At 40.8% G+C, this 72,089-nt stretch overlaps 1 protein-coding gene across 2 annotated transcripts; it reads left to right on the forward strand.

The window, feature by feature from the left end:
* Positions 1-27,298: 27,298 nt before the first annotated feature.
* Positions 27,299-37,140, forward strand: pcdh18a (protocadherin 18a). 2 transcript variants are annotated; one of them, XM_084715847.1, is made up of 4 exons: positions 27,299-30,270; positions 31,136-31,224; positions 31,869-32,041; positions 35,473-37,140. In XM_084715847.1, exons 1-4 carry the CDS (start codon positions 27,781-27,783, stop codon positions 36,315-36,317), a joined length of 3,597 nt encoding a protein of 1,198 aa, XP_084571973.1. In that variant the 5' UTR covers positions 27,299-27,780; the 3' UTR covers positions 36,318-37,140. The 2 variants fall into 2 exon arrangements, with proteins under 2 accessions (XP_084571973.1, XP_084571974.1); XM_084715848.1 differs by having other exon boundaries at positions 27,300-30,270; positions 31,169-31,224.
* Positions 37,141-72,089: the final 34,949 nt, after the last annotated feature.

Raw genomic sequence — 72,089 nt, forward strand, 5'->3', positions numbered from 1 at the left:
TGCCAATTCTATTGGCTACTGTTTCCTTAATTATACCCTTTGTGGTCTGCATGCTTGCTTGACCACCAAGTAAAGTAAAAAGCATAAACTGTGAACAATCATGTCTAATATAATGAGCAAATTGGGTTGATACTATAGCTTTATACAATACAGATTACATTAAAAGAGCAATATTGGGACCACTAGAGAGAAACAAATACAATGATAAAGTCTGAGTGAAAAATGCCTGAAGATTTGTGGTAGCACAACTAGAATTAAAAGAACAGTTTGGCATTTTGGGCATGTTGCACTCTTTCCTGCTTGGAGTGATGATTAGGTTGATACAGTCCACTGTAGGCAGTTTATGTTTTTTTTGTTTCTTTGTACAAAAAAATCCACAATAACAGCATAGTTCTGTTGCGATCCAAGCGATCTGAGAATAAACTAGCCCTGTCATTTTTCAGGCTTTAGAAAATCTCACCAGTGACAGAAGACTTGGCTTGGTTAAATAGTTGATAGCTGAGTTTCATTCCCAGGTCGTCAAATATCAACACTTTAGGTTTAGTGGCTCTCAATCTTATTTGAGGGCCTGGGAATGAGACTAACTCAACTAACGTCCTCCAAAATCGCTTACCGCATACTTGGAGCTAGAGTAAGACATGATTAGCTTAGCTTAGGACTCCCTAAAAACACAGCCTACACTCCGTGACCACCTCAGCCTGTACTGAGTATATGTATACAATATGAGATCAGTTTATGTCATGAATGTCAAGTATGAAGGCATACAGAATATAATTCATGTTTTCCTAGAATCTGTATTTTTGGTCTCACACCGATTTGCATGGTCATTGAGTCTGCTTTATGAGCCTGTTTGGGCATCTATTGATGGAAGGCACTAACTTAGAATTGATATCAAATACAGACCCCCCCCTCTGAGTAGATATCTCTTGTTGGACACTAAATGTCGATATATATTTCAGAATCATTTATTTGTATATATTTCCAGTATAGCATTTTGATGGTCAGTTGGAGAACAACTGTCAGAGAAGTTTAGCTGCCAGCAGTGCAAGTAATAAACACTTAACTGTATGTACATACGTTGATGATCACTAAAAAAAATTAAGTTGCAGTTAGGCATGAGGTCTTTTATATGTTTAATCAAGGGGTTAAGATTAGGTTAATAAACAACTTTTTAGGTTGCTCTTTGGCTAACCTATCCAAAAAGTGGCAAGATGACCCAATGCCAGCCAACAGGCATACAACAAAGTGTGACGCAAGATATACAGCACCACTCCTGGGTAAAAGGCCAAGTTTTTAAGAAGTCCCAGTTTAGTTTAGTAGCATAGAGACTGGAAGCAGGACACGACAGCTAGCCGAGCTCTCTCCAAAGTCAGAAAATGCACCTACCAGCTTTCTAACTGACATGTTTGCTAAGCTATAATAAGCACGTGTCTTCCTATAAAGAACCCACATTTGTCACTTTAACATTTCTATTTGTGTACAGATTAAACAAATGAGAAAACGAGTTGAGTTTGGACAGAGCCAGGCTATCTGATTCACCCTGCCTCCAGTCTCTGTGCTAGATTAAGCTAAGCTAAACAAATTTCAGCTAAGCTAACCACCTCTTGGATACAGATACATACTTAGCAGACAGACATGAGACTGGTACTGATCTTCTCAAGTCTCAATCAGAAAATGAAGAGGTGTATTTTCAAATCTAACTATTCCTTTAAAGGGACATTTCACCCCCAAATCAAAAGTACATATTTTTCCCCTGGTCTGTAGAGCTACCTATCCATCTAGATAGTAAACAATGTCTCTTTCCAAAAATCATTACCTGGTTACTCGAAATAATCCACAGATCTTGCTGTAAACATTTACATGCGGGAACTATTTTCAAAAATATGCACTTTTAATTTTGGGGTGAACTGTTCCTTTAAGGCAAAAGGCAAACCAATTTTAAAACATTTAGTTTTGCTAATTTTAGCACAAACAAACTATTCAGACATCATATATATTTTTATCTGTTATAAAATATTTGTACTGAGACAAACTGGATTTGTTGCAGTTTTGTAGCCTGTAAGTGATGCTCTTGTTGATATATTGATGCAATACATTACATTGCATTACAGTCACTTCCCTACAATTCATCTGCATTACCATAAAGTATAACAAAGCCCCAGAGCGTCCTGAGCAGTCAGCCTTTTAATCACATATTGTGCTACATACTGTATCTCTGATAGTGTGCAGATGGTTATGTTGATATACTGATGATGGTACAGCCCCCATGATGTACAGCTCTTAATCTATTTTAGGACTGCACCTCAAAGGCTGCATTACAGACCTTGATAATGGGGGGGGGGAGTAAAAAAATGATAATGTTTACAATATAAGCAATATATGATCACTGTGTGGTTTGTGAGTTTACATCCATGCAACCTGAATGACATTTCACACAGTTCGCAAAAAAAAAGCAGCAAATGCCAACTTGCAGCCAACTTGGATTACCAAATATTTGTGTTGCTTTTGTTCAGTGCCCGTTGCTTTAAATGTAAGGCTTATATGCATCAGCTTTTTATGGTCGTTCTGATTCTATCCACAATAATTCACAATAGGAGTATTTTGGCCAACAAAGTGTGTATGTACGTAGTTTCTGTCAAACTGTAGACCACATTTTTGGAGAAATTTTACTCTTCACACCATTTAATTGGGGATATCTTGTATAATTGGGGACACAATTGGTGTACCTCATTTGATTCCAGTGCAGTTATATTGAGTTCTATGTAAAATGGCTTCTGTCCTAATTGGGGTTAGGTTAAGGTGTGTGTGTGTGTGTGTGTGTGTGTGTGTGTGTGTGTGTGTGTGTGTGTGTGTGTGTGTGTGTGTCTGCTGCAAGATTTCAGAGAAAAAACTACATGGGAAGTTGTAGGCAATCAACTTTACCCCTTACATTTAAAAAGATCAAAAAAAGTCCTGACCTAATTTTGACTCTTTTACCCCTAATAAGCTTCTTTACCCTCCACAGGATCAAACGTATCCAGACACATCCTGTCTCTGCTCTGTATATATTTTTTTTATTATGCCAAATCAAGCAGAGAATAAGTCCTGGTGAAAAGAAAATATCTTTAATAGTTTGTCGTTTGTAGTTTATAAAAAAATAACAATTGGAAGAGGTCTCTGCACTCGGCGACACAGCAGAAGGCTTCCTCGCACCCTGACTGTGTACACAACAGACACACACGCCAATATGCTCATATACAAATACCTAATACCCAAACAAACAACGCAGACACACACGCAGACACAGACAATAAACCGACCAACTGTCCTGCTGTCTATTTAGCTAGGTTGGGTTTTGTCCACTGTAAAAGAGGCAATGGCTCAGGCCAGTCTGCAGGACAAAAGGCAACAGAAGTCTGGGAGGTGGGCAGTCGGAGAGTTGTGTTCTGCTAATAATGGGGAGGAGGGTGCTGGCATTCACCCTCGTGGACCAGGGCCACGGAAACAGATGTGAAGGAGGGAGCGGGTTGGGTTGGGAGGTGGTGGTGTGTGGGGGCAGAGAGCTGGGACTGAGAGTGATTTGGTGGCAGTGAAAAGCCCAGAAGATAAGAATTAGAAGGCAATAGGACAGAAAATAGATGATAGTCAAGCAGAGATATGGAAAGGTAATGCGGGGCAGAGGAGGGGAAATGATAGTCACAGCTGCTGAGCAGACAAAAAGGAGAGAAAGTAGGGAGAGCTCCTGTAAGTTTGCACAAAAAAAAAAGAGGCGAAAATCAGCTCATATATTAGCGATGTAGGAAAATAATGGGGGGGCTTAAAAACCGAGAGGAAACTGGGGTGAGTGAAAAGGAGGAAGCAAAGAGGAGCAGAGCCTGTGAACGTGAAAGGGCTCTTTGTTTCCCATGGTGCTCTGTTATGACGCCAAAGTCTAAACCATTCATTCTAGATGGCAACGGTGGCTTGCCACTAAACACACACGTGCACACACACACACACGCACACACACGTAACATTGATGACAGAGCGCAATCACACCTCTCTCCCATTCTCCCTGCTCTCATCTCTCAGCTCATCTTGTACCACTTTCAAACACTCCCACAGCTACTGCCAATTCAGACACACGCACACACACACACACACACACACACACACACACACACATAATCAGCAGATAGCTCTCTTGGTGTGGTGAATATGCCTCCTCGTAGCCTTATCTATCTTATGCAACGCTGTGTAATAGTGTGACCATTATAGAGCAACCGTGGTGACGGCTGCACTGGGTTAGTGGGAGCAAAACTGGCAGCAATCCCTAATGTCTCCATCGCTTTGGCTTGGCCTATTTTCTCTCCTTTGTACTCCTTCGCTGTCTCACAGTCCTTTAGCCGCTTGCTGTCATTAAAGACAGAGGCACTTACATGTATACGTGCCATTACCGAAGTCAGAAGCACTTATCGTGGAAAGGAGTTTTAGTTCTTTGCTCTCATTTAAATAAGAGGCACTTTATAAGCAGCGCTTTTGTAGACAGTTGCTTATCGGCACTTATCTGCATAGGATTAGAGTCACGGAAGTTGTTGGATCAGAACTGCGTGAATGTTTCTGTCATTAAGAGTACAAAGTCAGCGAGGGTGTAAAATGTTTTTTTAACCAACTTAAAGAGATAGTTCAGAAGGGTACCGGCGCAGAAACTAAGCTGTGGACAGGGTCAGCAAAAAATATATTTTATTTAATTAAAGCTCCACCTAAAAATATACCTAGGCCTACTAGCTTTCTTGGAGAGACTTAGATGTCAATATCGATACCACTCTCATGTCTGTATGCTAAATATGAAGCTACAGCCAACCGTCAGTTTGCTCAGATTTGCAAAAGACTGTAAACAGGCAAACATCTAGCCTGGCACTGTCCAAAGATAATAAAATCAGCCTTATAGCACCTTTAAAGTTCAACTTTTTATCCCTGCTAAACAATGCACAATATGGAAATTCTGCCGCTAAGTCTATCTCACATTAAAACAATCACCGTTAAACAACCACCACTGCAGATGGTAATACTGAAGTTTTATTCATGTTACATTTCATCACATTTACTGACTTCCTTTTCACTCTCTGGCTTATCCAGTGTATCCCATATTTTCCTGGATGTTATTACAGGCACAGTTGGCAATTCTCCGGGTATTTTTAGTGGTCTTGTTTATGTGTGTAGGCATCAGTATCAAATTGAGTCTGTTTCAAATTCAGTTTAAAACTCTTTGTTGTATGTTGATCTACCTCTTATAGCAGGTACTTCTCTGTGAGTGCAGGAATGTGCTGCCACTGGGAGAAACCCACTTCCACAACACAACAAACGCTCTAGTCTACATCACATGTTAGGATTCAGATAAACTACAAAGGCACTTTCCCAAAAGGGGTACTAGTGGCTTTTTGCAATGGATTAGTCATCATTGATATATATATATAAAAAAATCAAAACCAAATCTAATTGTGGCTTTGGATACGTGTTACATTCCTATTGAGTACACATCTCAACAAAATATATAACATATAGTATGTCTAGTGGTTTTAGATGCAGAAATGTTACAAATCATAGCTTTAAGTATATGATATATTTAAGTCACACAATAATAGAAACAAAACTAACAGATCAAAGCAGCAGTTGAGAAGCAGCTCCTGTGTCGAGCGAAGTAAAATTATTAATTTCGCTTATGGAGTTTGGTTGATTGGAGAGAGCAATGTTTGGCTCATATAATCTCAGTTTGCCATCAGAAAAGGCTGTCTGATGGCAAAGTAAAGCGGTGAAAATAGACTAAATATGTTATACACTTAAACTGATTTTGTTTTGTTTTTTCAACTGGACCTTTTTAAAGTGTCTTTCTTTCGCTGGTGACCCTGTCCACTTAGCTTCTGGGCTGGCACTCCTCTTTGCTTCAGACTGGGGGCGTTTTGGCCACCATCTACTGTAACTGATACACTGACTATCAAGCACCTTATACAACCCCACTTCAAACCATCTTTGCTCTTACTTTAAGCACACACACACACACAGACAGAAATACACATTCACATGAAAACTTCAGAAGCAATAAGAGAATAGTTCATAACACTTCCTGACCTGCTACCTCACTGCGTGCTCCCTGCTTTGGCTGTCAGATGTGGTTAATGAGAATCTCTCTTCTCCCATAGACTGGTGTTCCTATGGAGAACAGCCTGCTGGGATACACACACTCGTACGTGTACGCACACACACACGCTTGCATAGGACCCCGAGAGCCTTGTCATCACACTGAGAGGGACCTGCTGGCCTATTGTAGATCCCCGTGGCACCGGGATCACCTTTTATCCCCCGCAAACACACAGCACACTGCGGGTAACTCAAAGCCACAAACAGACACGCAGGCACTCCTCACACAGTCCTAAGCCTTTGTAAGCACTCATTTTTTGCTTATTTCTCACATGCGCTTTTCTCTTCAGTTCTCATTTTAATCACAGTTCTGTCCCCCCGTAACACCACCACCACCCTCCTATTCTCCATCTACCCCCTGTCTCTTTCATTTTCTCTCTCTCTCTCTTAATCCCCTCCAACATCCATCTTGCTAATGCCCCCATCATCCAAACACCAGCACCCCTCCTCTTTCTGTCACCGACCCCCCTCCCTCCGGAGACGACTTCTCCACGGCTTCTGCTCTCCCATTCAGCCCGGCTTGTCCCCATGTATTCATAGAGATCTCTGATGGAGTGGGGAGCCTTTGTCAGTGGGTCAGCCTCCAATAACCCCCCTCTGACCCAGCAGTCTACTCACACACACACATTCGCACACACTGGGTCCTTCTCACTTGCCATATGGCATGGGCAATGAAGGGCCAACAAAAGAGAGCTAAAGAGGTGTCAGAGAGGTTTGTATGTGTGTGTGCGCTGCATCAAAAGAAGGCTACGCAGCCAGCCATGGGGCAAGGTCCAATAGATGAAATTGATTTCTGTTTTTTTGGATGCGGCGAGGAGAGGGAGGGGACTTTCCACCTTTTCTTCTGCCGTCAAACTCATTGGCTCAATGAAGAGTAATGAGAGGAGGCCCTGATTGGAGCACAATGGGGGCACACTTGATGGAGTGTTGAGCAATGCAGATCTATCTTCATCGCCTGAGCGGGTTTGTTGTTATGACAACAACGTCATCGTCACTGTGTCATCATTGTGTCATCATCATCATTACAGTCTTCGGCATCAGAGTGTCGTCATCATCGGCATCTTCTTCTTCGGTCCTCATTGTTGCAGTTTGGTGTGAGAGTGGCACCTGTCTTTAAATGGCAGCTGCCATCAAGGGTTTTTGCAGTTTATTACAACTTAAGTCTTTTTTGTAGTTTTAGCCAACAGTTCTCCTGGTAATGCTGACACGGCACTAAAGCTATTGTGATGTGGGAATATGGAGATACTGCTAAAACGAAGTCTGATGGGGCAAGAAACACACCACCAAGTTAGTGCCCATTAGTTGTGCTCTCACTTTCAGTTTTATTTTGGTGGTTTCAGTTATCTGGAAAATTTCCTTGTTTTCTCTCTTTTCTGATCTTCTGATCTGTGTGTTTTTTTGCCCCAGGTGATTTAGACAATGTTGCTGAGTTCCCAGAAGTAACATATTTATTTGATAGAAGGAGTTTGGGATCTCATTTTATCACTCCATAAGTCAGAAAATACTGCCATAAAAAATCCATTTTTGACATGTTTTTTTCAGAATAAAATGTTATATAAATCAGGCTATGAATGACATATGAACAAACTCCTCAGTAAAGACCTTCAGAATTTAGATCAGAATAAAACTGCAACACTTGATGCATGTAAGTGCTACTGAAGTGGAGATTTCAGACAGCCTTTGTAAAATTCCATACATTTTGCAAGACACCACAGGTGAATAGGGCAAAAACTGAACTGATAGCCATCACCATGCAACTTCCCCAGTTCATTACTTACATTAAGATTCATTAAGATAATTGTCAAATAATATGCAGCTGAGGCATTAACTACAGGCACAAATGGACAACATCTAATAAAATAAACATCTAAATGTGTGTTTTCTGTCCACTAGTCTGAAAGAAGACATGTTATGGAAGCAAAATCTTGTCCTTGCCTTAAGCCAGTTGTTCCCAGAGCGGTTGCAGCAGCACCCTGAGGTGACTTTAGGACTGGGCAGGGGGACTGCAGGATTAATATCAATTAATTTATTGGATATTTTCTTCTAGTGTTTTATCACATTATAAACAAGGCACCATTTAAATTAAAGGTGCAATAAGCAATTCTTTAGAAAGATGGTTGACTGTTGAGTCTCATACCTGAGTCACCAAAGTAGTCGGTATTTGACAACTTTGGAATGAGACTGAAAAATCTGAATCTCCAGAGTTACTTACAGCACCGTTAACTACGTTTTCAAATTATGTTTTCAGATAGATCAACGGAAGAATAAACATTTAAATGAATATGTTCAAAACTTCCAAGGGTGTTCCACTGACTCAAAATGAACAGTTTGGGTAAAAGGATCAACATCGATGCAGCAGATATCTCCTTTTTTTATCCCATGCTATTTGTCAACACATTGTAAGAATGAAAAAGTTTAGTTTAATATTCAAATTCATTTAAAAGAGAAAAGTAAATTATCCCAACAAAAGATTTTATGTTACCAAAATTTTGTTTTGTTTTTTTTTTATCATTTGAGTTTGATTCAAAAAGCCTTGAAATATTCCCTCAAGTTTTTCTTTTAAAGTGCAGTGATGTCAAAGATTTGGGTGGTTATGCTCATAATGGCAAATATGTCTTCTAATAACTCCAAACCCCCCAGATTTTTTTTTCATTTTCAGTCTTGTAGTCTTCATCCTCAACACATGCTGACTCAAGTGACATCACTTGAGGTGATTTATCAGTTTTCACACGGTTGCCTCTGGAGACCCAAAAGGATTTTTTTCATATATGCAGCAGTACACCCCAAGACCAGTGCACAGACTTTTCTGTGTAAAATGAATATGCACTGACGCTGCAGCTACGTCTGGTGATGACAGCTCACAGTTGCTGGTTGTCATAGTAATGCAACATACTTTCCGGCGCCCAACTTTTCCAGATGCACAGCAGCCAGAAAAGACAACTGTTAGAGCAGTGGTGAAAAGATTTGTCACCATAAGCAGAGCTCAGACAAATGCTGGTACATTTCAGCCTTCAACAGTATGAGACAACCAAGAAAAGGCAAATTAAACTGTGGGGTGAAAATTACTTGGCTTTCAGCTTCTCATTCTCATCGTTAGGGGAATTTGAATGACTCATTTGCAGGAAAAACAGCCAAATAAGTTCTAGAAAAACAACAGCCAAAATAATTGTTTTTTATCCCAGTAGAGCTAAAATGTGAGCTAAGTCTACTTTTGAGCAGAACAATAGAAATGCTTTTAACCAACTAGAATACTTGAGTTTTATTCAAGTCGAGTATTTATCTGCAATTCTGTATAGCAACACAGCCTAAAACTGCCACACAGAGGGGTACCATGAAAAAGAATCACTACAAAAGCTGCTGTGGTTTAAAAAAAAACTTTGGGAACCTCTGCTTTAAGTCTCTGGAGAAAAAGAGTCAGTGTTTGTGTTTTGTTGCTCAGATAAGCCAAGTAGAAAACCTGCCTGCACCCCACCTACAGGAAAGGAAAGTGTATATGTGTGTGTGTGTCCTCACATATCTGTGTGTCCACAGCGGGGTGAGCCTCATGCCCTATTTCAGTCAGGCCTGATATGATCAGACGTCAGATCGCGAGCTCCTCGTCTCTCTCTGGCCCTTGGCGTTTCTGCTCCGAGGTGAGAAAAGGTCTAAACGCTGACATAGTGCAACATCGCCTTTGATACCCCGGCACCACAAAGATACAGATCCACTGGAAACAGGCCTCAACAAATCCAGCAGCTGAATTCAGACGCTGGTTGATATTATACTGACAGAGACTGTGCACGGCTGCTGCACAGAGGGGGGGAGGTCAAGTGGACTTTGGCAGCCCCTGTCTGTGGAAACACTCTGAAAGGTACATAAACACATAGAAAGGATGCTTTTGTGGCATTATTTTGAAGAAACTGAGAGGACATGCAAGCTGTTTCACAAGGTCAACAACATTAGCTTTTCGAAAGTGGTGAAAAATATCATTTTTTTATCACAATATGTTTTACCGGTTGATAAATAATGAAGTACTTGGAAATATTAAAGCACTAAAGACACTTTATCACCTCTGCTGTCTTTCTCATCTTATGATTCTAGACATTTAAATCCTATTACTGCATACATTTAGTGGATCAGTGCAAATCTCACTCTCACTGTTTTTTCCCTTCAACGGGGGTTTGAATAAACTGAGCCTTTCAACAGTTAATGCCTATGGTCTCACCCTCAGCAGTTGGGTGAAGGTGAGTGATTGAGTTGAGATGACTAAAACTAGAAACATTATGGTCTAAAAATACTCTGTTACACGTGAAAGTCCTGAATTCAAAGTGTTGCGTGAAGAAGTACTGCATGATTTTGATCTCTAAAATAAATTATATTACTGTGCTGTGATGGCGTTAATATGGACATTTCTTGATTATTGATTTTTTTTTAAAAAAATCTGCATTTCATGGGTTGAAAAAAAAACAAAAAACAAAACAAAGGCAAAGGCTAATACTGGCAAAGAGTCAACCTTTTGGGACTGCTCTACATCATGAAATTTACTTTTAAAAAATCATCAGAATTGGGCAGTGTTGGGTTATTTTTCAATTCTTGTGTTTTCGATGGCTATAGAAGCTCCACCAGACTACAACAGCAGGGCTATGTACTGGCACTACCCTGCAGACAGACACACACATTGGAAAAAGCAGCCTCTCTGAGCTGCTATAGTTACCTCAGCTAGCTACAACACAGGTACAACACAGAAACCTTTTCAAAAAGGGCCACAAGTGGGCTTCTAGTGACTGCCCAGGCTCCGGTGGACTACAGTGTGTTTCCGGTGTTTCTCAGTGGATACAGAGTCTGACAGCAGCTGCCCATGTTTAGCTCCGACTGCTAGATCTTACTACTGCAACGATTTTCAGTTTGTCTCTCTCAGAGCCAGTCCTGACCTCCATGGGGCCCTAAGCACAATTCTGCTAAGGGGCCCTCCTCACTGAATACAATCCTCCTCCTCCTCCTCTAAAAGAGTTTGCTCAATCTGTCGGTCCAAGAATAAGGAGATCTATACAGAACAGAACGAGGTACAAAAAACAATATTTATTGAATAGAATATTTTGTGTAGAATCAAAAGATAAGTGGATATTGACATTAACATAAGCAAGACATTTTAGAATTTATAAAATGTAGAACATACTAAAGCATAACGCTGAGCTTTGGCTCTGCTGCTGGTAATTTGTCAGTTAACTGGATTTAAATTCAATATTTAATTGATCTTCAGTCAGTCCAGATTTACATCATGTACTTTATTTATTTTGTACTTTACTTAAGTTCAGTGTCCCAGAGGGAAAAAAAGACTGTTTTCTGACTTTTTGACTGACTTTGACTTGTAGTGAAGTATTTTACAGTGTGATATTAGTACTTTTGCATTAGTAAATGATCTGAATATCTTTTACACTCCTGGCTACCTCAGAGGAGTAACATCATCCCCATATGCACGTGTGCAGTTCACACATACATGAAAGCATGTTCAAATGTGACGCGGTTATCTTTTCTGAGCTACATAACATAGAGTATATAAAGTAAAAGTATTCAGTATGCAGACTGACTCCTTTCACAGTGTTATTAGACAATATTATATTAATCTGTTTTTAACACAGTGATAAATGTGGAGCCAATTTACAATGCTTTGTAAAGGCTAAGTATTATAATACTGAATCATATCATGTGAGCATGTGAAACTGCTTTTATTTTTCACAAAGTTCTGGACCCAGGCAACAAGTAAAGTCCAAGTATGTCAAAATTATACTTAAGGTATCAGTAGGATTTGTCCAAGCTGTTCATAAATGCACCATAAAGATAGTTTAGTCTCATTCCAGGAACATCAAATACCAGTGTTTTGGATTGGTGGAGCATTTTGAGCACAGCAAAATAATGAGAAAATAAGGAAACACAGGCAGAGGGCAGGATCTCTGCAGACACCACCACATACTTCAATTGGGCATAGAAGAGATTTTGTTTAGATGAGTCAAAACATTGTTTTTTTTAGGAAAATGTCGCATATTATGTCTTAAGTACAGTACTTAAGTAAATGTACTGAATAACTTTCCATCACTGACAGACTCACATACACAAGCCATGAACACAAACAGACTTGTTGGCATACAAGGACTGTTACAAATCCAGATAAAAGAATGGACGAACTGGGCTGAAACTGAATTGATATATGGCCTATATATAATGTGTTTTCATGGCAGCTCATTTGATTAGCTGGTGGTGACGCACGCGCAGGATTTGAAATGGTGTAGGGATGGAAATGTGAGGAAATGTTAGCTTTTTCCATCACCAATGACACCAGTGGCGGGAGGGGGGGATAAGAAGAAAGGAATCGTATTATTCAAGAGGAATGGCAAACTTCAGATCAGCTCCATCCCCTTCGATACCACTGCAGGGATTTCTCTCCCCGTCCTTAAATTTTCCCACGCGTTATACTGTTCAAAACATCTTATGTGAATTTTGAACATTCTGTGATTAATAAGCAGTTTAACTCCCACATACTTAATTTCAAAGCACTCAGGTGAAAACAACAGGGGCAGAAATGATAAATTAGACTTCTTATGATAAACAGAACATTTGTTTTGGTGGAAAAAAAAAACACTTTGTGACCACATATTCACTCATTCTCCTGCTGTGTCTCCTTACTCATTCCCTTTTCGCCATCTCTCTTAATTTAAACAATCATCTCCCTCAGAGAAATCCATTTTCGTTTTCACATATGTGCATCATCTATCAGAAACTGTGGATAATTGTTAACACTTCATATTGAAATAGTGCAGCTGACTATTTAGCATTCTGCCAGGGCGACTTGCACACGCACGTACAGTGTAAAGATAAAGACTGCACACATATATGTGTACACGCACATGAGCGCACACAAACCCACAAATCACAGGTCTCATTTAGTTCCCTTTCTGTGTTTTAATTAGAGCCGAGGCAGGCTAATCACCTCCTTAGTAGACAGCATCGCTAATGAGACAGAGAGGGAGGAGCTGAGAGGGAGGGAGGAGAGAGATACACATAATTGAGAGGAGCAAAAGAGAAGGATGGCGGAGGAGAAAGTGGCAGAGAGTAAAGAAATAAGACATGAGAGGTTGTTAGGAGTAAGTAGATTAGATAGAAGGAAGCGGGGGAAGGGAGGGAGGGATGGATGCATGATACAAAGTGGAAAGAGGAATCAAAAATAAAGAGGGAGATGGAGGGAGAGGTGGGTGGATGAAATAAATAGGGACCATGAAGAAACTGAAGCTTGAGTTGACAACAAACGGATCGACTCAAAGAGAGAGACGGGTCTGTGGAGACACAGAGACGACGGAGAGGGAGATGGACTTAGAGGAAAGCAAGCACAAAAAAATAAAACAAGAAAAGCAAAGGAAACTTAGAGAGAGTAGCGGGATGGTAAGAGAGAAGCCTGAGAGAAATAATGAGAGTCCCTTACCTCCCACAAAGCCAGCCATGTCTAGGCCCTAACTCCCCCCCCTTCCTCCCTCCCTCCCTGCTGCTTCCCTCTCCCTCCCTCCTTCTCTTTGTGGCTGCTCCCTTCATGCTGTCACCCTGTGAGTATCTGAATAGCCTTTTATTATTCAACAGTCTGGGCAGGTCGTGGGGTCATCGCACGGCCCACCACCCTGCCACCAGCAAACATCCAAAACATACACGCATGCACTCTCAAACGTGACCCCGTGCGCATTCTCGTGCATGCACAAAAGGAAAAGGGGCTATTTGTTGGTTGCAAACACACACAAAAAACTCCAAAACGGCTGCACTCAAAGCTACACTAACTTCACGGCAAGTTGACAACGTGTGACAGTCCCTGATGCATTCATTATAACACTTGTCCACCCCTTGTTAGCCTGCTACATCTATCTGGCCAATGCATCTGCAGCAGTGGGAGCTAGTATCCCGGCATTTTCCGAGTGTATGCTCATGTGGCTGCGCATGTGTGAAGGTATATGTCTGTTTGTGTGTGACAGGAGGAAAACAGAGATAACAGTAGCCCGGTGGTATCAGCTCCATCTTATCTCCTACACAGCCAGAAGCAGGTATACAAGCTAATTGGAAAGTGCCAGACACACAGTAGACTGGTGAAACACGCGCTCACCTTTCCAGCGAGCGAGGCAGACGAGAGAATTGGCAGCTCGAGAGAGAGTAAGAGAAACAGGGAGGAAGAAACAATTGATGGGAGAGACCAAAATGATACGGCGAAAATGAGACAAAAGGAAGAGAAAGAAGTGGAGGGAGGAGTGACAGAACAAGAGGTAGAGATAGAGATGGAGATAAGAGACGGAGGGGGGGAATTGTAGGGACGACAGCAGAGCTCATAGATACAATATCAACAAGACAAACGGTAACTAAGGCACAGTTCACTTCAGAAATACCACAGGTATTGTGCCTATTCTGTCTGCAGCTGTATTGTCAGCACTGAGCACAGGGAAAATAAGGAAACAAATAGCTTCTCCTGCATTGCTCTACAGTATGTGGCTCTTTCCACTCCACTTGGTAATGAGTCACTCTGTCAAGTCCTGTCTCAAATGTCAGGCCAAACGTATTTACAATGCGACATCTCGGCCTGTATACTTTCCCTGTGATGTGTTTGCAATAGACGTCACAGTCTGTCCAAAATAAGCACATATCACACAGGCCAACCCCCACATCAGAGACATTCATATCAGGGTGTCAAGGTATCAAAGTCAGATATTATCATTACGCAACACAGGGTTGCACAGCGAGACTCAGAGTAGAGCTTCAGAGTACAATAGGATAAAATATAAATTTAAAAAAGAACACAGTTACATACATTCAAGTTGAGGAGTTTTTGAATTTGTATGAGGTTGAATGTAAACAGCAGCAACAACAAGATGGTGATGATAATATGATCAATATACTCACATAAAACATTCGACATCTGGGAAACACGGCCCATCAACTGTGACTGTTTTTGCACAAAGCATCATCCATGTAAACACAGAGTCCTCCTCCACTCCAGTATTAATGTGGTATTATATTATAATAATTGTTATGAAAGGAATTCCAACCTGGCATGTCTTTGTGTTGGGTTAAAAGTCTAATGGGTAAGATCTGCTGGGATCTAATGGCAGAATATGGCAGAAATGGAATGGAAACTTCGTCATCACATCATCTTCACTTTGTTGTTTTTCAAAGTCTGATTGAACAACCCACTGTCAAAGAGCCCAATGAGATACTAGGCATTGATCTTATGGCTCCCCTACCAAGAAGTCCAGAAAGAAAGGAATATCCTCTAGTAGTGGTGGATTACTTCACCCATCGGGTTGAGTTTCCCCCCCTGTGAACTGCTACAGCCCAAACAGCAGCTCAATTCCTGAGAAAGGAGATCTTTGCGAGATGGGGTATACCTGATTGCATCTTCAAGGAGCACAGTTTGCGTCTGCTATATTCCTTGAACTCTGTGACCAATGGACTGTGACTCCCAAACTCACCAGTGCATCTCACCCACAGACAAACACGACTGAGAGAGTGAATCATGCTTTAAAATAAATGATAGGCTCTTATGTGGATGGCAGTCATTGTAAATGGGTTCAGTACTTTCCAGAGTTCAGATTTGACATAAACTCTCCCACTGAATAAACTACAGGAGTAGCACCTGCACAACTGCAAACTAGCAGGAAGTTCAACAGCCCAAAGGACAAAGTTCTGATTGGGAAGATTTACCCCCCTGATGCACCTGCTTATGATGTTGTCTGTCACCAGCTGAGAAAAATATAAGAAAATCAATATGAAGGCCACTGAGGAATTACAACAAAAACACCACAGTGCTGGCTTCAAATCCAAACAAATGTGTGGTGAAATTTTCCTTAGTCACATGCTGGATGTCATCTCTAAGCTGGCAAAGGTGGGAATGGTTATTCTGTGCATTTTTCACCTGTTTTTTTGTAACAAGCTCACAATCTGAAAACCACAACTTCACAAATATTTCTTATTTTGAAAATTAATCCAACATTTTCTGTCAATTTTGTAATTTCTTCTACAGGCTGTCATTGCATGTGGTGTTTCGTACACCTTTGCCCTCCAAACAAGATACAGCACAGATGTTGTTTGCCATATTCCAAAAGGGAAATATGTTTTGCATTTTTGTATGTTATGAGCATAGCATTACTATCAGCAATAATTAAACCTAAAGGCTGAGCACCCACTCGATAATACTAATCCCTGACCAATCCCAGGTGATTTTTTTCATTGTTTAACTGCTCGTCAGTTCTCCTGAAATCATGCCAATCAATATCAAGCATGTTGGGTATTTGTGACATTTTAGGCGACAGTGCTGCTGCCATGGCACCAACACAGTTTAAAGGGAAATTCAGGCATATTTCAACCTGGTGTTGTGTTTGGATTATGTTTACACTCGCCACCTCTGCTGTGGAGATCAGGAAAACAAGAATTCATATGTAGCAAACTATGGCTGCATGACCCTCCTACTGGAATTTTTGTATATCTATTATGGGAAGATGATGTATGTCTTTATAAAATAGTGGCCTCTTGTTGTTTGCCTTGACAGACAAAACTAAAGTAACCACTGTAACGTCAGATCGAGTGGGTCAAGAAGAACATATACCCAGTTGCTAGGGTGACACATTTTGCAGTTCCTGACAGAAAATGGGCTTTTACTGCATTGTAATCGTTTTTTGGGATAATCCAGCATTGCATTTAGTTTTCAGTTTCCTGTAAGACACAATGTAACTGCAGTAAATATCAATCAACCTCACACATGTAAATAAACCAGCTGTGTGGCAAATTATTTGAGCCAACCCCCGAATGTCAGTCATGTCCGTGCCACACATTATTCCACTGAAGTATATATTTTTTTTGCAGAGCTGTTTCTCTGTCTTTCAATCATATGAGTCATTCTGGTGCATCTCCTCAGAATAAATCATCAGACCCTGAGCCGGCACAAGGCTAGAAACAGGTGAGAAGTTGTGATAATGGTTATTGATTAGCGCACTAGCACACTGTGTCCTGTCTTGTTGTTATTACAGATGAAAGCCACCGTCTCTCCAAGGCTGCTCACTGAAGAGGAATGTGTGGGAGAGAGATGTTAAATATGAGGTAGCTATTGCTATATATAAAAGTAATCACGCGTGAACAAAAAGCTAGTGTTGATGATGATGTGGTACATGTGGGGATTAATTTGACTAATGATGATGGATGTTTGTTTAGTTGGTGTTTTAAAAAGGAGAAAATGTAGAGGGCACGATGATCAACAAAATGCGCTCGTATCTATTTCGATTTCTCGGGATTCATACTGTAAGTGTGATTGAGTGTGACCTCACTTTATCTCACCATGTGTTTGTTTTGTTCATGCACTTCTGGAGCTCTCTCTCCTCCTCTCCTGTCTTTGATTGGGCCCCTGGGAGCGAGGGTTTGCACTCCAGCAACATGTTTTCTCTTTTTTTTCCCCTTGTATCGGAGTTTGTCGAAACTAAAAACCATGAGAGAGCCTCCTCGCTGTTTGCTGTTTATTTGGCTCAGGAAAAGGCTCTGATGTGAATTAATTGCTTGTTAGCTGAGAGGAGCCAATAATAGCAGCCTAGGAGTGATGCAGACTTGACAAGACTTGTGTGATGATTAGCGACGGTGATGAACGTTTCATTTATGACCATTCATGCGCCGCGGGGATTTTTTTTTTTAGGCAGAATACAAATGAATTTTAATGAGTGAAATTGCATTTTTTTGTGATCATTTTTTCAGCTAGTGAACAAATTAATGCTTACTTTGCAGTTCGATGAGTTTAATACTGCACCCCTAATCATTTTGCATATAAAATTACACATTTTTTGACATTTATTTGATTGTCCTAGCTTCATAAAACCATTATGATATCAAACATATTGAAACTAATTGCTGTCCAGGTTATTAAGCATGCATGATCTAGCAGTTAGGTTGGTAAATGACATGTTTTTAAGTCTTCCATATCTCTGTAAGTGATTGACAGTAATCAGACAGTAATGTTATGCACGCACTGATATGAATAAACTCGTGTGAGGCGATAAAACCAAATTAAACTGAGTAGTATTCACTTTAATTGTCAAGAGAATGAGGAGTTAAATTGCCTAAAATTGGATACACTTCAGGAAATGTCACTTCTCCATCCATCTTCCCTTCTATCCATCCATCATTCCTCAGTCAACTTTGCCACATTTTGTCCATTTTCCTTTCCTCGTCAGTCTTTCCATTCATCCATTGCGAGCGTTCCTCCCCTCCCTTCCTCTCTCCCTCTGCAACTCGCCGCCTGCTGAGCTGATTGAACATTTGCTGTTCGCTGTTTGGATTCTGTCCCAAATCCCCTGCATAAACTTGAAACACCATGTTAAGCATTCCTCAATAGAGTCCAACAGCTTGTGAAATATGTGGCCAATTTGTTCATGTTTGTAACAACGGTGCATCCCGGCAAAGAAATGATTGTCTAAATCCACTTTATCTCCCTACTTTGTGTAACCTTTCCCAGTGTCTTCTCTTTTTTTGCTTTCCCCAAACCAAATCAAAAGGAGCTCAGGTGCAGCTTGGCTGGAGTATTACTAATGGATACTCCAAACGCTGGGCACACACACACACACACACACACACACACACACACACACATCTGGGGATCACGAGCCGCACCTTGGCACACAAACACACATTCAAGAATCCCAGCACTGTCAAGGTTGTCACAAATCAATCCCAAGTTGTGTTTTCATTAAACAAAGGTGAGGATCGGAATGTGCGAATGAGAGTGGAAAGAGGTTTTAATCATGAACATCTGAGGGGCCAGAGGCTACACTGGAGAAGTCACCATGTCTTTTTTCTTCCTCCTACGCCTCTCTCTCCCACACATCCCTTCATTTCTCTCTTGATGCTTTCAATTCCGTCTTTGTTTCCCCCACGTCTAATTCCACGCTCTCTTCTAACCCCCCCATACCTTTTAACTCCACCCTCCTTTGGAGCAGCCACTTCTCTCAACTTCTTGACCCCCTTCCCTCCCTCCTCCCTTCCCCTTCTTCTCTGCGTCTTCCTGCCTTCTATCCAGGCTTTTATCGAGCCCCAGCATATTTCAACTTCTGCCTCCACCTTTCCACGCTCCCGTTGCCTCATCATCCCTCTTTCCCTCGCTCCTTCAACCCCTTTCCACTCCTCTTTATCATGGCCCCCCATCCATCCCTCCATTCCACAGCTGCCAGCCCTCAGAACCTCAGGAATCGTAAATCTGGTGCAACCCCGGGAAGTGGGTCACCAGGGGACACTTAAACATGTAACACTCTAGTGAGGGCCTAACCCCTACCAGAAAATCGCCTCATGAGTGCAGGCGGACATGAACACACACATACTTGAGCACTCACACACACACACTCACACAGACAGGTTTTATGGATGTCTGGGCTTTAAACAGAGCAGCCTAAGTATAGGTCTGTGTTATTAAAGCTCATGTTCTTACCTCTAATCAATCCAAGTTGTTAGGATTTCTGTGAGGAGAAACAACGGGGGCTTTGTGTCACACAGAACAGGCTTTTTTTCTCTGGGCCTGGTTTCCTCCTATATGAACCCACACCCATCAGAGGCTGGTGTGTGCCAGCAAGTCTTCAGAGCAAGTTATGTGGTGTTTATAAGTATGTGTGCGCCAGGGGTGTCTGGTTCGAGTTAGACTGTGTCCTCTGCGGCCGATGTTATATTTGTTCTACTTCTCTAACACACTGCCACTTACAAGCTATTATTTTCTAATTCAAACATGATGGGAAAACCCACAAAATCTCTTTGATTTGCAGCATGCACATGCACGACCTCGACCTCATTACAAGCATTTAATCAAAACCGCACCACTGAGAAAAAGCAAAACTTTGTTCGTGCATCAATCAAAAGTGATTTTCTTGCTGTCTCAAGTAGCGCTAATGCAAATGTCCTGATACTGTTCACACATGTTCAGTGACATGTTCAAAAAGCAGCTGTCACAGCATTTTCAAAACGGATATCCAGGCGATGACGGTCGCTTTCGTGTGAAAAAAAGCTTGGCCTGTCCTCATTACCAGCCTGACACCCATGTTCTGTCAAAGGAATTGCACCAAATGGGACCAATTCAGGTTGGGATGCGGCATGTCTCTGAGAGAGTTCCTTTTCTAAAACACTAATCTCTGGACCACAAATTAGCTGTCAGTCATCAGCTGTAGACAGACGTCGTACCGGGGAAAAGGCAGTCCCCAACAAATCAACAACATGTCAATCAAACACACAAACACGTGCAAACAGCCATTGACACAAGGGGGTACACACACTCTGGCAGATGTGTGCATGAACACACACAAACACACAGGGTCTGGTGGATGTGTCTTTCATGTGGTAGCATTTCCTCCTTAAGACTAATAGGCCCCAACTCTGTTTTCTCCATTAATTCAAGGTGACTCCTGTGAAGCATTAGAGAGCGGATACAGAGCTGAGGGCTCTCAAGTGCCCTCCTAATTAATATACATATGCAATTTATATTGCCTCACTGAATTGAGATATAATTTCACACAAGCTGTCTTATCTCCAAAAAGAAACCATTTTAAGAGTCAAGGAAATGTTTCTAAGCATCCGAGTCTGCAGATATTAGTGAGTGTCTTGATAGGTTGTGAAGTTAAATGGCATTTAGTCAACACAAAATGAAAAGTACATTTTTCACTTCATTCAAGAAAATCTAAACTGCCACAGGAGTCACGGGATGACAAAGGATACATGACATGCAGAGATCTTGTCAGAACTACTCAGAATGTCAGGAATTTATCACTTAAGAATACATACATATGTATGTGTGTGTGTGTGTGTGTGTGTGTGTGTGTGTGTGTGTGTGTGTGTGTGTGTGTGTGTATAAGTCAGAATTGAGTCACAAATTTAAAGACTTGAGACTTGATTGACTAACACTGATTCAAGACTTGACTTTGACTTGGTATTCATGACTTATGACTTGACTCAGACTTGAGACAGATGGCATGAGAGGACTTGATATGTTTTACCAAACATTTTTCTTGGCCAAAGCATAAGGCAGCTATCACGGAGGGAGCTAACATTAATCCAAATATAATTCAGTTTGGATTCCAGGATTATGTTGATGACAGTGGTAAGAGGAGAACAGTGGAAAGCATCTTGGACAGGTGTGTTAATAGGCCAAGGAGAAATTGTGTGATTCTCCTGTAGGAGAGCCATGGCAGGAGGGTTAAACATTGTGATATCATTTTTTTGCTTCATACTCCCAGTTTCACTTTGGAGCTATATTATGATTTCAGAGCCCCACTCTCTATTATTCTTCATTTTGGAGGCTTATTATTTAATGCAGTAAAATGTCGAATATCAGTACAATTCATAAGGTGTCATTAGGCTGCAACAGTTGTAGTACACGTTGAAAACAACACTTAACGTTTTATAACGACTGTCTTTGAACTGATTAAAATTTGGAAATGACTTGACTTGAATCTCAACAAAGTAAATTTAGACTTGTTTGTTACTTGCACATTGATGACTAACTCCCACCTCTGGTGTTTATCCTGTTATTTCATATCAATGTGGCAGCTGTGAAAAAGGTCTATTAAAGGACTTTGTTGAGAGTTAGATGATAAGGTTGATACCAAGTCTTTACAAAAAATATTAAACTTCAGCCAGTAGCCTGTTAGCATAGCTTAGCATTCATACTGAAGAAAGAGGAAAACAGCTATCCTGGCTCTGTCCAAAGGTAACAATGTTATATGTCATTTGTTTGATCAGTCCAAAAGATGAAGTGTTTATACTAAGCCAAGCTAACCATCTCATGTGTGTAGCTTCATGTTAATGGACAGATTTGAGAGTGATATAGATCTTCGCATCTAACTCTCAGAAAGAAAGCAAGCAAACATATTTCCTGGAATGATTCCTTTAAAAGAGCCTTCCAATCTATTGCAGCTTGAACTGTCTCAGAATTCTTATGCACAATAAAAACACTGTAGTAACCAAGTTAATATGAGAGATCTGAGATACTGACATAAGCTTGATAGGGCTACAAACCAAGGTGGCCAGATAATCAAACAAACCCCCCTACTGTACTTGCCATAGTTGTGGCAACACACAAATTTCCTGTGCAATTTCAGTATCAAAATGTTTGTTTCTTCACCCGTCTGTTTTTGTTCTGGTGATTACAGCATGATTCTTCTTCACAGCAATTACTCTGCTGACTGTCAGGCTCACCACAAATATAAGACTTAAATTGCAATAAACTGGCATTAGCTGTTTATTTATTACTGAAAGAATATCAGTAAAAGTAATTGCAAGGGGCCAAGGTTGCCTATTAAATGTGTGGCCGAGCCTTACTTACATAGAGACAGAGAGGTGTTCAGTCCTGAGTGCTGTGGCGCTGATTGCTTGTGAAGCCTTTGTGTTTCTCTGTGCCATGTCTTGGTGGGGCAAAGCACCTCGCTGTCACTGCCATTCAGTCAGACAGAGTGTGTGTTTGTGTGCATGCATGCACGTGTGTGTACACATAAAGACAGCTAGGTATGAATCAGAGTGAGAAAATGAGGCCAAGGAAAGAATGACGACATGATTAGACACCCAAACTGCTCCTTGATGTCAGGCAAACAAATGCAAGAGTCACCATCCCCAAAAACGACAATAGAACAGGATAACATAGAATAGCATAGAGTGGAACAGAATAGGAGTTTTTCTCGTTTGATTTTACAACACAGAAAATGGCCAATGGGGAAATTTAACTGCCCAAACCCAAAGCGAAGCACTGGCAGTTCACAAACTCTTGAACCACGGACTTCAGGAGTAGAATGGATAGAATAGTAAATGCATTCGTCAACCATACAGTATAACCATGCAAGAGTTAAAATGACACTTTGTACTGGTCTTGCAGAGGAAAAGGGTATGAATATTTTATACACCTCTCCTACCACATAAGTCAGTGAAAAAAAAAAACGTAATAACAGTGTGTTCTTTTCATTGGATGCTGGCTGAGAGACTGGCAGAACAGTGTAGTAATGCGCCCATTTTAAAAGGTGACCAGACACATTCTTTCTTTGCCCCATAGTTCTGCCTGGGCTATAAATTTGTCGCCCAACTGTTGACATCGCTTGCAATATGCTGCGCTCAGACTGTGATCACCACATGCACTGTGAGCAAGAACAAGGCGGTGCACTCTTTCTTGTCTGCCCGCACAGATACACACACACACACACAATGGTGACCAACGAGTCATAAAGTAATAAAGCTCTATGGAGCCCTAATGAAAGCAAAGAGGGGGGAGAGGGAAGAGGAGATTCGCATGAATAACAATCATTGCTGTGATGGGGGGTGGTATCAACTTCTCCCTCCAGCAGCAGTGAAAGCAAACTCCACTGGCCTCCCTGTGCTGCGGCTCCTCCTCCTCCCCTCTGGAATGGAATCCACCAAATCGCTGCTAATTGAATAAGTGACAATGAACGGACAGACGAGGCGACAGATGCTCGCGTGCCTTTACAACCAAACCACCAGCATCAGCGCACACACATTCCTCTTGACTCCAATCTGAACTGGGGTCCAGAGGCGCATTTCTATGGCCTCCACCTGCTGCGCCTATTGACTTCGGGGGGTGGAGAAGGAGAATATTGCAAAGATTGCCATGAATGTTCATGACAGACGTTTAATCCACACTATCACTTTACGGCTACAAGGCCCTGACACACAGAGGTAATAATGAAGAGAGCTGATACCCAAGCGCTTGAGCTGTTTGTTTATTTGTGCTGATCACATGCGTTTGCGGAGATCTGGGCTTCAGAGCCACCTATGGATCAATAAAATCATCTTTGGGGAGCTGGAAGCAGGAGAAGTTAAACAAAAACATACTAATTCCCAGAGACATGGCATCTCTGCACCTGCTGAATATTTTGAGCTCAATTATTGGTGTTCTTAAGCTCTAAAAAGGCCATGTTTGTTCGGCTTCTCTGGTTATGTAGCGTGCCTAAATGTATTAAGCCTCCATCTGCTTTTTACTTAGATTATACCCCCTCTATACATTAATTGTTTCATTCTGTGCAGTGTTTAAGACCCCAGTGCGCTCCCACCCCCTCCGACTCTGCCTCTTTCTTTTGCTCCCTTCTTCCATAAACTCCGGAGCTGACTTTGTTCTCCAAATGTGATTAGCTTCTCTGGGACGCAGGGAGTAATTGCATTACTGCATTGTGAACATTTGGAGCTATGGAAATGATGGGTGCCCGTATCAAACCTGTTTAAATACCAAGATGTGCAAAAGAGGAGTGAATGCAAACATTTTGCAGACATGGCTCAGGCGATGAATAGACACTGGGAGCGGGAATAAAGGTTTTCCGCCAATTTAAAGGCTTCAGAGCTCCTGGTTGATGTCCATGCACGTTTGGAATATTTAATAAGATATTGTTTTCAGAAGCCGTGCAGATGCTGTGTGTTAAAAGATCAGCCCACACTGAATAAACTGGTTGAAACGGATAACATCATCAAGTCCTGACATGGTGTTTCTATATTAAGGGAGAGCCGGGATGAAAGTATAACTTTTTTGTATTTCCCTCTTGGCACAGAGTTGCTTTTATTTAATGTAACCACATTTCATCATGAACAACCTACTCATGTCATCTACCAGAACCAACAGTTTATTTTAACTTTGCCAAAATGAGTCAGACAATATTAGAATAAAAATTGACATTGTGCATTATTACTTGTGCTCCTCTCTGTCATGACAAAAGTAATTTTGGATAAATCAGTAACAAAATTCTGCATATAATGCTTGTGAATACTTGAGTTAGCCCCCCAAGCAGACCATGTTTCTCTCAAATCAGTTTATTATATTAAATGTCATGTTTGTATGCAATTGGTCCAATGTATCCAGCTCACCTAAGTGCATAATCACCTCTCACTCCCTCAGATACAACAGCCTGATGTGCTCAAGCTCTGCTTATTTGCCATCTTCAACAGATTAATATCACCTTAAAAACACGAAACACAAACATTTTCCTTTTTTTAATGTTACATGTGAAAAATATGTTTTTTTTAAATAATAACACTTATCAGATTGGGATATTTTCAGCGGTGAACTGACTGACATTATGTACCTCATGACAACTTCATGGCATCTTCCCAGTAGTGGAAAGAGGGTTGAAAATGTGTACTCAAGTACAAGTACTGTTACATTAATAAACTATTTACTCATAAAAGTACTGGTGTTAAAAAATACAGTCCACCATATCCTTTTAATAAAATATACAGACTATAAGCTACTTTTTAACCATTGATGTTTAATGTATTATCGACAGCTACCATTCAATCGAAAGAGGCTTCTGATTCTCCAAATTTTCATTCTAAATTACTCCCAGTTCCTGTGCTGTTCCACTCAGTGGTCACAGTCACCTCTTCAAACCATTGCCTGCTGCACCATTTTGGGTTTGTTTTTTCATCCAAATGTCTCAGTTTTCATTGGCCCATTTGCAATCACATAGCCTTACTGGTAACAAAAATGCTGATGAAAGAATCAGATAATAATTCAAATTGCCCTCAGGACTCAATTATGATTTTATTGGTAGCTAAGTTGATTATATAGTTTAATGCAGACTTAAGAAGGAGTAAAAGTGCAAAAAGATCCATGTTTCAACCATCCTCCTGATACTTTCATCCCTGCTCTCCCCTACATTTCACACACTCAGTAACAGCTGGTGGTAAATTATTCATTTGTTTTGCAGATTCTGTATCTTTCTATTTATTAAGGTTAATTGTGGTTTTGAATATGATTCTAAGAAATTACTTTAGCTCAGAGACTAGTAAGGGTGAGGACAGTTATGAGTTTGGTCTTTTTTAGGAGAAGCTTGTGTTCTCAGAGTTCTGCTCCAGATGGTCACCTACAGTCAACTTCTGCTATAGTATTTGATTTGAATGTGTGTATATGTGTGTGTGAAGGCTGTGGTAAGCAGTTATTGCAGCAACAGAAGCCCCTATTAGTTGTTGTCTCCACTTTGACGCACACACAAGCCCACCACAACCTCACACACGCACGCAAAATGTGCGCATGTATGTGGAAAAGCTGCTTGGTGCTCTACAATCCCCCATGACAACTCATTTCCTCGCAGTTGTGTGGGGTTTGGGGCTCCGCTGGAGTCTTGTTTGGTCGGCTGTAATCGCCGGGTCCTGGTGCCAAACAAACCACGCCAGATGGTCTCCAGAACGCACGCTCCCAGTTGTGCACATTCGTTAAACCTCAGATCTATCTCTTCTTTTCTCTTCCTACGTTTCTTTCATTTCTCTTTCTGTTTCTCTCTTTCTCTCTCTCTGCCCGTGTCCTCTCGCGTGTGAGCGTGCGTATTTACGAGTGAGCTTCTACATTAACAGTTTTGGATGCCGCGCTCGTTATCGAAAGCCCATCCTGCGGGGAGTTTGAAGTGATGTTGAACAGATCTGTGCATGGGGACAGAGCTGTTCTCCGGCGTGACCAACTCTTTAAAGGCATTCATTAGAGTCCAGCTCCCTTTCTACGCGATTCGCCACACAGCTTTACCCGGCTTAGACTCTCACCCATAGACAGCCACAGATGAGGCGCATGTGAAAAAAAATATACACTTCACTCAAAACATTCAGCTCAAAGTGCCTGTGCATGGAGACGGGGGTCGTCAGCTGCCACTTGAAAGAGGCAGGATACAGTATGCGCTCATGGCATGCACTAATGCCAAGGCATCCAGTGCGTAAGTCACAGAGCGGAGTGAGTGTTGACAGCTGCTTCTGGCTGGGCTGGGTTGCATGTTATATATCAAAAGTGTGCCTATCCGGGCTTTAAAGGTGCTGATGATTGAGAGGACTATCTTTGTCTTGTCTGATGAGAATTGAGACTCTTTGTGTTTCCAGGCTGTCTGGGGAGAACAGACCCGAAGCGAGAAACTCGTAAACCTTCCTGTGGTTTTATAGCGGTGAAAAACGGCAGGGTAAGCTTGAATGAATGTTTTTCTCTGGAGTTTATTTTCTCTCCTGTCCATTGTAGGGGCAAGATCGTTACTCTGAAAAAAAGTGGGTAGAGTGAACCCCACACGCAGGGCGGGGTTTTTCTTTTTATCCCCCCCACTTTCTCTTTTTGCCTCCCCCCCTTTGCGCCTCCTCTCCTCCGGAGTTTGAGTGGCCACCAGCCAGCTTTTGATTTAAGGAGCGTTTGTCTTTCCCGGGATGTGAAAAGGGGGCCGTGGCTGATGTACAACTAGTTGGTTTGAGGCGGGTTATTTTTGGGCAAGTCTGTGCGCGGAGGCACCTCAAACGGAGAGAGGGAGCGGACGAGAGCGCACGGCGCACAAGAGCAGACGCAGGGAGGAGAGGGAGAAAGGCGCACAGATTTCAGAGGCTTACAGCTGCTTCTCCCGCACACTGGATGTGCGCAACAGATCTGTATGACAAGAGATGAGAGATTTAAACACATTTGGATGCTTTTACGGAAATTAGTGCAACTTGAGCGAGCTTGCATTTAACAGTCGAATGTTTTTTTTCCTCCTCGCTCAGCGGAGAAAGCAATGCAGCTGCTGATTGACGGAGCTCAGCATTTAGTAAGTTAAAACTGGGATTGACCTGTGCTGCATTTTGGAGCTATTTTTGGATCTGTTTTTGGTTTCTTCCAGAAGAATGCAAGCAGGGAAAATGAAAGGACTATTTCTGGCAACAATGTGGAAACTTCTGGCTGTTTTGGCGCTGGCAACACAACACGTCGCCGGTAAGACGCTGAAATATCAGATTTATGAGGAGCAGAAGGTTGGCACGGTTATTGCCCGTTTGAAAGACGATGTCGCTGACGCTCTGGCTAAACTTCCAAGCTCAGTGTCGCCCCGCTTTAGAGCAATGCAAAGAGGAAGCTCCTCTTTCCTGACGGTGCGAGAGCAGGACGGAGAAATCAGCATCAGGACCAAAATTGACCGCGAGAAACTTTGCGAAAAGAACCTCAACTGCTCGATTCAGTTCGATGTGCTGACGCTCCCCACTGAGCACCTGCAGCTGTTTCACGTCGAGGTGGAAGTGTTGGACATCAACGACAACGCACCCCAGTTCGCCCGCGCCGTCATCCCCATTGAGATCTCCGAGAGCGCGGCGGTGGGGGCGCGCATTCCCCTGGACAGCGCCACGGACCCCGACGTCGGGGAGAACTCTCTCTATACGTACGCCTTAGAGCCCAACAACAACTTTAAAATAGACATCCAGTCCAGGACTGACGGGGCTAAATATGCAGAGCTGGTGGTGCTCCGGGAGCTGGACCGGGAGGTGCGCTCCAGTTATGAACTTCAATACACGGCCTCTGATAGGGGCGTTCCCCCCAAAACAGGTTCGACCCTCCTTAAAATCAGCGTTGCCGACTCCAACGACAACAGCCCAGTTTTTGATAAGTCGTCATATGTCATAAATCTACCAGAAAACTCACCTGTTGGCACTCTGCTCATTGACTTGAACGCCACTGACGCGGATGACGGCACCAACGCCAAAATAGTCTACTCATTCAGCAGTCACGTGTCCCCCAAAATAATGGAGACGTTCAAGATTAACCCCGACAGCGGTCACCTGACTCTCATCAGGCGAGTGGACTATGAGACCGTAAACTCTTATGACATTGATGTCCAAGCACAGGACATGGGTCCAAACTCCATGCCGGCTCACTGCAAGATCCTGGTCAAAGTGGTCGATGTCAACGACAACAAGCCAGACATCAGCATCAACCTGATGTCCTCTCAGGGGAACGGGGATGCAGCTTATATATCTGAGGCTTCTCCCTTGGACACGTTTGTAGCTCTGGTGAGGGTGGAGGACTTGGACTCTGCGTTGAACGGAGAGGTGGAGTGTAAACTCCACGGTCAAGGATATTTCAAGCTGCAGAAGACCTACGAGAATAACTACATGATTCTGACCAACGTGTCCCTGGACCGAGAGAAGAGGTCAGAGTTCAGCCTAACGGTGGTGGCAGAGGACCGGGGGACCCCTAGCCTCTCCACTGTCAAACATTTCACTGTGCACATAACTGATGAGAATGACAACCCGCCACGTTTTGAGAAGGGGAGATATGAGATCTTCAAATCAGAGAACAATGCCCCTGGAGCTTATCTGACCTCCATCATGGCCACTGACCCTGATCTCGACACCAACGGACAGGTGAGCTACTCCATCTTGGAGAACTCTGTTCATGGGAGCTCCATCTCCACCTACGTCACCATTGACCCCTCTAATGGTGCCATCTATGCCCTGCGTACCTTTGATCGTGAGGATGTTAGTCGGATCTCTTTTGTTGTTCAAGCCAAAGATGCAGGAAAGCCACCACTAATCAGCAACGCCACCGTTATTCTCAACATCCTGGATGAGAATGACAACCCTCCGGTCATTGTGGTCCCCCAGCTGTGGAACTTCACCGCTGATGTACCTGCATCAAAGTTCACAGAGGCAGGAAGCTTGGTAACTGTGGTCAGGGCAACTGATCGTGACACAGGGGTCAATGCTGAGCTCATTTGCTCCATTGTCAGTGGCAATGAGGAGGGCTTCTTCATTATTGACCCAAGAACCTGTGAGATCCATGCCAACACCAGCCTGGAGAGCTTCCCCCATGAGCACGCTGAGCTGACGATTGTGGTCCGAGATCAGGGACGAGAGAGCCTCAGCGCCAAGGCGGTGCTGAAAATCACTCTCTACGAGAACATGGAGAACCACGTACAGGTGATGGACCAGGGGGAGTCTTCCCTGGATGCGTCTCTTATCATCATCATCTCCCTGGGGGCCATCTGTGGTGTGCTCCTGGTCATTATGGTGGTGTTCGCCGTTCACTGCAACCGGGAGAAGAAGGACACGAGACACTCCTACAACTGCCGGGTGGCCGAGTCAACCCACCAGCACCACCCCAAGAAGCCCTCGCGCCAGATCCACAAAGGTGACATCACCCTGGTGCCCACAGTGAACGGCACCCTGCCAATCAGAGCTCACCACCGCTCACCTTCGGCCACGCCCCCTATGGACCGAGCCCAGATGGGGAGCCGGCAGAATCACCACAGCCGCCAATCACTAAACAGCCTGGTGACCATCTCGTCCAATCACATTCCAGAGAGCTTCGCCCTGGAATTGGCGCATGCAACTCCACCAGTGGAGGTGAGCACACACACACACCGCCATGTTTCCATCACTTCAGAGGACATTGTATTGACTTACATTAATTTCCTGGAGACTTGCCCTGACCTCGCCCATAATGACAATTTACATAAACCTAATCCCAACCTTAACCTACATAAACATAAGCCTGACTTCAACCCAAGTCTTCATCCTAAGATTTAATGATTTACTTCATGGAAGCTTGTGATATGTCCCCAAAAGAAAGGCTGGTCCCCACAATGTGAGTGTGTAAACAGATTATTGTCCTCAGAACATGAGGAACACATGTCTACACACACAGAAGCAAATTATTCTCCTAAATTTCAAATGTGGTCCCTCAGCCCCATTCCAGATTTTCTCTCACACACTCACACACACTCTCACACACACACTAGCCTTCTCATCCTCACGCAGCTGTCTCCGTTTGAGCAAATTAACTCATCTCCATGTGTGACAGTGACTTAATCAACACTGCCCTGTAGTTCAAACTGACTCTCATTAAAACTGTTGATGATTATAGATGTGTCTTTGTCTTTACCTTGTTTACACCCTGTCACCATTACCTCCATCATAACCACAACTCACCCCTCAGTCATATGTCTCCATATTCATCTAAAACCCCCCCAACCCTCACCTCCACCTTTTTTTTTGTTTGTTTTAACGTCATCCATTTTGTCTCATCCATTTTTAGCAGCCTCTCCATCATCCATTTTGTGTTTACTCATCCATTATTTTGTCTTCTGTGTTCTCTTCCCCCCCTCCTCAATTACCCATCTGTTATTCATCCCCTCCCCCTTTTTTCTGTTTCTTTTTTTGTTTGTTTTATTTTTTTGTTTTTGTTATTTTTTTTTTTTTTTGGATGTAGCAAGTCTCACAGCTTCTGTCCATGCTCCATCAGGGCCAGTACCAGCCCAGACCCAGTTTCCGTGGCAACAAATACTCCCGCAGCTACAGGTAATTTACCCCTATCCCTCAGCCCCCCCACCCCCTCCCGCCCCTCCTAAAAGATTATCTTTTGTTTACTTTTTAAGCCACATGTTTTTCATTGTGTATTACATGTTCCAACGGCCTGTTGTGAACTGTTGCCTGTCAGTTGGTCAGTTACATGTAGATCATGGTTTGATGGCGTGTAAATGTATTTTTTCATATTCCAGTTGTTATCATACCGACGTCACTCAGTTCAAAAGTATGCAACTCATTTGTCTAAATGTCAAAACAGTTCTCTTGGTGCTTCTCTTCTTGCAGAGAAAACTTGGGCTCAGGCTCTAAAGTGCTGCATCCATCATTACTTCCATCATAATATCCCCTTATGATCTCTTGATGATAGATTTATTGATGCCCCTCGTGGCTGTTGTGATGGATTTATTGAGGGGATCCTACCTGCATGTAGGATTTATGGGCCGAGCCTTGTCTAGAGATTTGACGGATTCCAGAAGCAGCCTCAAGTTTTTATATGATGGATTTATTTGTCATTAGTCTTCTCTAAGGACGGATTCTATCAGCCCGCCAAACAGAAAACACTCAGCTTTGCAAAATGTGAACTTGCAGCATTATTTTCTGACTGACTGATACCTATATGTCTGTATCTACCCACTCAGGTATGCGTTACAAGACATGGACAAGTTCAGCCTGAAGGACAGTGGCCGTGGGGACAGCGAGGCGGGGGACAGTGATTGTGACATGGGGCGGGAATCCCCCGTGGACAGGCTGCTGCTGGGGGAGGGCTTTTCTGACCTGATCCACCTCGAGATGCACCATCGACTCCACCCAGGTGAGATGTTGGGGATGTGACCCATGGCAAGAGAAGAGACAACTGCTGCACATGGTTTTTCACTTGTGTTCAACTTTATTTAAAGATACAACACTGTGGTTCATCATCAAGTAAAACAGAGAAACAAAGAATCTAGGCAGATAAAACCAACAAGTATTCAGGTGTAGCCAAACAGGGACTGGTTGTCTGACTGTGTGTGTTTAGCCCATTAGAAGGCAAAAAAAAAACTCAAAAACACATATTCAAAGTCTGTAAAAACACAGATACATTAATTGATATGCAAATGTTGATATAAAAATATTCAAATGTATACAACACTGTGGTGACAATAATAACAGTGGAAGGTCTCTGGGTGACACGGCCAACGTTTTACTGTCGATTGCTTCTCCATGAATTTACCTTCGGCTGTAGGTTATAGTACAAAATCAAGAGCCACACTCAGTCACACAATAGTTAATAGTGCAGATACAAAGATGTTTCTAAATGTAATAGCAACTTGTGTGTGTATATATATATATATATATTTACACATATATTTAAATGTCATAGAAACTTGGAAATAGCAGAAAAATACTTTTAAATGTCATGTAAACTAGGTAAAGTAGAAATATTGTTCAGTCTCTTGGGAAGTCATTTATAAATCTTATAGAAATGTACAAATAAATCTCCTAGAAACTTGGAAAAAGTATAAAATTATTTTCTAATCTCACACAAACTGTTTTCAGTCCCTTGAAAATGGGGGAAACAGTAGGGCAGTATTTGAAATAGAGATATCTTTTTAATCTTGTAGAAACTTGGGGGGAAAAAGAAACAGAAACATAGAAGATTACTTAAAAATCAGGTTTCTAACCTGTAAAGAGTAGAAAAATATTTTAAATCTCATTGAGACCAGGAAAAAGTGGTAAAATATTCTTAAATCTCATTGGCACTAAAAAATAAAAATACATCAGGATGATGTGGAATATGTTCAAAGATCATCCAAATAGGGCTTTAATGCCTGGGCAGTAGAACTGGTGGATCAGCCAATAGATCAAGTAACAGTAGAGTAGTTTCTGACGAATTGTCTTCACTCAGCTGAGTCACATACATAACACCTTCTACAGCAGCACCTCACACTCAACTATCACCTCAGCCTCAGAGCACAGTCACACCTCAGCTTAGTCTTATTTCACAAAAGTTGCGAAGCCATACTTTCAGGTGGATTTTGTCTGGGTTTTAGCAAACTGAAGTGACTAAAATTTCTCAATTCGTGATCTGTTTTTCTCCTTAAAGAGACAGCTCACCCCCAAAAAATATACTTACCTGTAGCGTTATTTATCCATCTAGATAATTTTGGTGTGAGTTGCAGAGTTTCAGAGATATCAGCCATAAAGATATCTACCTTCTCTTCAAAGTAATGGAACCAGACAGCTTGTGGGGATAAAAGCACCAAAGAATACATTTGAAAAACTGAAGAGCAATCTTTTTCCAGAAATTATGACCAGTTACACAAACGAATCCACGGACCCCATTGTGAGCAGGTTCATCTAGGAACTATTTTCTTTCTTGTAGAAACAAAGTAGTTCAGGTAGATTCTCCAATAGACAGAAAGTAGTTCTGGTCGATTATACCAGATAAATAAAGTAGGTCCTACATGAAACTGCTCAAAACAGTCTGTTTTTGTTTTTTTGGGGTTTTTTTGAGCACCACAGGTTGAGTGCCATCATGTTCCTTTACACTGGAAAGAAGGCAGACATCTCTATGCTTTATATCTCCAAACTCTGCAACTCACACCAGAACTCTCTAGAGAACTAAATAACACTGCAGACTAGAAGAAAATATTTATAACTGTCCCTTTAAACTTAAATAAACTTGCAGTGAATTGACCTGACCACACCTAGCAGACCTCTAATGTACCTAGCGCCTGACAAATTTCAGCACCTCGGACAGCGTTGGGCCTGAGCCCATTATTTGTCTGTCCACCTGCCTTTACAGCCACTCCATTCACCCCGTTGCCAACACAATCCCCATTGTACTGGGGCCCATTCTTCCACACAGCCCTCATTTCCACGCTCGTTATCACACTGAGAGAGGTTACGGTGTGCCTGGCTGTTTGTGTTACTGTGTGTGTGGTTGTGTGTGCGCGTTATCTGCCCCCAAGTTAGAGTCGTGTCTGTAAAATCCTCCCCGGAGCGGAGATGAGTCGCCTGTCACTCATCGGTATGCGTCTCAGTGTGCTGTTTTTTTTTCCCCTCCTTTTTCGTTCCTTTTTCTTTTCTCTCTCTCCCCCCCACCCCCCCGGTGAGTGACAGTGGTGCGCTTTCATGTCTGAACTGAGGAGAATTCATAGTAATTGCTTTTAGAATGATGTTATTCTCTCTCTCTTTCTCTTTCTCCCACCTACTCTGTCCCTCTCTCGCTCTCTCCTGCATGCCTGAGAGCACGCTGGCATCTCTCCGTCTCTCCTCTGTACCTGTTAATGTATTCTCTATCTTTATTGAGACGGATAAAGGCAGGGCTGGTGGACATGGATGCTCTTTCCGTATCTCCTTTTTTTTCCCTCCGCTTGAGAAAGACTTGAAGGTGTTGCACCTCTCCTCTCCTCCCCCTCCCATCCCATTTCCTTCCTCCATCTTTTATGCTAATATGAAAAAAAAAAAGGGGAGGGGAAGGAGATAATGGGCCGAGAGGGGGGATTATCCCTGTTTCTCTTCAATAGATTTAATTTGTTTAGATTTTTCTATTTAGATGGGCAAATGTGGCTATTCATGCTAGATATGATAAAAGAACTAAACAAGCAAATCCCTGCCTCAGCTGCGAAGCTCGGCAGAGCAGCCAAATATTACATTAACATCTGCCTGTAATGCCATTTGGGTGGGATCTTGCAGTTATTCATTTATTTATCTACTCCCTGTGATTGTTTTCGTACCTGGCACTACCTGGATATCCATGCTGTGAGCTGTAAATATCACCAATCTGGTCCTCCCAAGCAGGAATATGAATAGATCAGGAGAGAAAGCTAACCGCTTCCAAGCCGAGTTGTGATTTAAGACTGAAGCACAGCAGCATGAAATATTTAATAGGTATTGTACATGTAGTATTCATATGTTAACAGATTGAGATGTGGTTTGTCATACTCAACAGTATTCTCTGCCCTTGATTCATGTTTAAGAAAAAACACCTTGACCTCCTGCTGAACTGTGTGTTTCTTACACAATAACACTGCCATACACTCCTCACTGCAGTCTCAGGGTTTGTGAGTTTATCGACATTTTTTGCACCATAGCAACAAATATTTTGAACAACCTGGTTTCAGCATCATTTTGTGTTGCAGTCCTTCCCCATCGTATTATTCTGTTTCATGTAAAGTTCTGTGTATGTCATAAGCAAGTTTTCTGCAACTTGACCTGTTTCTGACTCTTCCCATGTCTTGTTTTTTTGTTTTGCATCAGCTATGAGACTGTGCACAGATGAATGTCGCGTCTTGGGACACTCTGACCAGTGCTGGATGCCCCCCCTCTCCTCGCCCGCTTCCTCCGCTGACTACCGCAACAACATGTATATCCCTGGGGAGGAGTCCACCCAGCAGCCCCAGATCGACGATGACCAGTCCTCCGTTGACTCGGAGCGCCGCAAGAGCTTCTCCACTTTTGGCAAGGAGTCTGGAAACGAAGGCGAGGTGGGGGCCGGGGGAGTCGTCGCTGGAGGAGGAAGTGATGCATGTGCGGCCGGAGGAGGGGCTGGCTCCCTCCTCACGGAGATGAACTCCGTCTTCCAGCGGCTGCTCCCCCCTAATATAGACTCGTACACAGAGTGCACTGAAACCAGCCCGACCTCGTCCTCGTCGACCGCAGAGAGAGGAAGTGGGCGCAGTGGCAACGTTGCTGGTAACCATAGTAACAATGCTCTTCCTCAGGACAACCGGAGGGGATTGTTGCCAGGTGGGAAAGGTCCTGCTTACCCCCCAGGTGTGGCCGCATGGGCGGCCAATACCCACTATCTTAATCCTGGAAGTGGATCCGTGGGAACCAACCATGTTTCCTCCTCCTCTTCCTCCTCCTCCTCCTCACCTTCCACCTCCACTTCAACCTCCACCAATGGACAGCCGCCACACCTCAAATGGCTGCCAGCCATGGAGGAAATTCCAGAGAATTATGAGGAGGATGACTTTGATGGCGTCTTCCATCAGGGTCACCCGGGTGGCAAGCGCAGCGAGAGCCGCCACGAGGCCAGCATGGACGCTAGCGAGCTGGTCCACGAGATCAACAAGCTGCTGCAGGACGTCAGACAGAACTAGAGAGGAAAACGAGAAGCATGGTTTCACATTTCACCACATTCTGGCAAATGCTTGTTCTATGTGCCAACATATATAAACTTTATGATGACTGTTTCTTGTTCACTGTAATGCTTGTCTTGTTTATTTTACCAAATATCCTCTTTTTCACTCAGTGCTGAGAGACTCGCAGAGAAAAAGTAAAACATGGCACTGAAGTTGCGACTGAGGTGACTTAAAGGCATCAAAGCGAGCGCTCGAAGAACAGATTGCTCAGTTGTTATTACAGTCTCTCTGAAAGTTGCTTGAATGAGTGATTTCAAACGGAAATCCACCAAGAAAAACTGTACCCTTTCTTCATTTGTAATGTTTACAGCAGCGTGAACAGACTCCGCAGGGAGGAACCAACAGTTGTGTGATCTAATTTCTGCTTTTACAGTGTACAATATTGTACAGTGTCTGTGGAAAAAGGCAAACTCACTTGAATATTGTGCTCTGTCTTCTGTTTTGTTATTATGGAATGTAACTGTACAATTTGACCTTTGTATTTTAAAAATACACTCTTTTTTACTTCTATATATTTATATGTGTCCATGTATGTTTGTACAGAAAAAGAAAAGAAATGTCTATTTTTTATATTTGTCACTGCATGTCTTAATATCACTTAATGTGTCTCTTTCTCTGCCCTGTTTATTTTATAAAACAACTGTATTTAATTTTGTTATTGAATGTGTGTGTGTGCGTATTAAAAATAATCACATTCCAATGCAGTTCCATGTTGGAAGTTGGTTTTGTAAGGTAACATTGTGACCATTGGATGATAAATAAAGTGGAGGGATTCATAACAGGTCATGTCTGAAAAACATTATTGCTGCATGACACTTTATTTCACAACTTCATTTACTCATTTCTCATGTTTTCCTCAGCACTTCCATTTGCCCCCCCTGTCTCTTAGCACCCCCCAATGTCCAGCATCAGAACTGCAGCAGCCTTTGTGTGCGCAGCCAAAACCTGCTATGTGCTTTCTCGGCAAACCCTCCCGGAGCCTCATTATGCCACAATTCACAGGCATGACTCTACTAATATACACACCATTAGCTATGAATTTATTCCCAAATGATCTCTTTAAATTAAAATGCATTTAGGCGTTAATTTAGTTTAGAGTGGGGATTCTCTGTCTCAGTGTCTCTCTCATCCATGAAAGCATCACGTTTATGGTAAATATGCTTAGCAAATGAACAGCATCTGATAATAGCTGCACATGATGAGAAATCAAAAGCATGATATCGTACACCGCAGCCATATGGACTGGTAACACAATTAAAACAGAAAGCAGGAAGTAAACCCCTCCCCTCCCCTCCCTTCACTCACTCACTCACTCTGCTGGTGATCATGAGGGCTTAACTTGTGGATGATACAGTCATGAGCACCAACACGCGTACAAGTAACCCACACACAGCTGAGGGAAAATAGAACATTGAGTTTAGAAGAGGGAACATTCAACAGCTAAGGCTAAATGAAGCAATTAACCTCATGAGACAGAGCTTTAACAAGGTAAAGGTTAGAATTTGCATACACACACATGCACAAACACACACATACCCACATCCACTAAACAGACAAACATTCACAAGAGCACACACTCTTATAGACACTCATGAGGACATACAGTGGACCAGCACATGCATGTAAAATACACACTTGAAAATACACACACATTTACTCTCACACGCACGTGCAAACACTTAATAATGAGCTCATTTGTCTTCATCATTAAAGAGGCCAAGCCTCAGTAAACAACAAGCATTGGCTGTGTGTGAGTGAAGGAAACTTAAACATGCTAGCTGCTAAATTAGCTTAGCCTGCTGTAAATCAAACCAGCTTACTATCTAACTGTAGCAGAGCACTCGTGTGCTAATGTCTGCTGATGAATATCCATGAGGTATTGGTCACAGGAAGGTGTAAGGTTTACGCTGCTTTAAAGGAACAGTTCAACTTTTTGGGAAATATGCTTGAAGTTAGATGTCCCTCTTAACTCTGTATGGTAAATATGGTAAATATTAATAGGAGATACAGCCTTAGCTTAGCATAAAAGACGGGAAACAGAGGAAACAGGTGACCTAGCTCTGTTCAAAGGAACGAAAAACAGCATGTACTGTATATGCTAAATGCCAGGTTATTTATTTATTTATATTTTTCTTTTATATATTTTCTTTTCTCTGTACTTTCTACTCCACTTAATTAATCTAACTGCTTCAGTTATTGCACACAAACACATAACAATGTACAATGTTTGGACTGCTGGGTAGACAAAACACTTATTGTGAAGGTGTCCCTTTTGGGCTGTGATGACATTACTCACTAATTTTGATTAATGGAGAAAACAATGAGCAGATCAATCCATAATGAAAATAATCATTAGCTCAGGTCTAGACAAAATAGTAACTGAGCCCCACCTCAACCATCTACAATAGTGAAATCCTGCTTTTACATGAAGGCGTGAGCAATAATAATCTATAATACATAACAGTAGAACAGGCACAGGGGGCATTTTCCTGCATTGAGCATTTTTACTTTTAATTCTCTAAATTGGTGCTGGGAGGTATGGACAAAATCAAATATGATATTTTTAATTGTATTGTGAAAAGATGGTAGGGATGATTATCGGTGCTTTCACAAAATATTAATATATTGGTAAGCATATCACAAAGTCTATATACTATTGATATACTGACCAGCTCTACTTTAAGTACATTTTCTTGATTATAACCATTCTTACTTTAGTAACTTTTTCATTGCAGGACTTTTACTTGTAACGGAGAATAGTACTGTAAGAATTAGTTCTTCTGTTTAAGTAAAGGAATAGCCTATGAAACAGACAAACATGAGTTGGTAGTCAGTCTTCTCGTCTAGCCCTGTGGTTCTCAACCTTTTCTTGACCCACCAGGTCATCAGGTTGGTTTTAACAACCCCACAAAGGAATCCTATTACAGAAAGTCTGGATAATATTTCTGAAGCTTGATGGGAGCCGAGTTCTGTTGAGAACACCAGAACCACACTCTCACAAACACACTAAATAAATTCTAGTCTAAGGCAAATTTTATCACTGGTACAGGCGATGTAATTAAAAAACAATTTCCCAATATGCCTACTGGACTGAGTAGAGTATTACGTTTGCTATTTTATGCAACAAAATGTGTGTCTGTTCAGAATATGGTAGTTTATGGTGGTAACTGTCATTTTTGTGCTGGTTTATAGTATAAACCATTAGTCAGGTGGCTATTAACATGTCTTGAGGCTGTATTTTGAACATTTTGAGTGTTTGTTCCTCGTGTTGGGTATCATTAAGGGACTGATGTTATTGAGAGCTGCTTCCTGGATCCTATTCTGTGTATATCGCCAATAAAGTTTATTTTATTCTCCACAACTAACTAGCAAACCCCGGAAATGATATCACAACCCCTTGGAGGTTCTGACCCACAGAGTGAGAACCAATGATCTAGTGTAGAATTTGAGAGGAAAGTGAATAAGCATATTTCCCAAAATGTCCAACTATAAGTAGACAAGTACAAAATAATTTAGGGTTATATCAATATGAACCCGAACCTGGGGTAACACGAGAAAATTAAGAATTCACAAAGCAGCAAGCAAGATATATTTCACAGAGTGTGTATGTGTGTGTGGGAGGGGGGGCATCACTTCAAAATTAGATTGGCAATATATGATGGATGATCTTTAGCAACAAGAAATTTCTTTGGCATAGGGTAATTGTATTTGTAATAGAAAAAAACACCGGGTGAAAGATCCGGTAGCGCTCATTTATTACCACTCAGATAATTAATTTTATACAAACACAACAGCGACACTGATATGATGTTGAAATATGAACTGCAGCTTATTATTGTCTTAGCAAATCCACCATTAAATTGTTTGTCAGTCTCACTTTCCTTTTACTCACTTTCATTCTTAAACCTGCTTCTCTTCCATCTTCTCTCTCCACCACCCCCTGCATACCTCCATATCTCACTCTCATCTTCTGACTATTTCTGTCTGTCCATCTGTCTGTTTGAGACACACACACACTCACGCACACAAATATTCTCCTTCACACACAAACGTGCACACACACACACACATCCAAATCCCAGCAGCATCCTCAGCTCATATCACAACCCCATTTCCCCATAGACGTTATAATTTGCAGTGCTCTCCTCTAATTCATCTCATCGCCGCTCATGTTGTCACTGTCTGATTCTTCCTTAATCGTTATTTTGCTAATTGTTTTCCCATTATTATCACTGTGATAGAAGTGTTAAAGAAGAAATCTATAAAATATTTACTGTAATAAATCATAAAATCACCATGATCGGAAATTAAAGAAACATGCTAAGGCATGCTGGGCCAGAATTACTGTTTTTGTTTGCCTGTTTCACATTAATTAGAGCTCAAATTAATGCCAAATGCCCACCAAATTAGTAAGTGTCTGTTCATGAGATGTAAGAAATTATTAATTATCTTTTAGAAGGAGTAGACTTCAACTCCGGAGTGTGTATTTTCAGAGCAGTGATCTTTTTTTTTCAGGATAACGAGCTTTGCTTTACATCAACAGAGAATTTACAGTTATAAACAGCTGATCAACTCACTCGTCATAGCATGTTATTATCAAATGACAATGATGTGTTCGTCTTGCTCTCCTGCAGTGTTCCTGCAGCCTGCCTCAGCTTCTTCACGTCTGGGGAGGAAAGAGCAGCCATAGATTGTATATAAAACGAGATTTCAACCTATTTAATATGAAGTCTATGGCTCCAACTCGCACATTGCTTTTAACTCACAAAATCTGAACAAAACCTTGTCTTTGTCTCCTTTCTTTGTCTCCAACATGTGTTTTCTTGATTGTTATTATGACAGGAAATTAAGAAGGCTTGTCTTATGCAGGGTTATTGGGCGCGCTGACATGAAGTGAGCCCCCATCTGAAGTCGAACACGCCACAGTGACCCTCGGTGCACACGCGCAGCACTAGTGTCAGGAAAACAGGATATTGGCAAGCCTGTAATATAAACAGAACTCAGGTGTTGTGGATCCCACAACAAGTCAGTGTGATAAAACTGCCATGATGGAATGTCTTATGTGTCTCATATCGTCAGAGGAATTTCATATAAGTTGATAGCACAGTGGTCCAGTTCTGTATTAATTGGGTGTCTTTCTATTCTTATTTCTTTCTCTCCTAATTGCAGTCATGTGCTGCAGCGGCTTTGTTGTCCAGCAGCCTGCCAATCCTTTTGAAGGAGGATTTACACGCAGCTTGATGGCAAGCGCAGTCTGAGAGACTGAACTAGTTTGACGTCAGCGCCAACTTTTCAACTGAGATTAGGAGAGATGAACTTTTTAGGTTCAGGCATCAGGTTGAAAATGATGTTTTAGATAGATGTTTGGTTCTCAAACTTTTTCTGTCAAAATATTTCACGCCCACCACGATGGACAGATGATTGTCTTGCTATATTGACGGTGAACTCAAGAGCAAGATAGGCAGCGTTCACATTATTGACTTGACTGACACGTTTGCTTAAAGGGCATTGCTAGACTTTCTATGTCTGTCTGTCAAAATTCTGTCCATCTTATATTTCTGCATCGTCTGCGAGGCTTTTGCCATAACTTTAGAATAAGGTCATGACTCCTCTGGATGCAGCCCCCCTTCTCAGTTAATTCTGACTGGACACTGGAAAAAACATTAATTTTCACAATTTTTTCCATTTATTCCATTATTCATGGGCTGCATGAGGTAGTTATCCATAGTCAGTGTATTACTTACAGTAATGCAGGTTGGCACGCTCCCACTTTGGAGACACGAAGAGGAGCACCAGTATGGAAGCTAAGCATCTATGGACAGAGTCAGCAGCAAAATGTAAAAATGTTAAAAGAGAAATCTAAAATATATGACCATGATATGTCATCAGAGATTAAGTAAACATGCCACTTTGAAATATTTACTTCTCCAACAACACTACAGCCACGGTGTCCTTTGAAACTTCTATTCCAGCCCCTTACATGTGTTATTGATTTCCTGTTTCACGTTAATTGGAGTTCAAATTGAGGGGGAACAACTTGCTTCAACCATGAATAATACAGATTCAAACTATTTCAACCTATTTAATATACCAGCTCATTATCTGGGCTGTAGCACCCCACATCAGATTAACCAAACTATCCCTTTAAGTCAGTGCTTCCCAACCTTTTTGGGTTATGACCCTCTGCAATAATACAGTATAAGTTTGCACCCTGTCTTTTCACAGGTTGTGGCTTTGTGTGGGTTGTGTGCATGAGGAGTTTAAACAGAAAGTGTTTGTTCCCTCTCACATTGTTTCATTTGAATGATTTGATGAGGTCTAAAACACACACATACACAAAAAGAACTTAAAATGCATAACATATATATTTTTTGCATTCCTTATTCCTTTAATCATCTTGTGCCGAGTTCCTCAGAACCACTGAAGTGTTCAGTTCTATTCTCAGTTTCAGTTCTGTTGGAAAATGTGTTTGTCAAATGAGGCTCTAAATGATGTTTCAAAGTTAGGAATAACTTTTCAGTGACAAAATTCCTTAAAGTAGTCTTTTTTTTTTTTTTAATTGTGGAATCAGCCCATAAAATGCCAACCAAAGTAAGAGTGAAAATATGTTTGTAAAATGATCTTCTTTCTTACACAGAGCTTTCCTGAAGCGGACAACCTGACTTGTCATAGCAGGAAAATCACAGGTGTTAATCATGACATTAACGATGGCCCTGTTGCGGCGCAATTAGCTGAGTTATTAGTGACACCTGTGTTTGATGAGTCAGAACATCTGCTTTGAAAAGGTGAGCTCGTCGTACAGTAACTTTCATTTTTCATGTGAAACTCATGTGTGTAGAGCACATGTGCTCTTACACCAAACTGTTGGCACAATTTCCTTTGAAATGTAACTGCATGAAAGCAACATATGAAACTTACTGTTGATCAGCACGTATTTGCACGCTACCAAGCAACACATACAATCTTTTGTCATTAACTATTTTTTCTAATTAAACTTATAAATTCTATTTTTTAATTAAGAACACTTAAGAACTCAAAGATGAGTTTGTCTAACTTGAAGTCTTTTGATGTGAAATGATGAGTTAAATTAATGTACTGCACAAGTTAAATCAACTCATTAAATTAAGTTTCTGAAGAAACATGATCAGCATTTTCAAAGCATGCATGACAGCCCTCTTTTTTTATAGTTTGAAGAAAACATGTAGGATGAAAACTTACTGTGTATAAAAAACTCCCCATAAGATAAATCATGGTTGCTTTTTTTCACAAAGAAGAAAACACTGCAAACCATGATGGAGGTTGGCACTGAATCTAGCTCCTTCCCCCTTACACTCAGCCCTGTCAGCTTTCAGCAAGAGGATGCTGAATTTGTATGTTTGCCCTTTTGGGGGCAAAAGTGAGAACTTCTCAGGGTTTGAAAAAACTCTAAATTCACTGTAAAAAAAAAAAATCATACATGAATTTAGTGGAATCAACTATCGTTTCTTATTAACTTAAAGTAAAGAGAAGTTTTATTTATTTGACTTCATTAGACTTTGTAGTATTTATGTGTATATGCATGTATGAGTTAAATCAATTAATTGAATTAAGTTAAGTCCTATAACTCTCCTGAGACCTTTCTTTTATATAAAGAGGAAGAGAAGAAAACATGACATATACATACATATATACATACATACATATAATATCATATAATATGATAAAAACCTGTGTATTTTTAATACATTTATGAAAACCATGATGAAGGTTACTTAAAATGTGATAAATTCAGCGGGAGCAGTGTCTCATATTGTCTTCATGCCAGTGTTGGAACAAAGCAGCTCCAACAGGAGCAGCTGCAGCTTCAGTTCTTTGAGTGAAATGAAGAACTTCAAAATGAAAAAAAAAGTAAAATGAAATCAAATGTGTTTTATAATGGCCATCAATGATTAAAGAGCTGTTGATTTAACATAATATGTCAAGCTTATTGAAGATGTTATCTTGAGTACAGCTAAATCAGTGCCAAGTTTGTTTGACAAGAAATGTTTATTTGTTTTGAATCACTACAAAATTACTTCAGCTTTTTAAATTCTCTCAACTTAAATTTAAAGTTAAAACAACAGCAACTGTTTATTTTTACCATCTTTACAATTGAATTAAAAGATTATTATAGATGCACATTTTAATACTGACTGAATCATGTGATGCCTCACTCACACAGTGATGTGTCCAGCAGATGGCACTGTGGGACCTGTCTTCCAACAATAGGGGAGATGCTCTCACAGCAACACTCAGACCTCAAGATACTGCCACACCATCAACAAGGGCTTCTGAAGAGTTGTAGAGAGAGCAAAAGTGCTAAGGCTGAGTCGTTTTGTCATTCTAAGTGCATCTTAGTTTATGCGTCCACAGGTTTCTGTCCCCTTTCATTTAGTGCAGCCGGGACTTGTGAGATTTAAATTTTTCTGAGGGTGGGCGTGCGCTTTAGCACTCATCGCTGTGGCCGTAATGTGTGTGTGAATGAGAGCTTGTTTATGTGACTGTGTGAAGCTGGTGTGGATGGGTTAGTGTGGGTGTTTGCATGTGTGTGTGTGTGTGTGTGTGTATGTAGGGGTGGGTGGTTGGGTGTGTTTGCTGTACTCTCACCCTCTAATAGATATCCTCATCTGGCTTGCCATTTAGACTTGGAGAGCAGCCAGTTGTAGAACGCCCCCCCCTCCCACACACACACACACACTCCCCCCTCCCCCTAACCCCGTCTCTCTCTGTCTCTCTGTCTCTCTTTGGACAATTGGATTAGTGCAGAGTGATAGAGACTAAAGACAGAATCTCACTGCTGCAGCCAGCAGCTTGGCCTTATGCCACATCATATAGACACAAGCACATACACATGAATGCCAAGTGCACACTCACACACACACACGCGCCACGCCACTGCTGTCATTCTACCCCGAGGCTAAGCTAGCTAGTTTGATATCCAGATGGCTTAATTACTGCATGTGTATAGACAGTCACACTGGTGTGTGTGTATGTGTGTTGGTTAGAATTGAAGGAGACTGCTTTGTTGTGGGTTGTGACTTTATGCAAGGCCAAATGTAAATTATGCAAAAGTAAAAAATGTATTAGAAAGACAGAATAATGAGGGTGAAGATGGAATTTGATGCAGGTTCAGGTTGTTCTGTATTTTAACTGGGATGAAAATGCATTTAAAAAAAAAAAAGAGAGAGAGACAGAAAGGGAACGAAAGAGCAAAGAAGCTCTTTCATCTGTCTTTCTGAAAAAGTGAACATGTTCCTGGGGTTTACTATCCATATTTTAAGACAAATCAGAATCTTGTACAGCAGCTGCTGTTAGAATTTTAATCCATTGTGATTTTAAAATAACTGAGGATTAATTTGTTATCGTTTAAAAAAACTACTGCTGCCACTAAGATTCACCAGCGTGTGCAAATACTAACTGTTGTCTTGTTCGCTCTATTCTAACTTTTTTTTTGCTGTAATCTCTGCTTTCTAAAAATAATGGATCCTATTATTTTTACATAGGCATAACCATGGCCCCTTGACTGCCCTCAATATGTCAAACTTGGTGACATTTAACCTCTATTACGGTCTTCTGAGAAATAGTGTCTTTAACGCTTTGTGCATTATGTATGGAGTTAGAGCGGGTGATTAGCCTAGCTTACAAGCACAAATACTGTAAGGATGTAGAAAGAGCTAGCATGGCTCTGTCAAGTTCAAAGGTAAGCCTATCAGCGCCTCCAAAGCTTTAATAAACAAGTTATATCTTGTTTATCTTGGCGTCATTTTTAAGTTTCAACTCATCATTGAAGGGTGGGCCCTTTTTTTTTATTATTTTTGTCATTTTTACAGTTAAAATATGTCTGAAAACACACATTGACATGAATCAACCTATTCATTAAAAAAACTATCCATATGAAGATCTCCAGTTCACAAAACACTCCCGGAGCTTCAGCGGAAAACAGTGTTGCAGCCAAATCCAGTACAATTCAAGTGAATGGTGACCAGTTTTTCTGGAGAGGCTAATGTGGCTAACAATAGCCATGCTACAACTGCTGCTTATTTAGCAGCTATCTCTATCAAAGGGGTCCATGGTGTGAAGAAGTTTAAGACCCCTGCTATAAAGTGCTGCATGGACAAAGTATTTTTGTACACCAGCCTGAAAGTTGGCATTGCTCTGGTTCCCTCCACAAAAAACCAAAGGGATTTATTATTGCCACAGACAGGATTATTGATTAATAAAGAAAATAAACTCTGTGACAGACAAAAGTTCATGATACTTACTGTTTCATTCAGGAAGATCATTTTCACAAACCAACACCACTTTTTAGAATTTTGAAGCATAAATGCAATCGCCAGAACTAAAAAGCAAACGGGTATAAACAAACTACAAATGTTACCACCACTAAGTGACTCATGTTTAGCATGATGACATTCAATGTCCTTGACAACCTCTGTAGTCTCTTGTTAGCAACTTGTTAGCAACCGCCGTTTAAAAATTCATGGGGTGCCTGGAAAGCTCAGTTGGTAGAGAGCGCCCCATGTACGGAGGCTGTGAGTCCTCTGCAGCCGTGGGTTCGACTCCCACCCATGGCCCTGTGCTGCGAGTCATTCCCCCACTCTCTCTCCCCGTTTCCTGTCACATCTTCAGCTGTCCTTGAAAATTCACAAGTGGAGTATTTACTGACATATTAGTTGCACTTTATTTTACAGCACACTAATGAGACCTAAACAAGTTGCATATGTTCTTTATTAGACAATAAACAAACACAGTTTTACCCTCATTAGACACCATACACTTAACAGTAAGCCTACACTAATAAGATGTAACAAGCTGTACCTTTTATTGAATTAGATGAAAACTAGAATGGTATGTTCTTTATTAGACAGTATTAGACCCTTATTATCTGCTACTCGAGACACACCTTCTTTGGCTGATTACATAATTGGCAGAGTATTCAAGACCAGTGCCTACTGTGATGTGTCCCTAATTACCCTCTGAGGAAGTCCAATGAGGGTCTAACAGTGGGAAGTAAAACACTTGAGCTTACAGTATTGTTCTTTTGTAATATTTTCCTAATTACCCTCTAAGAAAAGTCTAATAAAGGGTCAAATATTGCCTAATAAAGAACATGTTACATCTAGTTTTCATCTAATTTGATACAAAGTACAGCTTGTAATGTCTTTTTAATGTATGATGAAATCAAGTGCGACCAACACGTCTTAGGTCTTGTACCAAGATGTGAATATTTCCTCAGTTTGTGTTAACTACAGACCCTAAGACCTGTTTACTTTGAGACAAGGGAACCAGAAGTGCTTATATGCCAACTAATTTCCAGGTTTAAAGGCTCAATCCCACCACACTCTTTATTGTAGGACTTATTTTTTTGAGTAGGCTCATTTGTATAATACAAAGGCCAATATTATTTTAAAAAAAGGTTTTCTCACTTTGTAAACAGAACTCAGAGGATCTGGTTTCATCCAGACTCTCTATAAGATTAGATAAATATCTATATCTAGACTAAATATCTTTTTACAGCTACAAGGGGAGGGCAGTGTCCTTACCAAGTTCTGTTTCAGTGTTCACCAGCTGGCATTGAATGATCAATTTTAAGAACCGCAATTGCATCTTTACAGTTATTTTCTTCTATCTTGGAATCTTACATTTTAAATACAGCTTTAGCAACATTATTACTGTTCAGGAGTCCTGCTGGTAAAAGAATTGAAACTGAAGTGTTATAAGAGCAACAGAGAGAGAGGAGATGAGTGGAGAGATGGAAAAAGACAATGATACTGAGGAGGGGATACAGACAGAGAGAAAGGTAGTGCAACTGCAGTGTTATTTCCCTGATGACCTGTCTCCCCCCGTGTGACCTACTTCCACTATGGGTTACGTCAGATCCCATCCACTCAGTAATTCATCTCCCTTTGGAGTGTGTGGGTGCCTGTGTTTGTGTATGTGTGAAGGCAGGGGGGAGCATGCATCTGTGCTTATGCCTCGCATTTTAGCATTATTCTTCAACCTTTGTAGCTGTAGATCCATTGTGTGTGTTCGTTTGTGTGTGTGAGTGTATGTGTGTGTATTCAGTGGAGTAAAGTGATACCAGAGGCCATTTATCCAGAGATCACAGCAACCCTGGGTCTGCTTGTACTGCCTCATTCTTACCAAGGAATCAACCCTCTGTGTGTATGTATGTTTGCGTGTGTTCGTGTGTGTGTGTTCCCAATAGCAAAGAATCAAACATCCTCACTACAATGCTCCTCTCTTGTCTAGCTGAGGATCCTTCATGTTCTAGTGCAGCTCAAGCATGGTGTCATGTATTCCTCAAGTAAACAAGTAAAGCTATTTTGGACATGTTTTTTGAGATGCACAAAGACAACAGCCATGTTTTTGTGATGTTTTGTGATGTTTTTGCCACTTACAGCACATGTCAAACATGCTAGCTTGTGGCTGTTGCATTATTTAAACCTGTAGGAAAATGTCAGGTCCCATTTCAAACACAAACAGTGAAACTATGTGTGAAATAATGAAACTCAATACAGTTCCCAGCTCAGTTTCAAAGCATAAGAAGGGAGCTAGAATGGAATGTGTAGTGTTATTTGGAACTACAACAAAATAACAGAGGGGGGTTTTATGGTTTAAGTTATAATTCTTAAAATATCAGTTTGTAGGATGTAGTAGCATCTAATAGTGAGGCTGTAGACTGCAACTATCTGAGTACTGCCTTCCACACCCTCCCCTTCCAAGCATGGTGGAGAACCTACAGTGGCCATGAAAAACACAAAAGTGGGCTACTGTAGAAACATGGCAGTTCAATATGGAACCCTTCGTGGAAGAGAACCTGCGCCCTCTGTAGATATAAAGGCCTCATTCTGAAGTAACAAACAACATAGTTATTATTATTTTCAGGTGATAATACGCTAATCAAAATACACTTATGAATATTATATTCCATTTTTTTTTAAGATCTCAGCCAATGCTTAATTTGACTTGTGGTATGTGGAGATGATGCTCGTCACAGCTTCTCCTGGTCTTCCTTCTCCAGAAGTTTTCCATTCACCCCACCTCTGTTCATCCCACCTGGCAGCCACTCCCACCTCATCAGCCCACTCCACTCACCTGTTCACACAGCTGCAGCTCATCAGCAATCAAGCCAGCATATAAGCCTCTCCTGCTGACTCACTGTGAGACTGGTCTTTGTATTGTTCTTTGCAAGACTTTCTAACATTCACCTCTGATTCCTTGTTGCCGAGCCTGCCTGCCTCCTGACTTGCCTGTTTCGTGTGTCTCCCAGTAAAGCGCACCACCCTTCTGTCCCCAACCACGAGATCTGCCTCAGCATCCTTGGTTCCTGTCTGTCTGTGGCTGCCCAGCGTTTCCTCTTGACAATGACGCAACAACATGAGCGTTTCCTCCTTCTCATCTGTGGCTGCCGGTGGTTCAGTGTCTCTTCGCCAGTGTCGCCACGTGTTGCTACACCAGTGTCCTTTGTGTACCTACCTGTCGGCTCATCAATCCTCCGCCTGGCCTTGACCTACCTCCCGCCTGTCTCTCATCGGCTTGTCCGCTCCGTCTGTCAACTCGCCTGGTTCCGGATACTCCACCTCATCAACCACATCTCCTGCCTGCTCCCTTCTCGTACCATCACTTGCTATTGAACTGAACTTTTCGGGTTTGTCGGCACACGTCTCCGTTCACAACTCGACTTCCGGTTTTGGTTTGTCTTTCAAACCGAAACCACAGAGACTACAAACATTATTCTGTGATGCATTACCTGCCCATGCTCCTGTCTTGCAAGTTTACAATAAAGGTGAATACCAACTACTTCATTCAACCTTAACCTATTAGTTACTAGTTGTTTTCATTTGAAAGTAAAGTTACTTTACAATATCACTTTGAATGTATTATACTTCTTGTGTTACTTTTACCAAAATGACTGCAGAAGTACAGTAAGGCATTATAAAATGAAAGGGAAGAGATCTGCTTAGTGGTATCCTTGCAAATGTACCTATATTGCAACACATTTTGTGTCCTGTTGTTCCTGTCCAGCTCTGTACAGACTCGCCCAGGCTTTTCCCGTCATTTCTACATGATTGAGCAGTTTGCTCAGTTTGTGGTTATATGTTGTAATTTTTTAGTGTTTGTAATGAGTCAATTCAGAACACAGTGCTTTATGTTGATCGTTGTCATTTTTATGCTAGTTTCAATCAATGAATATGGCGTCCTTGCTAACACAGTAAAAATAAACATATTACTTTGATACTGGAAATCGTAACAAAAATGGAAATGACTCATGTGTCACAAACCAACTAACATTTATGTAATCCAGGTTATGTTAAAGGCATAGTTCACCCAAAAATGAGATTTCAGTCAATCAGCACGAGTAGATAATGACTGAATTTTCATTTTAGGCAAACCTTTAAGCCTCCAACATATCCTGAGAAAATATCCTGGTCCCAGCAGCTAGGCTAAAGTGGATGATCTATTGTGAACATTAGCCAAATGCTAACTTAGTCTGTCTTTGATATTGGGCTGCCAATCATGTACAGACAGTTCATCAGAATTTTTTCAGCAAAAACATGCCTGTTGTTGTAAAAAAAAAAAAAAAAAAAAAAAACGAAACAATGACCCAAAATAGGCTAACATTGTTTATAGCATTTAATGTCTTCAGCTCATTACTACAATACAAAGTTGAAAAGGATCGCTGAGCATTTAACAGCTAAAGAGACATATTTTTCTCTGTTGCTTAAGACTAAAAGAGAGCTGTCAGAAGAGTAAATATTGGACTTGTATATAGTATATATCTGTTGGATTTGTAAACAGGCAATGATTTTTGCAGTATTAACCATTACAACATCATGAGTTGATAAAATCTTCCATGAAAATATGACATGTATTTTCATATGATTAAGTTTGAATTTCCTGTGACGTCTGAGTAAATTACATTCATATCTCCTTACACTGATGCTGAAATGAAATTTCACCTCTTACATCAGTTCCTCCACAGATAAATCATGAAACCTTTTGTGATATGACGGGAAATGTTTATTTGAAATGTTGCATGTTCTATATTAATTTCATAATATAACATGCAAAGTTTGCTGGTGGGAGCAGCTGAGGAGTGAAGCTGATGACTTACTCCCACCTAGTCTTTAGGAAAAGAAAAAAAAAAAAGAAAAGAAATTCTGTCTGTCTCTCCATTCCCCTCTCTTTCTCCCTCTTTGTCAGCGCCCTGCTGTCAGAGATCTTTCTTAAAAGTATATGTCAGAAATGGAAGGAGAAGATGAAGAGGTGGTAATGATGGCAGGTGTTATGTTTGAAGGTGTGTGTGTGTGTGTGCGTGTGTGTGTGTGCCTGTCAGTGAGGTACAGGTGCTCTTGCGGTGTCAGAGAAAACGGCGGGCTCAATCTGGGGTCGGCTGATTGGCCAATTAGGAACTGTTTCCATGTGACACGCGGTAGTCAATTTACTCTCCCTTTTTCACTGTCTGTCTCTCTCTCTCTTTCACCCTCATCCTTAAGTGCCTCCGTCTTTAACGCTATCCTATCTGTCTCTTCCAGTATCTCTTCCCCTTTTTCTTCCTCCCATTCAATTTGTTCTCACTCCCTCACTTACCTAGTCTACTTCACTTTTCTCCCCCCCGCCTCCCTCCCAAAACCCTCCATCCCAACGTGCTGCTCCTCAGTCTCATATCTCTCCTCTGACTCCCTGTTGCTCTTTTGTCATCTCCAGTACACATCTCTCTACTTTTCCACTGTCCCTCACTGCCTCCAACCTCACCTCCCTGACACACAAACACACCCCTACACTTCTCTCCTCTCAGATATGCCATCCTGCTAATGGGAAAAATGAGGCTTTATTGCAGAACAAATACTGTATGTGCCCTGCAATTTTGTCCAATGCACATTTATGCCTCTGTGATATGTAGAGTTCAGGTACATAACAGAGATGTGGTCAGTCTTTCAATATATTATCTGAACACACTGACTTATAATGGGATAGATAATGAATATGAAGCAGTATCAGAAGTATTAATTTTAACACCGAATGGCTGATGAGTTTGTTTTTTTTAACCCTCTAGACCCCATAGAGGCCCGGACTATAGTGCCTATCATTTTAAAATCATTCCTGGTGTATTAAAACATGGGCAAGAATCCTCACCTTTGTGTTCATGACACTTTACGCTGTCATCAATAACCAAAACTGGACATATATACATCATAATGTTGAGACCTGCGATTTTTTTTCCCACCGTTAGTAACCAACGCCCTCCTCTGTATTTGACGTCCTGATCAGCTGTGTTCAGAACCAGCAACTGACAAATCCTATTTTTGTGCTAATTTTGTGTTTAAAGAACAATTACATTACATGTTGAAGAAAAATTGCACAATTAACTCAGAAGAAAATGACTCTTTATTTCATTTGCTATTGTGTCATTTGCAATTTGCATTTTGTAATCCTTTTCATTTAAAGCCAGGTCCTTTTTTATTTTATTATTATTTCTTTCATAATTTGTTTTTTATGCCTTTATTCAGATAGGACAGCTGAAGATATGACAGAAAAGGGGGAGAAAGAGTCAGTGGATGACATGCAGCAAAGGCCCGTAGGCGGGAGTCAAATCCATGGCCGCTACAGAGCACTCAAAGGCTCAGCGCATGGGGCGAAAGCTCTACCAACTGAGCTACTAGGCCCACCAGGTCCTTTTTTATTTAAAGAGATATACACAACAGAGTTAGCAGAGAGGCAGCACTGACTGGTCAGACTGGTCAGACAAAACATATAACAGCTGGCCAATGAGATCTCTTTCTGTTGTCCCTCTGCGGAGTGGTCTTCTTTATTTAATGCCATGCTGTGTGCATATCTTTATATTAAAGTGATCAATAAATGAAGACTGTAAAACAGATACGCTGACTGTGACATGAATAAGAGACAAACACAATCAAGTGGAATAACAAAAAGTCATATTTACAATCATTTCTATGGTTAATTCATCATTTAAACATGATATAAAGAAATTATAAATTGATGATTTACTAAGCCCCCCAAGCATTCCATTCTCACGTGGCCCGTTATGTAGTTTGCAGTAACAGTGATGGCAGAGGTGATGGCACCTCTTGTTGTTCATTTTGCCAGCTGAAACTGGCAGCTAATTAAGCTAATGTTATCCCCATGCCTTGGTTGAAAATGCTGCTTCCAGATGACTTTTTAATGTTTCCAGCTGACTCGCTTTCATAAAAAGGATCTTAAATACACTTGAAGACAACACACATGATATTGTGCTAAAAACTAACACATCCCAGGCAAACAGTCATGCAGAGAACACAGTAAAGAAATGGTTCATTTTTGTATGGCAGTGTAAAACTAGCTATTCCTATTATTAGTTGGCGGGTGATAAAGGAAAGGTTTCACGTTACATGAGAAAAGGCTTTAAGGATAAAGATTGACTGATGTGTTATGGTAGAAAGCTAGTTAAGCAGACATGGTAACAGTTAGACAGGTAAACACTGTTTTTACTCCTGTGTTTTTGGTTCTGGACAGACCTGGGAAAAAACATTTCCAGATTAAAATGTCTAAAATGTGTCAATATATGTTATACACTATATTTTGTTGAGATGCCTGTCGAATTTATCTCAAATGTTTCCAACTCTGTTCAAGCCCAGAGAAATCCATAATTGTATTCAAGGTAACGGTGCGTTTAATGTGGTCTCCTGTCGCTGTACTTCCAGACGAACATGGGATGTGTCAGAGAGTGAGGAGGGAATAAAACTAAATATTTAATACATCACCTCATCTGTGAACATAATTTCTGCCAGTCATATCAGATAGATTTTTCTCAACAGTGGTGATTGTTAATCAATGACGACAACACTTCCCACGATCCCACACTACTTCACAACCTCATCAAACTACATCTTCTGTTATTTCGATGGGAAAGACCTCTAGAGGCAGAAATTACATATTGTGCTTTTAAATGACGAGTGTCACTCTTACTGTTTTGGTGTTTGGGAGAGAATTTTTTATTGTGTATTTAAATGCAAATTTAACTAATCAACTGGCTATTTATTTTCTGTTTATTTTGGAGGCCCCTGTGGAAAAAAAGAAAACCTGTAGTGTTTCCACAGTAATGACCACAAACTATAATGTCAAGGATAAAATTACCTAAATAAAAATCTCCTCCACTTTAACTTTGGCTGGGAAACTGTAAACACAGGCTGTTTCATCTGATTTCAAGAAGAATCTGACCCAGTGTCAGGCATTAAGAATAACTATACATAAATAGCCCATCTTCATGTGGATGGTGTTAACTTATGTAAGTCATAAAGAGGCATTCGTAATAAACCGAGACTGTTTCATAACCAGTTCAAAAAATCTTTAAAGTAGCTTTAATATATTGACATAAAATATATAATTGATTATAAAAATGTTAAAATGACTCCAGTGGATCACAATGCATAAAAGAAAACAAAGCTTTCCCTTAATATAATGAATGCCTTTGGGTTACAGTCAGTTGCAGTATCGGGACTTGTGTGTCAGAGAAACACAGATGAGGGGAGAGAGGTAGAGGACGCAGAGAGAGAACGAGAGGCGGGGGTGTTTTGCTCATAGCGACTACTGGCTCTCAGAGGTCCTGATCCTGAAGTCAGTTCAACTATTTACAGGGGAGGTGAGGCAATTTCATCCATGTTGAGGTGTAGGCAGGAAACTGTCTGAGAGATTAAAACAGAGAGAAGGGATTATAGCACCAATCTGTACATTCACCAAGCACCTGGTTATTTTCCAGTTAAGCCTTCCCTTCGTGCAGTGGGAAAATACTACTCTTCAATATGATGTATTTCAGCTAACTTTACTTTTTTTATTTAAAAAAAGATCAGAAATTCCAACTTAGTTCAGTATTTAAAAATAGTAGAGACAGAAGGTGAATAGAAAGAGACAAAAGATTTGTTTTTCCCAGTTTCCTCTTCCCTCACTTATGCTCCTCATGATGACCTCTGCTGCAGCACAATGGCAACACAGTTAAATAACCGCAAATTCAATACAGAAAACACAACAAACAATATTGTGATATTGTTGCAGCTGCGATGCTTTTAACAATTTCCCACAATACCCACAGCTAAACAACAACTTTAAAAGCCTATTCTTTTTGACTCATCAAGGCTCTAAAATGCCAAACATCTTTGTGCTCCTGTTTCAACGCAGCTCAAAAGGCCACGGTGCGCACCACTCAACACTTTGTGGGTTCAAATCCTGCTCACAGTCTCAGCCGCACGTCTCAATCAATACCACACAGTCGAGAAAAAAAACAAAGTGAAAAAAAAAAAACATTCCCTGGTCGTTGTGGGGAAATCTTGCCGCCAAACCGTTTAACATGCTCATATCTAACTAAACATATTGTTGGTGGGACCTCTTAGTCTCTGCTTTGTTGGCATTTTGGCGGACTGCCATTTGTGCGCCGCAAACCGTTTTGTTTTCCAGCATCTCCGCTTTTGACCATCTGTGTTGGTAGCCTCTCTTTCTGATGCTCGGACAAGTTGGGCTGCCAAGGGCTCGTCTGCACATTGAAGAGAGAGGAGAGCAGCGATGTGTTTGCTCTGTCAGCACTCCAGAATTTTACACACACACACACACACGCACCCACACACAGGCACATATGCAAACACAATGTACACATAGAAGTAACTGCTGTTGCTCAATGACACACAATTAGAAGACATGCACAGGATTGTGTATGCATACTTGCATACACACTCTCCCTCTCTCACACACACACACACACACACACACAGAGAATGTGTGCGTCTTTGTTGCCACTCCAGCTCTTGTCTTCTCCTCTGGTGCCCCTTGTTGAGAGCTTTGATATTGTTTCCAAGCCTGGTTTCCTCTGACCTGCTTTGATGCTGCTGTCTAGTTGTCTTGTCATTTCCCCTCTCTCCTTTTCTCCTCCTCTTTTCTCCCCCTCCGTCTCTCTCTCTCTCAGGGGCACTGGGAGCTACTCGCCACTCAGCGTTCTTAATCTCTGTCTTCCTCTCTCGACATCTTATTTTCTGCTTCTGTCTTGGTGCATTTTCTTTCAACTTACCGCTCTGTCTTGTCTATTCTGATGTATATTTCTGTCTCATGTTGCTTTCTTTTTTTTTTAATGTTTAATTTTTTTGCCTGTGTCCTCATACATATCTTTCCACATTTTGTTTCCCGTTGCTGACATGCTGTTTAAGAGCATACAAAGTAAACCCACATTCAGGGCGTCCAGAGATCGGTCTGTGTTTCTGACTACCATTGTAGCATGGAAAATGGTGATATGAGGCACTGAATTCAAATAATTTACTGTATATATATGTGTGTGTGTGTGTGTGTGTGTGTGTGTGTGTGTGTGTGTGTGTGTGTGTGTGTGTAGTACATATATATATATAAATGTAATACAATTGCATGAAAAGACCAACAATGTGTTAGCCTGGCTCTCAATACTCCACACTGAGATAATGACCTCACACTTTCATGTACTGCTGAATGCTGAAAGGTGATGATGACAGACATTTTAATTAAAATTCACTATATTATTGCAGGGGGAATGGAGGGAGTGATTAGGAAAATACAGCACAGACTGTCCAAGTTCAAGATAATCTCAGCAAAAATCATTATCAATACAAATGACGAAATGTGGATGAGCATTTCTATGGAAGCCCAGTGTTAACAGGCTACAAAGTTAGAGAATTGTTTTTCAGGTTTTTTACCAAATCATCACACAGTATTCACAATAATCACAGTGTTTTCAAGATGTCCCATTCTTCCCATTTTCATTATTTTTCATAGATAAAGGCAAAAATGTATTAATTATTATAAAAAAGAGTAATCCACAGAATAATCCAGGATGAAAATAATTTAGTTCAACTCTAGTTTTTAACGCATGGCACTCAGACAAAGAGTAAGTCATGCATTTGTCTGGAACTAATTTGCAGGTACAGATTAATACACATTTTGTGCACCAATTGGTTTTTAAGCCACCTTAATAGGGTGGTATGAAATTAACTGTAGAGCCCTTTGTTCATGGTAATAAAGGAACATGTCATCTTGTGCAAGGACTGGCTCATTAAAGTGTTGCAATGGTTTTGGAGAGCCGTGGAACTCTGTAGCAGTAGTTACCAACATTTATGGCCTTTGACCCCTTAAAATGAAGCAGTGTCCTCATAGGACCTTTCATTAGCAGTTGCCTAAAGCTACTGGTTTTGATTAGTTCAACCAAAAACTTGTTTAATTTGCCTTCTTTTATTTGAGTATTTTTGGGAGACCTGGAGATGTTTTTTTTTCTGCTTTCCTAATCTGTTAATCATCTTGTCAGCCTGTCAGACTTATTTTGTGACTCCTTGCGGAGACAGGAACAACTGCTTAGGATGTTGTGAATACAGCCAAAGCAATCGTCAGTCTGCTCTGCCTGTGTGCGTAAAAACCCTTTCTGTTGCTGTCACATACAGAGAGCAGGGAGAAGAGACGGAAAGTCTGATGTGACCGTTGCTCACTATGTTTTCATAAAGTTTTGACCTCAAAACCTGTGCACTGTATTGGCTGGGGGCTACACACCACTGCCAAACAGGTTGAAGCCCAGAAATGTCCCGGACACAGCAAAATAAGACAAAATAAGAAAATACAGGAAGAGGGCGGGGTTTCTGCAGATACAGAGACCACCATGCACTACTATCGGGTCATAAGTGATGATTTAGAGGGCTTATGTTTGTGACTCTGTAAATTGCTTTTGTTTTTTGCATATTATGCCTTTAACAATAAGGAAGTCATAGAACATGTCTTTATCCTGTAATGTACTTTCTGTATGTACATTTGTTTTGTCATTTCTCTCTATTATCTAATGGGTAAAATGTTTTGCTGTATAAATAACCTTTTGAAAACACACTCTGCTGAACATGTCAATTATTAAACCTGTTCTACATTCTCACAGAATAATAACTCAATATTAGGCGCTCATTTACTTTACAGACACATTTACACCATCCTTCATAATACATTACAACATGTGCAAAAGTGAGGAACCGGAAGATCAAAGCAGCAAAGAGGATAATAAATATCAAAGAGTAGATGCTAACCTCCTAGAGAGGTCTTCTATCCAAACAAATGCAGCTGACCATGCTTCATGCTGATATACAGACTGTAGTCTAGAATTACAGACAAGATGGAATCCATTGTGGTCGGGTGCAGATATTCTATACGCACCATCAAAGCAGGTTTTCTATTCTGTTTCATGATTCCCTCATGCCATATCGCTTTCTCTTTTGTCTTATTTTCTTAAATAACATATTAGTCTCAATCTCTAAGGAACAACAGTGTCAGGTTTTAGAAGGCAATGCTGCAGTTGAAAGTGAAAAATCAAAATTTAAAACCTGAATCAAAGCTAAAGAGAGAAGAGGAGAGGAAGTCAGCCATGCAGCTGCATGTAATGACTAACAAATGACTTTTTTTCTGAGTAAGTTCCCCACTTCTGCTCATAACTGCATGTTTGTGTGTTTTTACTTTGCATCCTTGTTGTCCTTGAGCATGTTTCTGTCCATTATGTGCACGCTTGCACTCACTGGTTCATCAGAGACAGATCATTTGGGTTCAGTCTTTCCCTATTACCCCACAGAGTGACGAGCTGTGAAAGCAAGCCACACAGGCAGAGGTCACGATGTAATTCAGCAAGATTATTACGCTGGTCACTGGATAATTGCATTATTATATGAGGGCGGACAGGTAATGCAGCCAAAATGACCAGGCAGCACTTTTATTGGGGGAGCGGGTGTGGTGGTGGCGGTGGGGGTCGGGGCGGCGGAGGGGGGAGATCTTTGAAAATCTCTGTAATTTCATCTAATAGCGTGTGCTTATTAGGAAATTACACTGCTGCTTTGCTGTGGTTGTGGACTGCAGGGGATGGAACCTTTTTGTAAAAATCAATAGGTTTGATTTAGACTCTTTTTTTTTCACCAGACTTTCATCATTAGTAATTTTGTACTTTGTGATAGTGTGAGTACATTTTTTGGATATTCAGGTTAATTAGTCACAAAGTCATTATGCTGTTGTGCTGATGCTTAATGCACTGTAAAAAAAAAAAAAAAAAAAAAAAAAAAACTTTTCTCATTAACCCAACCTAATTATACAAGTTTTAGTTATTCAAGTTAATTAAACTTAACCATTTCAAGTACTTATTTTCAGAACACTTATAAACATGGCTTCTCCAACTTGAAGGGTTTTTTACTTGAAATTATGAGTTGAATGAATGTACTGTACAAGGTTCAATCAACTCATTAAACTTTTAAAATTAATGATGATCAACATATAAGCAGACTTTCCAGCATATATTGCTAAAACCCTCCCTCCTTATAATTTGAATAAACATATACGACTTGCTGTGTGTCTAGAGCTGCAAGAATTAATGAATAATTGGTTAAACTGACTATTAATTGACAACTAATTAATCATTTTGAGTCATTTTTTAAATCAAAATGTGTAAAATTCTCTGATCTCAGCGTCTTAAATGTGAATATGTGAAATGGGGGGGGTTTGTTTGTTATTATTATTATTATTTTGAATCCTCTGTGACAGTAAACAGAATATCTTTGGGCTGTGGACAAAACAAGACATTTGAGGATATCACCTGAGCTTCGGGAAAAAATAATTTTTCTTTCCAGTTTTTACCTTTTTCTAACATTTTATGGGCCGAACAAGAAATTGCATACTTGTGAAAATGAATGACAGATTAATTATTTGAGTTATTTGAGTAAAATAAAATTACTAACTGACTCTTTAAACTAAAGAAAAAATGTAAAAGGAAATTAAATGTTTTTTAAATGTTCGTCAGCATGACTAAAGAGAAAGGTATCAAATAAAGTACTCCATTGGTATTGGTATCCCTTTTAAGGTGCTCGTATTGATTCTGGTATCACGATTTAAAGATGATACTCAGCCCTGCCAGACACTAATTTTGTCAAGTTAAGACAAATAGTTTATTTTTACAGTGTGCAAACACTTTGTGTGCGTGTCCATCCCGTGTGCACGATGCAGGGCGGACGTGCACACAGGAGACAATAACGTCACCGGAGTTCTTCACAGAGTTGGATGTCCTCTGTTTTGATGGAAGCTAGTTAGTTCAGAAATAATTTGTTCTGGAAGGATGCACATCCTCAGGTTATTATGAGGCGCTCCGAGTTTCCCATTGTCCCTCTTTTGTATCATCCAGCACATTCGCTCACACGCGCACTCACACCAACACACACACATGCAGTAGGTGCTTTCAGCAATAATAACTGAGCAGAGGTCTTGGCCCTCTTTATGAAAAGAATCTGGCCGCAGGATTGGATATGTCTGCTCCAATCAGATGGCAGCTTTTTGAGAATGATTACAAGAGCCACAATAGTCTTAATTGTGGCCTCGAGCTGCAGCGATCTTAATGACTTTGGTATGTAGCCTACCAATAGCTGTGTGTGTGTATTTGTGTCTCGCTTTGTCATGTAAATGTATTTGCAGAATGGGAGGACAATGCACTCAAATGACATGTGCGATATTCTAAGGAGGCACGGCATTTTGTGTGTATGTGTGCTTAAGATTATGTGTCAGCATCCTTTCTGTCTATTCATTCATGGCCCTGCATTGTATTCACTCTGCCTCTGCATGATACAGTTTAATGTTTATTTTTCTGCATTTGTGTTTTTGTGAACAATTTTGTGGGGACATTTTACCTGACATTTACACATACATGCACACAAACTGTGATGGAATGTAAACAAAGCACATTTAATGAAGTACTGTACTTTTAACAATTTTGAGGTACTTACTTTTTATTATTTGTTTGTTTTTTCTTTTCTTTTTTTTTTTTTGCTTGTTTTCTTTTTCATTTAATGCTACTTAGGATGGCTCCATTTGGGATATGTTGGTTATTTTGCTCACCTAGCTAAAGTTTAAGTGAATTTTACTGCCAACATTCATTTATTTATTTGGCTACAAAGGGGTCATTTGTAGTTGTTTTTTTTTTTGACTGTCATAGTAAATATGAATCCAATGTTAATTCTTAAGCTCTGTTTTGGTCTCCACCAAGTCTTTCACCAGCTAGTGGGTTTATCAGCACATAAATTTGACGCAAGCAAAGTTTGCAGGTCTGAAATCCCAAACAATGAGCTAAGAGATGCTAAAGCGCTACATAGAGCTGAACAGAACTACAGATCCAGATGATGATTGGCTGTGAGTTTGTCTATATAAGCGATTCATTTCACATTTCGCATCATAATTTGATAGTTTTTTTATATTTAAATGTTGATTAGAGCAACTTTAAGTAAAGGATATGAACACTTCTTTAACACTAAAGCTCCGGCCCATAATGAGTATATTCTGCCTCAGCCATTTAAGTCCACGTATCATTCAAACGTGGGCTGTGTTCACTCACATGGGCTAAAATCGTCATGGGAACGTTCACATGTACACATGATGAAGCTGTAATACACTAGATGCAGTTTTAAGTATGCAACTCACACTATGAGTCACAATGTGACAAAGCAAGACACTAAATAATCTTGAGTTCCATGGTCAGGTTAACAATAATATAACGCAACAGCTGAGTCAGCATTCAAAGTATTAAAAAAACTACTTAGTTAGGTTTAAGCGAAAACATACTTGGTTAGATTTAGGTAAAGATCGAGGTTAAGGTTCAAACAAGCAATTTCACGTACATGACTTCACTTCCATGTGTTACGTTACGTACTTAATATAAGTTCCCGAGGGATACCTGCAGCATAGTGACGTAGGCCTATTTTACACTTGAGGTGTGAGAGCGGGGTGATTAATCACATGTTTATTGTCATATATCTCATCAATACTGCACATACCCATCATGTATTTATTTATTTATTCTGTGCCTGCTCCAGCTTTTTTCTCTTCGCAGTAGTTTGTGTTAAAATTGTGGTGATTTAGTGGAGCTCACTCTGGTAAAAATGGCACCACTGTTGCCAGTAACAGTAAAAAGTGCAGAGAAATTCTCCTTCCACTCTCTGTCACTCTCAAGAATGCTTCAGCAGGGGTACCTTGTTCTGGACAAGAGGACACAAAACCATGCCCTGCCTGTTAACCATGACACTGGCAGGGGGTTTTTGACTATCCACCCATGCATCTATCCATTTTTTGCTCATCTAGGTAAGGGTTGTGCAATAGCAAAACAAGCCAAATGTCATTTTTCCAGCAACTTTATCCAGCTGCTCCTGGGGAGTCACAGATCACTTCCAGGCCACCTGAGAGATGTAATCCTTTCAGTGTTCTTTGTGTCTTTCCTCTGGGTTTCTTTCCAGTCAGCCTTACCTGTTTTATGTCCATAGGGAGACGCCTGAGCAGCATCCTTGCCAGGTTCAACTGGCTTCACTCAGTGCAGAGGAGCAGCTCAACTTACAGGCCCTCATGGATTTCCGAACGTCTCACCCTCTTACAGAGATTGTGCCAGTAGCCTGCAGAGAAGCATCACTCTGACAGCTTGAATCTTTGTTCTTATTCTTTCAGTCAGTGTTGACCGTAAGCGAGGTTTGACAGGAAGACCCAACACTGAGTAGATATATATTGAGAGCGCTGCCTTGTGAATCAGCCTTTTATTTACCAGCAGAAGCCGATTAAAGACTGGCATTATTGCAGACGTTGGACCTCACCAGCAGTCAATCTGAGGACCAAATTTTTCACTCATGTCTTACTCATAAATTCATTCTTCACCTGAATGGACAGGATACTAGAAAAAAATCATGCTGCTTTGGGGCAGGGATCCTTTGACAGCAGTCAACATATGAAATGAAATGAAACAAAACAAAAGATCAAAAGAACTGTATGATCTGCATGCAATGAATATATTCAAGGTCACAAAAGTTGGCCCATGTTGCATTTTTCTATGCAATTTACAAATTTCCTGAACATAAGAAAGAAAGCTATAACAAAGATGCAATGTCCAGTTACTTTCTCTTTGAAAATAAAGCAGTTAAGTAGACTTAGGTAATCAGACTTCTTGGTTACCTTTTGGAAAATGGTCATGGTTTATGTTTAAATAATAATTTTGTTAAAACTATCAATATTGGGAAACATACCTAGTCTCCTTTGTGAACATCCTGGATTTGACCCGGCCATCCACCCCATCATTCTCCCTATCTAGATTTTCTTGTATTTTACAATACATTCATCCTTATTACTTTGAAACTTGTACTTACTTTCATTAAAAAAAGAGAGAGAAATTGTATCTATGTACACAAATCTACATATTTATTTAAATCTATAGAATAATGACTACTTCACAAACTGTTGAGGTACTTGGCTGAACAACCACTTGATTAATTAATTAGTTGCTTGGCAAAACTTGATTACAACTATTGTGATAGCAGCAAGAACAACTTGAACCTTTTTCCATTTTCAGCTTCTCAAATGTGAGGATTTTACGCTTTTCTGCTTTTAGTTATTGAAAACTGAATATCTTTGAGTTTTCGACTCTTGATTGAAGAAAACAAGAATTTGATTGCAGCATGTTTACTTTTTTAAATGTATGATTATTTGAGGTTGTGAGTCCTTTGTAGCAGCTGTGGGTTGGTGTCCCACAACTGCTTAACTTTGAAGCATGTTACATACAGTACAGATATGAACTGAAAATACAAAGTCTGACAGTTAAACTGTTTCAACCCATAAATACACACTGACAGGAACAGGTAAGACAAAACACACCTTTCACCCCAGATTCACTGCCCCGCCGACCCTCCTACATGTGCTACAGAATACACTTTGAGTGACAAATGCGGAAAAAACAAACAAAATAACAAAGGGATTAAAGAGAGGCATTCATCTGATTAAGTGTCTATTGAAGTTAGAGAGTTAAGAGACAGAAAGGGACCCCAAGTTCTGTGAAGTCATTTCACAGATTCTTGATTGTGGTCTTGGTTTAAGGTAAAGAACCTGGGGTCAAATGAGGATGAATGATGGGGAACCCAGAGAGTGAGACTCAGGGTCAACACCAGTGTTTGACAAATTACTCTGGAAGTGTACTGAGATTAAAAAAGTTATATTACTCATCTTATTACTGCAGATATCAAAAGTAATTAGTTGCATTACTCGTTATATTACAATATTACTTTTGTACCTTGTTGCGGCCTTACTGCACTCCACAGCTGAACTGCTGATCCAATGAACTGTTAACACCCAGAAAGCTTTTCTTGTTAGCTGTCCAGATGTTGGCTGTGGTGGAAACAAAGTCAACCTCTCCCAGTGTGGCCTTCAATGACCTGCCACACAAGCACGTCATAAGATAGCTTACCTCAGCAAAAAATGACTCATAGTTACTTGGATTCATAACTGTAATATGTTTATTGTTTTGGAAATTGTAATCCCTTACACTACTCGTGAGTGGGTAAAGTAATAATGTTACAGTAATATATTACTGAGTAATGTGCTACTGCCCAACACTGGGGAAAAGAAAAGTGATTGCGGTGTCATTGCTCTCCCTGTTGTTCATGATGAAAAGACTGGGTAAGAAGGAGGTATATTTTGCTCCTGAATCTAAATTACAGTAACTTCATAAAGTCAAGTTATCTTTCAAAGGGCTTTAATAAACCTTTTTCAGACCTTTGGCAAAATAGCGAAAGCAATAATAAAATTGTTTTGGAAAAAGAGGCACATTTATAAAGCTTTAGGAAGAAATATATTGCAAACTCTATTGAGCCACTGAGTGTTACAATAGTAGTAACCTGAAAGTTTTTGGTTTTTTTTCAGAAGTTCACATTCGTCAGGATGTTGGCTTCAGGCTTCCCATGCAGGCAGGGCAGCTTTATCTGTTATAAAGTGGATCACCAAATGCCCTGTTCCTCACACTTCGTGTGTTGGGTGAAGGGACGTGTTAACCACAAGTTGACAACAATATGGAGGGCCATTTCAGGATGGATCTCATCGACCCTTTTGGTGCTTTTACACATGGATAAGAAGGCAAATTGCAGGGTTAAGAGGGGCTCTATTAATGACTGCACTTTTAGTGAAGAGAGGAGTGAGAGCAGGAGACACGGAGGAACAGACAGTAAGGCGAGGTAGACATTTGCAAAGCTAATAGCGTCCTGGCTGTAATGAACAGTGTTTTTGGTCATCCTGGGAGCTGGGAGGAAATAATGGCCTACAACAGGTTAGAGCCTGGCAATGGACTGAGAGTGAGGTGGTCAGGTCAGTAAAGTGTGCCAATAATGAATACCAAATAGGATGGGATCAATAAACAGCTGTGTATTTGTTTCAAGAGGACACGGTGTGCTTCAGTGTGTGTGTGTGTGTGTGTGTGTTTCCCTCTGTTTCCACATGTATGGATGCACATTTTAGAAGACAGCGCACCAATGATTTTACATAGCTCACTTCATGTCACTTCATTTTTCCCAAACAAAATTAAAAATTGATTTTTGCATGCTGACAGTATGGAATGTGTGTGTGTGCGTGTGTGTGTGTGGAGACTTACAGTCCACCCACTAATGTATAGTTTCCAGAAGACAGATGAGATGCTCCTAATTAAATTCATTATTCACATATTATCCTCAGAATCCAAATAGAAAATAATAGAAAATGAAACAGATTTTCTAAAGGGTCAAAACTACATTTGAAATTGCACATCATTTTTCCCCAGAGAGTCTGGAGTGTGTCTTTATGTGTGTGTATGCATGTGTGGGGGTCTGTCAGCCCCTCAGTGGCAGCACGCGTGTGTGTGTTCATGCCGTCCAATAGGTCAATGCATATCACATTTGTATTTGATTATCTGCGAGTAGTGTGTTGCATTCCTAATAACCAGTTCCTCCTGCCACCAGAAGATGGCAGTAAAGCCTTTCCTCACAGAGCCAGCTGCACAACTCCTCTCTCATACAGGACCGACTGTGGCATCAAAATAGAGACCTCTTTTACAGCACATAGCCACAGAAACAGAAGGTGTGTTCCAACAAAATTATCTTTTTTACTATATTTTCTCTTCTCTTCTCTTCTCTTCTCTTCTCTTCTCTTCTCTTCTCTTCTCTTCTCTTCTCTTCTCTTCTCTTCATTCACACCTCCATAGTATGGCCAGAGCAGAAGTTTTCCCCCCATTGCTGTTTGCCATCTGGTGACACTACACCACAATAGAATTGTCTAATTACTACTGATGCTATTTATGTCGTGTATAGTAAGGTGCATTTATGTGGAGCAATATTTGTAAAAGATCACTGAAAAAAGAAAACGGAAAATGTGACAACAGCCAATTAATTTTTTGTGTGTGCGCGCGTGTGTGTTGACGGTTCATAAAAACACAAGAAAACATGACATTAGGGTTGTGCAAAATGTAATTCTGGAGGTAGACAAACAGCACGTGTTAAATACTGTCACCATAGCAACAGCTCACAGTAGGGAAGAGCAATCACACACACTAAAACCCCCCACACACACACATACACACACACACACACACACACACACACACAGACACTCCTAAAAACATACATAATATTTTAGATATAGTCTGTGTTGTAAATCATATAGCTAATGGGAAACTACAACATGGACACTTATACCTACAATAGTTGAGTGGTGTCTTTTATTTAACTGAGAATTTATATTGATGTGTGCAAATGTAAAAATGAATATGTGTGTGTGTGTGTGTGTGTGTGTGTGTGTGTGTGTGTGTGTGTGTGTGTGTGTGTGTGTGTGTGTGTGTACATACATGGATAGCTCTATATGTTCATATAGGCCCTAAGGCATATGAGTTTGAGTGGTTGTTTCTGCTTGCTTGTCATTCATTAGTACTAACCATGGCTGCTATGGGTTAACAGACACGTGCAGTGCTTGTTTTAGCCTTTATGTGAAACTCTGATAACAGCAGCAGGGCTGCTTATGAACTAATCAGATCAGTGCGGATGGAGGTGGAAGTGAAAATGTCTATATATGTCGTTTTCACCTCATGTCACACAGTCTCAGCTGCTGTGCTTGGGAAAAAAGTTAGGGAAACAAATGAAAATGGGTTAAATCCTGACATTCTCCCAATGTTAAGCCTCGCTTTAAGCATAATTGCACAGATTTTGGCAATAATACAACAGCCTTAATTTTCTTGTTTTTCATTTTTAGCTTTATTTTTTTTCCTTTTTGAAGAAACATGGCCAGTAGACACTCTGTGTGACCCCTGAGAGCAGAATGCCTGTCACTTAAAGCATTTTCCTGTCTCTTAAAATGATTAGAAACGCTGATGTGAGCCATGATCACATATCCCTCTCCTCCAAAGCTGCTTTATAAATAGAACCTGTGTCAAGCTGTAAAAGCCAAAGAAGTGCTATTGAACAGTTAATCCCATAAAACCAACAGATTACTGAATATTCTTTGCCAGTCAAGGCAGTAGGCCATTAGCCCAAAGTGCCTTCTTAGTCTTTGCTTGTTTCCATAATACTTTACTTTAATCCACTCTCACTCTTTGTCTGTCTGCTTCTTTCTCTCTGTTCTACTTATTATTAATTATTACTATCACCATTACTACTGTATCTATGATTCTCATAATGATTTTTATTTATTTTTTTATTTTTATTTTAAATGCTTGGGTTTTCTCAGTCTGCAGTCTTTCTTAGATGTGGTAGAGGAACGCACAAAGCTGGTCAGCCCTGTACACACTACGCAAGTTACCTATGGCCCCACAAAGAATGCAAGGGCCCCGTCTATCCCTCGTGTCAAGGCGAGTGTCAGTGTTTACAACTTTGATGAGAGGATGAAGCAGGAGTAAAGAGAAAATAACATTCCGACAGTGAACGAGGTGAACAGTAATCAGGTAAACTTGTGTTTCCTCCTCTCCAAGTTTGATATCATTCATTCACAGTAACATTAAGTTGCTGCTCCTCTCTCTGTCTGTCTGATGTGAGCTGAGCTGCAGTCTGTCTGTCTGTGTCCTGCTTACAGACACATCCAGAGCTGCTCTGTGACTTTGTGTCTGACAGAAGTCAGAATGCGCGCACACTTACCTGCAGCAGCCCAGACCAGTCTGTCTGTCCAGACAGTATATGGACATGATGTTAGTCCTCCTCTAAGGAAGTATTCAGATCCTTTTACCGATACAAAAGTACTAATATCAGACTGTAAAAATACTTCACTACAAGTAAAAGTCCTGCATTCAAAAAAGCTTACTGAACAACCTTTTTCCAGCTTTGTGGATTAAAAAGTACAGTATTTTCCTCTAGGATGTAGTGTAGAAGTATAAAGTTGGATAAAATGGAACTCAAGTAAAGTACAAAATAAGTACAGTACTTGATGTAAATGTACTTAGTTACAGTCCAATACTGATTACATCCCTGAACTAATGCAAAATGGAAATGAATGGACTGACATTAACTGATGATTGATTAGATATTGAATTTAAAATCAATTAACTGACTTATTACCAGGCCCAAAGCTCAGTGTTATGTTTTAGTATCTTCTATATTTTCTATATTTTAAAATGTCTTATTTATTTTAATGTCAATACTCACTTATCTGATGATTCTAGACAAAATATTCTATTCAATAAATATTGTTTTTGTTGTACCTCATTCTGTTCTATATAAATCTTATTCTTAGATCTTATTCTTTGACCAACAGATGGAGAAAACTGGGGAGGAGGACTGTAGTGGAAGCACTGGGGTGTGACTGTGTGGGAAATGGTTTACATGGCTTCCCAGGCAGTTAGGAGGGCCCCTTAACAGAATTTTGCTTAGAGCCCCATGGAGGTCAGGACCGACAGGATAAAAGTTAAATCAGAACCACGTGTGTTTGCCTGTATGTGTGTGTGTTGTTGTGCTAGCTTGCTCCATTTAGCGCTGTGTGTATGAATCATTTTTTCTCTTGCTAGCAGCTGTGAGGCCTGAGGACCAAGTGCTGACGTGGGTCAGGTCGCCACAGAGCCACAGTGGTGGACTTTCACTGACCAAGGTGGATTTTGACGGTCATCTCAACAGTTTGAGCTCCTCTCTCACTCTCTCTCCTGATCTCTGGCTCAGTGTGTTCATATACGGAGAAATAGGAAATTTGATTCTGTTAAATATTTAAAATACTTTGAACTAATAGTTAATTTCTCCAAAACCTGGATGATTAACACAGATTAAATTTCCACTGCATGTCTATATTGGTATCAACATATATTAGCCAAAGCACCTCATTTGATTTTTTTGGGAAATTGTACTATTAAAACTAAAGTATGTTTCTGAAGTTTTATGATGAACTTTACAAGAAAAAAATAAACATTTGAAGTCACAACTGCCATTTGTTTTTGTTTGTTTGTGTTTAAGATGACCAATGATTTCACATATTTGTGTTTTTAATAGAAGTTTTATAACAAGATTCAGGAATAAAGACCAGGCCTCTGACGGATTCATTTACGTACTACAAGTACTTAAGCACACCGCATCCATTCCCTCACCCTTTGACTTTGTTTTCACAAACAAGTCAGACAAGTCAGATAAAGAAACCTACCTTAAAACAATGGATGAAAAATTTTCTCTGAATCCATCCAACAGCGATCAGTTGGAGGAAGACCAGTCCTGCCGTCCCTGAGTCCTCCCCATCTCCTCACATCCTACCACCTCAGTAGCACCAGTTGTGGTCAGCAATCCACGCTCCCCCACGCTCTCGGCATCCATCCTCTGATACCTCCAACAGTGTCAGATCTTCGCCATCCAGCAGCTCCAAGGGGAGATCCCGGCATTTACTTTCAGGGGACATTCCTCCTCCAAGACGTGCATCTCTGACACACTCACGATCCGAGCACTCAGATGACAGCCAAAGCCGCTGAGACCGTCACTCGCCCAGCCAACACTCACACCATCCCTCTATTCCAGACATATCCAACTGGACAATCGCTCGCCTGAAGCATGCCCTCAGCCAATGAAACATCCCCTTCCGTCTCACCGACAACAAGGCAAAAGTCTTCAAACTATTCACAGAGTCACAGCACCTGAGCTATACTCTGGGCATTCTTTCCACATCGGAGCTGACTCAACTGCATCCAAGCAGGGGTTCCCTGACCACGTCATCAAAATTCTCAGTCGCTGGTCCTCTCCAGCTTACCTCTCATACATCTGTCATGACCTGAGAGACAACAGAAATGCCCACATGCACCTTTTTATCTGAAGTTCTCTTGGGGGCTCCATACACCTGGAGACTGCAGGAGATGGTACCCCAACCCAGAGTCTCAACCCCGCCTGGTTCCATCCAGTCTTCCAGCCACCAGCAGACTCCACTAAACCAATCTGTCTATCCAACTCAAACCCCACATCCTTTCCACCACTTCCTCCCATCCTATACATCCCTCATCCAACAACCCCTCTTCCCACATCCCTTTACCCTCATCCTCTCCCTCATCCCTCCATCCCACATTCCTTTACCCTCATTTCTCACCCTACATCCCACATCTCTTACCCTCATCCCCCTCCCTTCATCACACATCTCTTTAGCTCATCCCACCACCCCTCAAACCCCAACCCCTTCGGATTGTGGAAAAATCATAGTTTGTGTTTAAATATGACCGCTCTTGTTAGATCTTCCGTAGGTCTGGGGTTCTCTTATTGTGTATACTTCTGTGTTTTGACTTTGATTTGCATGGAACTGGACTGACCTAGTTTTGTGTTCTTTAATATAATGTTTGAAATTTTAAATTGACGATGTGGGTTTGTTTAAAGAGAGTTCATTTCTTGCCTTGCAAACTACTTATGAAATGGTTTGTTGTGAAAAATTACCCAGGGGTATTGTGTGTTAAAAACTGTATGTCTGTACTTTGTGTGGTTGGATTCTGATTAGGCTCTTTTGTCCTGTGAACAACTGAAACCTGACCAGACATTTTTAATGAACTCTGTCGGGGTGGTGATTTACTGTTTGGGGTAAAAACTAAACCAAACCACTAAAACTTTCCCACAGATCCTAATTTGATTTGTTTCTGTGAAGAGGGTTCACTCTGGCCAAATTCTGAGATACTGAACAAACTGACTTATTTTTTGTTGTTTATTGCTGAATCCCTGAAAAGTTGTGTTTTTATGTCAAACTCTTAAGAGTTTCAGATAATATTTATTTTAGACTTTCCTGAAAATGACTTTCTCTCTGGTTAAATGTGGTTTTTCATTGTCTTATGAATACACTGCTTTATAGTGAACTGACTTGTGCTGCATTGTCACCCTGATTATTTGCTGTGATTATTTGTATGTTGTTGGTCTGGTGGTTCATTTTCATGAAAAGTGTGTTTATGACAGAGTGTATTCATGCATCCATGTGGGGGAATGACCTCAAACATGAAATTGTCAGATGAACTCTGACTGGCACCATAAAAACAATTCTGAAATATTTTGCTGACAATCAGTGCGTCATAGTGATTTTACGAAATGTTGATCAGGGGTGGAAGTAATGAATGACAACTACTCAAATGACCATGATCTAAACATCTTTTCATAGACTAGTTATTACCCCCATCCATCTTTTTAGACATGTTTTCTTATATTATTCCAGTTTACTGATCTACATTTTCTATTATTTCAGTTGATCTGTGCTGCAGACTGTCGTCACTAAGTTGGAGGCAGAAAGTCCGGCTCAGTTCATCACTCCAGAATCTTTCAGGCCTCGTCTCTTTTTCAGCAACAGTCACAGGTAGGCTGTTTTTAATACTATGAAACACAGGGTTATGAGACATTTCTGAAAATAATTACTTTTATTGTTGTTAGCATTCTTTTCAAACCCTTAAGTGCATTCTGTGTATAGTCA

Source organism: Lutjanus erythropterus, chromosome 3 (assembly GCF_056507025.1).
Source record: "Lutjanus erythropterus isolate fLutEry1 chromosome 3, fLutEry1.hap2, whole genome shotgun sequence".
NCBI classification, from domain to species: domain Eukaryota; kingdom Metazoa; phylum Chordata; class Actinopteri; order Lutjaniformes; family Lutjanidae; genus Lutjanus; species Lutjanus erythropterus.

Bases quoted from the DNA above. Each gene is read 5' to 3' on its own strand.
- pcdh18a (XM_084715847.1), top strand. From the start codon at position 27,781: ATGCAAGCAGGGAAAATGAAAGGACTATTTCTGGCAACAATGTGGAAA. The intron at 30,271-31,135 runs GTGAGCACACAC...TTTTGGATGTAG, and splicing joins ATGCAACTCCACCAGTGGAG to CAAGTCTCACAGCTTCTGTC. The intron at 32,042-35,472 runs GTGAGATGTTGG...GTTTTGCATCAG, and splicing joins GCACCATCGACTCCACCCAG to CTATGAGACTGTGCACAGAT.